Source organism: Neoarius graeffei, chromosome 23 (genome assembly GCF_027579695.1).
Source record: "Neoarius graeffei isolate fNeoGra1 chromosome 23, fNeoGra1.pri, whole genome shotgun sequence".
Classification (NCBI taxonomy): Eukaryota; Metazoa; Chordata; class Actinopteri; order Siluriformes; family Ariidae; genus Neoarius; species Neoarius graeffei.
Window position 1 is genome coordinate 58,988,855 of NC_083591.1, and position 72,089 is coordinate 59,060,943.

Sequence of the window (72,089 nt, forward strand, 5' to 3'; positions counted from 1 at the left end):
GTCTTCCGACTGAGGTGAGACTGGAGGATTGACAACAAAAGAAAAGTCTGTAAATTGTGGTGCAGTTCGCATTTTATCCATTATTCATATTTGTGCATTAGTTGTGCATTTCTAAATAAACTCCTACATTTACAAAGTTCCAATATTTCATCACTGATAATACTGTATAGGCCTTGCTTGCTAACTGTCCAAGTTGGTTGTTAGCAAATTAGTTAACTAGGAAACATTGGCTATATTAAAAAAAAAAAGATCAGTATAATAAAGCAGTTATGGTATTGGTTAAAGATGTAAATTCCCATCAAAGTTTTGCCCAGGAAATTTTATATGCAGCAGTGGTGTGAAAACTTTGATTCCAGTGAACTTCCTTGAACAAAATTTTATTCAACAACAAACGAAGCGGGACGGCACAGTGGTGTAGAGGTTAGCGCTGTCGCCTCACAGCAAGAAGGTCCGGGTTCGAGCCCCGTGGCCGGCGAGGGCCTTTCTGTGTGGAGTTTGCATGTTCTCCCCGTGTCCATGTGGGTTTCCTCCGGGTGCTCCGGTTTCCCCCACAGTCCAAAGACATGCAGGTTAGGTTAACTGGTGACTCTAAATTGAGCGTAGGTGTGAATGTGAGTGTGAATGGTTGTCTGCGTCTATGTGTCAGCCCTGTGATGACCTGGCGACTTGTCCAAGGTGAACCCCGCCTTTCGCCCGTAGTCAGCTGGGATAGGCTCCAGCTTGCCTGCGACCATGTAGAACAGGATAAAGCGGCTACAGATGATGAGATGAGATGAACAAACGAAGCATCCAGTTTCCTGTAGAAAAAAAGCAAACAATTCAGTTCACTTTTAAGGTTTTCATTTGACACAGCCTCATACATTTCATACCAATACCAGTCAAGTGTAACGTTTGTTTATTTATGTGAAAGAATGAATAAAGTAGCAACAAACTTATTCCTTTACGATATTCTCCAACTCCTCTGATCTAATCATAGTGTTTCCAAAAATACTCATTTGTCACCACATTTTTCCAAACCCAAAAGTAGTTTTTAAAGCCGTCTCAAGCTCTTTGACTCGTCACAGATGTGCAGTGGTCTTATCGCTCCGATCAAACGCGCCAACGAGGGACACTGTCTCAGAGAGAGGCTTTGTTAGAAATAGATATTCTGACATCAGCCTTACGCACTTCAGATCACAAGGCAGGATGAAATGCCTGGCACATGAACAATGACAGAAACACCACACAGCGTTTCTATCGCTAATCTATACGCTCTTTTATCAGCGCAGCACTGAGACGTGCCGTCCATCCACTCAGCTGACTACAAGGATCGCTTATAGTCCTTTATAGTCAGTCAAACCGTGCTCAGGAGAGAATTAAAGTTAAATGGATTCATTTTAGCAGCACAAAAAAGAGGCACTGGGGGGGAAAAATGGAGTCACTAGTCAACAGTTCACGTACCCATATGGAAAAGAAATAGAAGAAACTTATAAAAAAATATAACTTTCCATCACCTTCAGTTTATGTTTCATGTATTGTGCATCATATAAGGAATATGATTTACTCCTGAAAGTGGCCACTTTTGCATTACTGTCATATCTTGTTCTGATAAATACGCAAACCATACAAGTTTCATTTTGTTCAAATTTACTAAGGATCTTATATCTGGTTTCACTGTTGTCTGCTTTACATACAAGTTTCAGACAAAGGACATACAAATGTTATAAGATTTATCTACATCTTTTCCATATGAGTATTAAACAGATTAATTTGAGGCAAATTCCCAATAACAGCTTTACAATGTTCATGCTGTCCATTTTTCTACATGCAACTTTCACCCCACATCAGCATCGTGATGCACAAAATTAATATGAATCATAGCACAATCCTACGAGGCGGAGCCAGGTTTGATTGCATTTGCATTGTTATTTAGACATTCGGTTTGTTCTTCATGAAATTTTATGTATTTTCAGATGCCCAGGAAACATTTTGTTTTAGCTCCACCTTCACTGCGTTCTGAAGTCAATTTTGGCTCCACCCCCTTTAGAATTTGACAACGTTTTCTGTTGCAACCACATGCTTTGGAAAATGACTCAGAAATGTAGTGTGAAAGTTTTACGTGCACAAATTGTGATTTGTAGGATGACATTTAGGATTCGTAGCTGTAACACGAGGATTATACAGTCACAGGATTACAATCCGATTATTCTCATTGTGACATCATAACAACTGTGTTATAAAATTCCTTTAATTTGAAGTTAAACCTTGTGCATTGCATTCATGTTGGAATCACAGGAACAGGAGTAAAAATTCTAATCCTGATTAAACTTTCACTCCTTCACCCACAGTTACGCACAGAGACGATTATTAGCGAAATAAAGCCTGTACGCTGTTTGCGATGTGCTCATACACGGCTCAGATCGGCACTCCGACGCTGTTTCCTCTGGCTGTGAGCACAGCAGGAAGTGGAGTTCAGCAGATACTTGGCAGGATTATGGAGCTGATTTTTTTTGTGCATGTTATAGGAGAGGGTTATTTATTTCAGGATTTAATAAGATCCCACCTGTGGAATGTTCCAGTTTGAGCCAGAGCTGAAAACAGAAATCGGAGAGGAAAGGAGAACAAGCCCAGAGTAGTGAGGCCGCTGTGTATTGTGTGGTGGTTCAGTGCTGCCCTAATTATTCCCTGAATATCACCTGCCTTGCATCATCCCGTCTCAGTGCTGTATAAATTACGTGTTTTTATCAAAACTCTGGATTTGGATTGGTCAGAAGGTGTTGGTTCTGATTCATCAGGTTAAAACATGTATAGCTGTTGTGTCAGGCTGGTGAGGGAGCGACTGTTTATCACAAACTAACTTGCTCTGTGGCGGCACGGTGGTGTAGTGGTTAGCGCTGTCGCCTCACAGCAAGAAGGTCTGGGTTCGAGCCCCGTGGCCGGCGAGGGCCTTTCTGTGTGGAGTCTGCATGTTCTCCCCGTGTCCGCGTGGGTTTCCTCCGGGTGCTCCGGTTTCCCCCACAGTCCAAAGACATGCAGGTTAGGTTAACTGGTGACTCTAAATTGAGCGTAGGTGTGAATGTGAGTGTGAATGGTTGTCTGTGTCTATGTGTCAGCCCTGTGATGACCTGGTGACTTGTCCAGGGTGTACCCCGCCTTTCGCCCGTAGTCAGCTGGGATAGGCTCCAGCTCGCCTGCGACCCTGTAGAACAGGATAAAGCGGCTACAGATAATGAGATGAGATGAACTTGCTCCATGGATGTTCCACAGCATTAAATGTAACTATAATCGGACAAAAAGTATGATGTGTCGCTGTCAAACAAAAATGATAATGATTGGGAAATTGCTGTGGTGTAAGGGGAATAAAACATTTGAGAATGTGCTGCCAAAGGAAAATAATCAACTTCAAACGGTCACGTCAGCGGTGTTCAAGGCAGTGATATGAACTACATTTCCCAGGAGCCTAAGGAAATCACATGACTCCTTTGTCACTCACACATGTTTTGTGTTTCTGCTAATCAGTGCCCTTATATACGACCCTGATTTCAGCCGTCAGTGGATTCGTGTTTGTTGTTTGTTAGAATGTTGTTGTTGCTGTGTGCACACACACGGACCGCGTTCATGATACAGTCTGGTTTTGCCCTCACTTCCTGTCTTGTTTGTTTTTGTTATGAAAGGAAGCTTGGATTTGTTTCTACTTCCTGATATCTGACCCAAAGTGATAACTGTTAGTCCATTTCATCACACCATCACATCTCTCAGTATTTTACTGTAACATCAGTCCGCGCAGTGTTTATTTTAGCTAACGGTGACCAGCTTGCTAACAATGTAGCATCATTCTGGAGTAGCTAATATTGCTTATGTATTATTATATAGTATCATAAAAACTAGTGTTTTATGTCAAGTGCTACTTGAAGATGAACAAATAAAAGAAATAACACAAGTGGTGATATGATGTCATGATCAAGTTTACGATTGGATGATCAGATTTAACTTAAGCTCCGCCCCTGAGTACTCAGGGGACAGCTATGACTCAGTAAAATCAGCACTGACGCGCGATTAATAACCGATTATTCGTCATCATTGCTACATGTCCAGACGATAAGAACACGTTCTTGGGTGTATAGAATATTATTAAAGAAATCTGTTTAAACTCTATTGATGAAGTTTTTTGGGGGGATTTTTTTTTAGTTATTTCCAGCAGAAGCAGTAGTGTATAAACATCAAACTTGAATTAAACTTTCTGCTGTGTTTCCTGCTAAATCCATTCAGGTCAAAGATCACCTGACCTCTGACCTGGACGTCGTAAACAAACCTTTAGATACACTTTAGCATGAAGTCGCTGGGGGGAGGGGAGGGGTTTACTTTTATCTTTTGCTCATAAACACTCGTGTGAGCGTGTTGGATAAACAGGAACCATCACGAGTGAGAACAAGCACTAACGTTTCACTGATATTCCAACATTAAAATGTAGCTATAAATGGATAAGAATTACATCGGCATGTTGTCGAAGTAATTAAAAGTTGTCATTTTTGGCAGATTGCTGTGGTGTAAGAGGAATAAATCACTCTGGGACGTGCTGTTAGAGGAAAATAATCATCACCACTGCATCACTGATTATTTTCCTCAGATATCACGTCCCAAAAGAACAAAACAATTTCAAGTATTTTTATATTTTTTATTCAGGATGTTTCAACTTTATCTTTTGATATTTTTTAACAATGTTTTCTTTCTGTAACTTTTTCACTTCTTCTTGATGTTTTCCACTGACGTTTGTTATTTCATCTGGTTCCACCGAAGCGGTGTGTGTGTGTGTGTGTGTGTGTGTGTGTGTGTGTGTGTGTGTGTGTGTGTGAGGAATGCACTGTGGCTTTTTTTTTCTTGCAATCCAATATCCCTGGACTCCCATAAAGAGCCATCAGGTGTAAATCACAGTGTTTAAAAGCAGCGCCATTCCTTCTGTCTTTAAGGAGGCCGGAATGTTCCGGGTCGTCCTGTGAGCTTGGAGTTATGCTAAATACTTTTTTTTTTTTTTAAAAGCAGGGGTTTGGTTTTTTCCACATCGAATTCATTCACTTGTTTTACTCAGTCAGGCTGGAGATACCCACTGAGGCTCGGCGTGTCCGCTGGCATGGCGAAGAAGGAAAAAAGTTCGCAAATAAAGAGTTGATTATTCAGGGATTTGGCAGAGGAACGGAGCGAGCGCTCACTCAGACACTGAACTCAGTATTCCATGGCTGAGTGAGAGGAGGTTCCTCTCCTGACCACAGAGCGCTGTGGGAAAGTCATTAAAGTGTAAAGCGTCTCTCTTTTCGTTCCTTTCACAGAGAACCCATGAGAGAGGGAAGACGATGAGGTCCTGCTGTTAATGAGTGCACTCTCTCTCTCTCACTCTCTCTCTCGATATCTCTCTCTCTCTCTCTGGCTGCTATGGTAAAGAAGCTCATCTCTAAAAGAAGCTCCAATCCGTTGAGAGCTGTTCCCATTTGATGGACAAACTGTACTCGTTTTTCTTTTGTTATCACCTCTCAGGCTCCTCTAACAAGTGCTGGTGTTTGATTACTTCCTCTCAGTCGAGCCCACCGAGCCGTTACGCCCCGTCTACTCACTCCACACGCCACCTGTCAAGCAAATGAAGGCCTAAAGTAAAAGTTGGCAGGAGAGAAACAGATGAGACTCGAGATCTGCACTTTTCACATTTCAGCCTTTTAAAGACCTTAAAAAGAGACGTCTTTTCATCTCAACCGTCCTCGTTACCGAGACTTTACAAAGTGTACTTTAAACAAGAGGACGAGGACAGACATCTTTCATCCTGACCTTTATCTGGTCTTTAATAAAGATCTGAAGTGGGTGCCTGAGTATTATGAACACCAGTAAGATACTGAAGTATATCTAAAAAAGAAAAATAGCCTCAGTGAGGCTGGAGCTCAGACCGCCCACTGTTGTTGTGTGTGAGTTTGAAATCCAATCAATCCTGTAGGAGGAGTAGAGATTTTTGTGAAATTGCATATGACCCCTGTGTAGTCGCATCCATGGCAGGTGGCGCCACCTGGTGAACAATTCTTTTTGGAATATGTCTTTAGAGTCTTCTGGATGAATTTCAGTGAAAACGTCCCAGCAGTTTACGAAGAGTAGAGTTTAATGTGACGAGTCACCCAAAAATTTACAACACCCATAAAATCGTAAATACAACAGGTGGCACCACCATGTTGATAATTTTTGTGCAAACCCACCTGCGGAACACTGTATGTGAGTTTGATCAAAATCAGATCAATCCTGTAGGAGGAGCAGCGATTTTTGTAAATTGTGGACGGATGACAGATGACACATGATCGCATAAATTCATCCAGCCTGAACTACAGCCAGATGAGCTAAAAACCAGCAACAAAACTAGTTTGGTCGATATTCCAGTTGTAATATTATCGCTTGTTACTTTGAGGGAAATGATCAAATGAGTCATATCGAGGCAAAACTTTCATGACCTCAATTTAGTGTCTCGGAGCATTCAGTTGTGTAAACGTTAGAGAATGAAACAAACAATTCACATGCAAAATAACAGCTTGTGATGGATCAAGTGCTATTCTGTTCACTGCTGAATAATGAGAGAGGAAGCCGTTTTGTTTGATGAAAGCAGTTTTGTAGTGATGAGTGTGATGATCTGGGTAAATATCGGTCTTCTATAGCCATCACAGGAGTCTCATGATGTGTTCTTCTCCGAGTATGAAAGATCAAGTCAAGTCAAGTCAAGTTTATTTGTATCGCACTTTTAACAATAAACATTGTCGCAAAGCAGCTTTACAGAATTTGAATGACTTTAAACATGAGCTAATTTTATCCCTAATCTATCCCCAATGATGAAGCCTGTGGTGACGGTGGCAAGGAAAAACTCCCTCAGACGACATGAGGAAGAAACCTCAAGAGGAACCAGACTCAAAAGGGAACCCATCCTCGTTTGGGCAGCAGCAGACAACATGACTATAACATTAACAGTTTTAACATGAAGTCAGTTTCGTTGATGTTATAAACTCTTCATTGATGGAAACTTGAGTGCAAAACTGTTCATGACAACTGCAGTCCTAAAGTTAGCAAGTCAACTGTAGTCCTCAGCCATAAAAGCATTACTGTAAGAGTCCAGAGCGTCCTCCAGGTGTGACTTTCAACTGTCCACATGGGGCCGTCCTCCCCAGGAGCGATGCGATGAGACTCCAACCAGACACAGGGCACCAGGATGGATCAGGCAGGTCCGAGGAGCAGAAGAGGTTCAGCATCTCGATCCCAGGACCGACATGTAACTCAGAGGGACAGGTTTTGGGGGGAAGAGAGAGAAAACACAGGTTGTTAGGTATGCCCAATGTCACCTGAATAAGTAGGAACCGTATACATTTTGCGCTGAGTGCAAGCAGGGACTCTGGCAACTAACTATGACAGCATAACTAAAAGGAGAGAGCCAGAAGGTAACACAGGCATGAGGGGCCCCGGGACATAAAGCAGCAGCCACTACACCGTCAACAAACTCGAGTGAGCAAGCGAGTGGGGACTGACAGCATCCATACATCCCAGTTTACCAAAACACTCTGTCTGAGGATCCTCCAGATCTACTCCTTTACCTCATAAACACCATTAACACAAGGCTTGACTAAACAGATATGTTTTCAGCCGAGACTTAAACACTGAGACTGTGTCTGATTCCCGAACACTACTTGGAAGGCTGTTCCATAACTGTGGGGCTTTGTAAGAAAAGGCTCTGCCTTTTCTTACAAAGATAAAAGATAAAACTGAATCATGACTTCAGTAATGTAATCAGCTTAAACAAACACAGGACCCTGATAGCTTGGTTCCTCAGATGAGCTTTATTCAAAAACTCATAAGATAACAGGTCGTAGATTAGTATCTTTACTGCTGAGTCCGAAAGCAGGTCATTGATAGCTTTTAGAATTTATTTATTCATCTGCATCATTCTGTTATTTCCAGTTAAAAATCTCTCTCTCTCTCTCTCTCTCTCTCTCTCTCTCTCTCTCTCTCTGCATACAGCAGGTCTGAACGAGGACACGGTTACGTAACTTCTGTCCACTTAAATACATCTCCAGCAGCTCGTTCTCCACTAATCCCTTCTGCTTCATTACTCTTTCTCTCTCTCTCGATTCATTCATTCTGAATAAACACAATTGAGTGTTTACTCACTAAAACACTTGCCACAATCTGGTTCAGTGCAGATCAGAGGCCTGTAGTCTCATCATGAACCCTTAAATATCATCCACAGATCTGTTGGATCCTGATTTCTAAATGGGTCAGAAGAGAAGGTGTTGATTAATTTTCTATCACGGCAGCTCTGACAGTAGTGCAGCTGCAAATCACAGGTTTATAGGAACTAATTTATTCCACGGATGTTCGACAACATGAAATGTAAATGGTATAAACAGATTTCTAAAAAGTATAATTACAACTTTAACACCCTGATGTGTTTTAAAAGCTGCTAATACGACTGTGATAACTTTATATTTGATACAGCATAGAATATTTATTTATGCTAATTACATCATTGCTGTGTTTAAATTTTTTAAATATTCAAAAATTAAAGCTATTACTTTAGTAACCAAAAGCCTCTCTCAGATGCTGATTTGGATCATTCTGGGGGCTTTAACCAACTACACTAAAAACACTTTTGTCTCACAGATACTAAAAATATTCACAAACTGCACAAAAATTCATCTCATCTCATCATCTGTAGCCACTTTATCCTGTTCTACAGGGTCGCAGGCGAGCTGGAGCCTATCCCAGCTGACTACGGGTGAAAGGCGGGGTACACCCTGGACAAGTCGCCAGGTCATCACAGGGCTGACACATAGACACAGACAACCATTCACACTCACATTCACACCTACGCTCAATTTAGAGTCACCAGTTAACCTAACCTGCATGTCTTTGGACTGTGGGGGAAACCGGAGCACCCGGAGGAAACCCACGCGGACACGGGGAGAACATGCAAACTCCACACAGAAAGGCCCTCGCCGGCCATGGGGCTCGAACCCAGGACCTTCTTGCTGTGAGGCGACAGCGCTAAGCACTACACTACCGTGCTGCCTGCACAAAAATTATTTGGTATAATAAAGCATTCACATTTCTGCATAATTACAAAACTAGTGATACTTAAAGGGGAACTGAAGTCATTTTTAAATTTGCTTTATTTCTTAAGTAATGTGTTATTCAATTACGTTTTGGGTTTTAGTAACCTTATATCGTGACTCGTATTGGCAACTAATTGCAATTAAATATTATACTTATCGGCCTATTCGGTTTTTAGCGATGTTGAATTTAGTTCGTTTGGTCCATGGCAGGCGTCGCTTATCCGCGCAATCTTCACGAGACTTGTGCGAGACTTCGAAACATGAAGAAGTGTCAGCCAGGTGTCAGTGCCGCCATTTTGAAAACTGTTTTCCAAATGAAATATTGCACAAAAACGAGTTTAAATGACGATTACTGCCTACTTTTTTCAAACTTTCCTGATTGCTATCAAAACAAATAAAACTTCTGGCTTGATTACATCAGCATTCGAAAGAGGGCGCGCGCGTCTTTTGACAACGTTGGCAGATGTTGGTCACTTTGATTTCTGCTGTACGTTTTACTTCCGTGCTACGATGTCTCGCACAGGTCTCAACGAATCTCGTTTACAGCCATTGCTTTGACATATGAACTGATATATTACAGAGCATATTTCAAACACTCATAACTTCAAGTCAAGTCAAGTCAACTTTATTGTCAATTATGCTATACATGCTCGACATACAGCACAGATGAAATTTCAGTCCTCTCTGACCCACGGTCAACTTGCTATAGCAGCAACAAAATAGCGATCAAAAATGCATTCCGATATTTAATAAAATGAGATAAATAGAATTTTGATAATAAAAAAATTTGCCTTCAGTTCTCCTTTAATACTGAACACTGCTGTGAGAAATTTATGTAGTATAAAATACTCATTGTGCACCTGGCGCCCTCTGGTGGACATCTATCACTATGTAAAAATAACGTCATACTGGATCATTTTGCACATTATTTTAAAATGTGTTTTTAAACGAATAACACACACACACACACACACACACACACACACACACACACACAGTATTTATTGGCAATTTGGTTAACTTAAGACAAAAATAATAATCCAGAGATTTATTCAACTTTACAAGACACTAAACATTAAGTGTAATTCCAGTAGAGTCCAGCAGGAGACAGTGTACTCTAATTAGTCATTCAGTTCTCACGTGGGAAGTCTGATTCTTTTCACGGAACCGACTCTTTCGGTTCCCAAAAGGTTCATCGGAATTTTTTTTCTCTTACATGGAATTAATTTGCGATATTTTGACCAGTGATTCGTATTCGTACTTCGTATGATTCGACATTGTTTCATGAATATTTTAGCAAATAAATTCATACTACTTTGTATTCCATTATATAAAACTTGCAGATGAATCTTCCGTGATTCGAGAGTCAAATACACGACTCACTGAAAAGCTTGGATGTTGGAAAGAGGTTTCCATTGAGGAAATGTTTATTTAAATAAAATTACTTTTGAGAAGTAACTGCATTGCCTACATCTCTAACAAGACAAGGAGAAAAGAAAGGAAAAAATAGTCTTTGTATGCTGATCACTTCAATGAGCCGAGTCAAAGAGCCGACTCGTTCGTGAACGATTCATCATTCGTGTTTCTCTTTGTATTACACAAATGATTCAACACCTAAGCTCAGTTACACACCCTTCATGAGGTGTTTGGAGTGTGTTTTATGGATTTATTAGTATTTATCATGTTCTTCAGTTGCAGTGCTCACTACATTTCCGTTCTCCTGACTGAACATTTCTTTTTAAAGAGAACTGTTGGTCTTTTCTTTTAGTTTATTGTAGAAATTCTTAGTCTTGAAATTTGTGCTGTGTAACACATTCATGGAGTAACGCAGCTAAAAGTTTGCCTTCACGCCAAATTGACTCCATCAGATGTTCAGAGTCTGACTGCTCCTGTAATTTTGCACTAGTGCTACGAGGCTAATTTAGCTAACATGTAACAGAAGTCGACAGCTACCAGTTTAGCATCTTGGCGGATCGACATTTGGTTTAAAAGCGGTGTAGAAAATCGTACGTTTCTGTCTGAGAAATCGCTTTAATAGACGACATTGAAGTGTTTTTTTCTCCTTCTCCACGCATCAAACCTGAACCTGCTGCAGATCTCAAAACCAGGTCCACAAACATCAGCTGAAAGTGTGTGCAGAATTGTATTTTCTTCTGGGCGATCACTCACTTACTCACTCACTATCCGTTTGGAGTCAGTTGACACGTCAGGCGTGTGTATGACTAGCAGTCTTCAGCAGAGCTCTCCATTCAGCACGGTCTTGAGTTGCCTCCTCTGCGATATTCCATAGCTTCAAATCAGCAAAGACAGATTCTTTCCAGCTTTTTCGAGATCGGCCACGGTTGTTCGATCCTTCAACTTCCAGGGTTGATCCAAGAATTACTGTGTTGGACGTGTCCAAACCAACGGAGACGATTGCATCTGAGGACAGTGTCAAGGCGACGGAGGTTCAGCATCCGCAGAAGAGAAGATGTGCTAATTCGTATTCCTCTTTTGACATTGCACATCCATAAAAGCATGGCTCTTTCATTACGCTCAAGCTGTTTTTGGTCATCTCTTCGAAGTGCCCAACATTCAGAACCGTATAACATGGTGCTACGCACACAACTACTGTATACAGTAGTTGACCACAGGTATGAAGTGAGACAGCTTTGCAGGTTAACAATGGCAGCAGCTCTCTAAACTTTCCCCAAGCAGAACAAGTTCTGGTTCACAACCACCTCCTGGCCAGATACCATCACCAAGGAATACAAAGCTATCGACGACCTCTAGTTTGCTACCTGCCAACATTACCTCACTGCATGGTCTTGCATCAGTCGGCCAAGCTCCTCCAAGACAATGCTGACACTTGTAATCTGGGTTTTCAACTAACCTCCCCTGCACACCAGAACATTTTTTGTGTACCCACATTTTGCAGCCACTACAGAAAATTGAATTCTGGCCAACCCCTTTTCTGTACACACCACAAGGATATTTTCCAGAGATTCTCAGTGTGTTTAGGTCATTACCAGAGATCATGACTTTGGTCTTCCCCATGTTGACTTTCAGGCCCTTTTCCTCAAGACTAACCTTCCAGCAGTTCAGCTTCTCAAGTAGTTCATCCAGGGATTCTGTGATTATGACCAGGTCATCAGCATAAAGCATCTCCCAAGGACAACCAACCCAAAACTCTCTTGATAAGGCCTCTAACACAAGTATAAACAACAGGGGGCTTAAAACAGATCCTTGATGGACCCCAACCTTCACCTCGAACTCTTCACTAAGTGAGTTGTTGACCCGCACCCGACTCTTTGCACCACTGTACATGGCTTGTACCAGTTTGACAATCCATTCAGGCACCCCAATGACCCGCATCGCCCACGGCAGCACTCTTTGGGGGACCCTATCAAACGCCTTTTCAAGGTCTACAAATGCTAAGTACAAATGTTTTTGCTTGGCCAAATACTTTTCTTGTAGCTATCTGAGGATGAAAATAGCATCAGTGGTACCTCGTCCACTGGTGTCTCGCTGACGGAGAAATACGCAGAGAAACAGATAAAAAAAAAATCAGACACTGATACTGATCAGTTTTCCTGAAAAATTTCCTCCATGTTTATTTTCTTCACCCCGAGAAGCTCCTCTCTCTCTCTCTCTCTCTCTCTCTCTCTCAGCGGTTTGTGAGTCAGTGTTTTCTCTTTCCCTTTTTTTTAATGAGATAAAAAAGTCGAGTCCATGCTGTTAATATTTAATTTACCACACCAAGTGTTTAATTCAGTCACAGCTCTGATTTTATTTCCACATTTTTACAAACAGAGTTTCACACAACAACTGAACATTTCAGTGAAAACACATAAGAGCGAAATGGTTTTATGTGAACGTGTCACTCGCTGCTGAGGGATGAAACCGTGTCACTCATTCCAACGAGCCACATGATGATATTAAACATATAAAAACAGGCTCAAATTTATTATGCTTTAAACGTGACAAAATATAATCAATGGAATGACTTTAATGTCACTAAAGTGATAAAACAAGATATTATATTACTTTTTTACTTATGTAGGTAGTTAGCTATAGATAAATATTTAATGCTAGCTCACAAATTAAATATTTTAACTAAAATATTTAGCAAGCTAACATTAATTTGTTACAGCTACAGTATGCAGTATGTAGCTATAGTTGCATTACGGTTGTGACTAAGATAACGTGATCTGCTAGCTAGCTTTACATGATCTAGTTACATAGCTAGTTACAATTAGCTTGCTAACACAACACTAGCAGGTCATGTTATGCTAGCTAGGTCAAGGTATCGTCCTCAGGCACACTGTGAACTCAAATAATCAAGAAAACATTTGCGTTCTGGTTTGTAAATGTTTTCCGTCTGCCATCTTTATCAAACTTTTCATATTATTCTCAGTTTAAAGTGACAATCATCCGTGATAACAACGTGAATAATCGGATAATTCTAATGCAATACACACAAAAAAACAATTTACCAGAAATTACCAGAAATGATGAAAGATATTGTTCTTTATAATTTTCTAAACCAACACCAGAGCACGTCATTTACAGGTTTAACAAACAAACAAACACATGCAGATCAACTTTGTACAGTTTTACACAGTTACAGTTTTACATTACAAAATTGCGTATGGCGTACGTTTGATTAGCCCTCATCAGATCCATCCTGAGATTAAGGCAGCTTTCTGTTTCCATGGTAACAGTTACTGTAGCATCTGATAGCAGCTTAATACAGTTACCATTTTAGCACATTATTAGTTTAGATTAAGAGCTGTGACAGTATATTGGTATGACAGTTTAACTTTAAATTAATCTTTAATGTATTTTGTTTTGTAACATGATGAAATTTTAGCGTATAACACCTTTAACATTATGCTACAGCAGTGGGGATAATGATGGTGTGTTAACCTGGAGAAAATTGCTTGTATCGTTCCACCTCTGTGTTCAATTTTAGTATTTTATGACACGACCGGTCATGTTGGCGCCATAAATAAATTAAAAAAAGAAGAAAATAAACTATAAGTATACACCCCCTACATTCACACTAGCAATGCACTCATCTCCATTGTAGTTTGTCTTTTGTGGGTGTGGCCTTGTCCAGGATTTTTTTTTTTTATTAGCGATATATACAGTATTGTGCAAAAGTCTTAGTCCTCCTTTTTTCATACAAATTTTGTTATAGATTTCTATTTTATGACTTCTACATTATCGAATCAGAACATTTACAAAACCATTTTAGAGTCCAAACATTCGTTTTCCAGCACAAAATAAAATGTTACAGAAAAAAAGTTTGTATCTGAGCAGCATATTCCATAAGAGACACTTTTCAGATGAAAAAAGAAAGCATAATGAAGGCTGCTGGGTTTTGGTGTAAAATGAAGAAGTGAGTGTGACAGTCAAAGAGTCCAGAAGAACTGTGGCTGGTTCTGTAAGATGTTCAGCAAAACCTACAGATCATTTCCGCATAAAACTGAACACACTGGACCTGAGACTACCATGTATATATTATTTTTAAAGCAAAGGGTCGTCTCACACCAAACATTGACTTTGTTTCATTTATGTCTTACTGATTACTGTTTATAGTATTTTTTTAATGTTGAAACATTTCATTTCATTATTTTTTAAGCTGTTTTTGATCAACAGCATTTCTTTACATGTGCCTCAGACTTTTGCACAGAACTGTCAATGCCATGAGCTCAGCTTTGGATCAGCTTTGTTCTCGGATTAGATTAGCAAAGCGAGCCAACTAAACTAGCTACGGACACATCACCACAGGCACCAACGATCTCCTTTCTTCCCTCAAGCTTCGATTTTCTAATGTCTCTGTACACTTTTAACAGGAAATCATATATATGCCAGGATAAGATGAAACCACAGTTATAAATTTTTCTTCAATTTTTGCATCAAACAGTAAGATGGAATTAATTTCAGGCAGGAACTAAAGTCATTAGTGAATTAAATGTCGGACCAAAGAATCATTCAAGACAATTTTTTGGATTTGTTGCTTAATTTACAGCTTAATGGCTACTTCGACAATCCCAATTCAAACATCACTTATCACAGGTTGCTAGTGTGAATAAAGGGTTACTACAATATTTAAATTTGCAGTAGGGAGGTCACAAATATCTTCAGTATGCAAATGAGCATGCTAATTAACTCAACACAGGAGAATTTTTCAAATTAGTTCCTTTGCAAATGAATCTGCAGGCTGCTAATATTTCTTCTGATGGTGCAGGCAAAGTTATTTTCTTCCCTTAAATTAAAGGAATCAAGGAATATTTTCAGGATTTAATTTCTATAATTGAGGCAAAAATTTAAAAATCACTGAATGTTTTATAGATCAGCCCTTTTTTGTTTTTTTTGTTTGTTTGTTGTAACTGTGTATACACACACACACACACACACACACACACACACACACTTGTTGTGTCATTATGCTATTTTTCCATTAGTCACTTTATCTCTCCTAAATAATTACAGTAACGAGTAATGAGTGGATGCTCTTTTGAATATTTGTGGGAAAATCGTGTGAGGTGACCCGTGGTGAACAAGTGCAGGATGGAAAATCACTTTCAAAATCTATCGTGGCAATCTGGTGGAAGGAATAAAAACTAAATATAGCCACACAAAACACCAGAGAAAATACAGTATCTGAGAAAACAAATTCATGTGGCGGTTTTACAGAAAAAGGTGCCTAAACTTTCAGAACAGAAATATTTAAATTTACATACTTAAACACTCCCTTCTTTGCATGCCCCACCTCTTGTCCAAATCTTGTCACATGGCCTCTTATTTGCATACTGGAGCCTGATTGGTTGTTGTATTTTATGATGCAATAACACTTGCATAAGTTTAACATGAACAGTTTTTCCAGTAAAACTCTCTCGTTCAGTGTTTCTTCAAAGAGTGTTTCCACACTTTAGTCTTAGCTCCAGAACTATTTGCACCCTTGGTAAAGATGGGTTGTTCTCACATTGAAAATGATACCTGTCATTTAAGTAAATTTATTTTATTTTTCAGTGAATGACATTTTCTAACAAAATCACGTGTGTTTAAATCTTTTGGCATCCCTAGAAATTCTTTATGAACAAAATTGATGGAACAATTGAAGCACGTTCAATATTTTTTAAACTTTTTTTTAAGTTCACCTGAGTTATCCTTGAGTCGTTCACCAGGATATAAACAGGAGGCGAGACAGAGACATGATTTCTTTCAGACGATTAGATGAGATGAGATGAGATTAGATTAGATAAGAGAGCAAATTGAGTTTAATTAACAGGTTGATTTGAGTCATATATTTTATGATTATATATGAGATGCTCACTAATCTTTTTTTAATCCATCTTTGGCAAGGATGCCAATACTTCTGAAGCTGACAGTAAATTCCTCTGAAAGGATTTAATCATAAAATAAGTGGTTTACAGCCCTTATGGATCAGAGAATAAATCTGCTGGGAGTATTCGGCAATATCTGTTTGTCAGAACAAGAAGGGAATGATGATGTGTGACAAGAAAGTTCCGCCTTCTTCATTAGCATTTTGGTGTTTGTATTCTGGGGGTGTGGCTTTAAACAGAACACTGCATTCACACTAGAGGTCTGAGAGATTCTGACTGAGGTGGTCTAGCGCAATGAGAAAGTGATGCAACTTTTTTATTTCATAAACTATTTTATAGAGTTTTACATACAAACCAAAAGCATCAAAACTGTTGACTTGACCTTTAACAGCGTTTCTGCGCGACATCTGCCCCACTGTATCACTCGCTGAGCAACATCTGCCCCACTGTAGCACTCGCTGAGCAACATCTGCCCCACTGTAGCACTCGCTGAGCAACATCTGCCCCACTGTAGCACTCACTGAGCAACATCTGCCCCACTGTATCACTCGCTGAGCAACATCTGCCCCACTGTATCACTCGCTGAGCAACATCTGCCCCACTGTATCACTCGCTGAGCAACATCTGCCCCACTGTAGCACTCACTGAGCAACATCTGCCCCACTGTAGCACTCACCACACACTGTCAGCATAACCTCCCCTACCTTCATTTACAGCTCTTACTAAAAATAATACAACTTAATAATGGTTGTTTTAATTTCATATTTTTAAAAATGGTATTTGCAATACTCATAATGCTTAATAATTTTGGCCCCCTTCCTTTGGTAAATGGCAGTGCATGCTGGACAGAGTGATACTATACAAGAAGTTTTTATCGAAATGGAAAGTGAGGAGATTCATATTTGCTTTTAGTCTGTGTCATATCACATCACCATATTTCTCTGCTTCGTCTGCAGAGACATCTTGGCACGGCAGCAGATTCTGTCTCTTTGTTAGCGCCATAACTGTGAATAATCTGAGTAACAGTGGCAGAGTGTTAAAGTGTGAAACACAAGACACAGTGATTCACACACCGAGGCTCCATCCATTTGGAGTTTGAAAGCCCTTAATACATTTCTCTGTCAACCATCAGCTTTCCCAAAGCAGGACTTTTTCAACAAGTGCTAACACATCTCCATTAATGCACAAGATGGCATCAGAAGGTGAAGTGAATCTGCTTCACCATGTCTCTGCTTCCTGTGGATAAAATGCCCAATAGTAGTCGTCAATGCCAAGCTACACTAATTACCAAGCGTGTGAAATCTGCAGAAGGCATGTTTCAGCTAGTATTCACTTTGGCATTAGCTTTCAAGGAGATCCTAATGCACACACTTATGATGAGCACACCTAACATGCTGTTTACATCTCAGTGGAAATTCGTGGACTCTTCTAGGTCTTCTAGAATCTGTTGTGAAGGACAAGCGCATCTAGATACAAGGCTTCTTCCATTTCAAGAAGTTTAAAAGTCTCTCAGTATTCTTTAAAGATCTTTTGCCACATAGATTTCCAATCAGGACATTCCAGTGCTTCTTAATGAGCTCCAACCGCAAAATAGCACCAAACAAAGTGCCACTTCCCTCGCAAAACATTTTATTTACATCTCTGCAAAGATTTGCAGATTCTTCTAGGTGGTGTTCAATGATAAAGTGAATTTGATTTCTTGATTTCTTTCTCACTTCCTGTGGAGGCTGTAAAAGCTACCGATGGCAAGTTTGTTACTTCATGGACACCTCTGGATCAGGACACTTTCAGCTCTTTTACGCACCACACTGAACCACACCAAAATAGCACCCAAGTGTCAGCTATCTTTCCTCCTGCAACATTTTATATTTACATTTCAGAAGAGACTTATAGTCTTTCCTAGGTGGCACTGGATGGCAACGTGAGCTTGACTGCTTCCCCACTTCCTGTAGTGGTGGAAAAAGCTACTGATGCCGAGTTCGGCCCATTAGCATCCATAGTGAAGAGCGAATAGTCCGGAGCAGGTGCATTAGCATTAGTATTAACATTGGTGTTTGCATTCACATTAGCATCTCGATCTGATTCCGAGCTGCGCGACAGGCTGGGCGAGTTGGTGGGACTGAGCTGGACGGCGGTTGTGTCCTGAATGGTGTGCTCACTTGTTTCAATCTCAAATGCCGCACCGTGGTGCCTCATGAATCCCACGTTGCCCGATTTGGTTCGACGTGAGCTATGTGGCGGAGGCATGCGGCTGCACACGCAGCAGGCGGCAAAGAAAGTGAAGGCAATGAGCAGAAGAACGGGTCCAATGATGATAGGTGGGTTACCGGAAGGCATGAGCGTAGTAAAGGCGAAAGCGCCCACTAGGGTGATGTTGATACCCGCGAGCATGATGCACAGGCCACATGCGCAGCATAGCGCCGGAGATGGGAGGCTCTGAGGGCGGGATTTGCGTTTATGATGGACTTGAGGCTCCTTTTTGGGCACAGAGGTGCTGGAGTTTCGTTCAGTACACACCATTTCTATATCGTGGTTATGGTCATGTAATCTTGGATGAAGTCTTGTTAGTGCTGCATCATTAATTGATGGTGAATTCTTTCAGGCAACCTGTAATGAAAGGATAGAAAGATTTTAGTGAAGAATCACAAAGCTACAGAAGCTACATCTGTCTCTTTGCTGGTCTAACACTCTTGTGAACTGTTATGACGTGACGAATGGTAAAAAAAAAATGAAAGCAATTGAGAGATCACAGGCAGCATTCTTCAAGCAAGGTCACAGCTTGGTCATGACAACTGCTGTAATGTCATCAGAAACTCGAGAAGCACATGCATAACCAAATGGTCATTTTAATCTCACTTCCCTGCTCAACTGATTTCCTTTTTTTTTTAATCCTAGAATGCTGGTTCCAATCAAGTGAGCGGCAGCAAGTCAAATCAATACGCGATTCATAACTCAAAAACTCAAAATAGATCTGAATACATGAATTTGCCTTGGACTTTGTGTAGAATAAAGATGGATCTTTAACTCACTTGTAAGAAGGATGGAATCTTGGAGTCTCAATCATCCAGCCCAGAGAAATCACACAGGTCGTATCCTGGAATTACACTCTTTGTTTTTTTTTCTTTGTTTTTTTTATTACATCTCCATCTCAAGTCCCCAAAAGCAGTGTAAATCCTTCATTCAGTGAATTCTTAATGATGCTGAATGATCATCTCATGTTTTACTACTTCAGCTCTCTGATGGTATTTTATTTTCCAAAGAAAAGCTATACAAATGTCAAAAATGTGGAGTAAATCCATCATTCTTTGATCTGAAAGCTCTGTAATAACCAGGCGCACTGTGGGTTATAAACAGAGGGAAAGCTGTAAAGATGTGTCTCGGCTCTCGGACAGGTTCCTCTGCTCTGCGTTTCCCTGCTGCAGTTGCTTTTCTCTGTGAGATCAAACAGAGGCAGCCAGGGTTGCCAGATTGGATTGATCAAGGTTGCCAGATTAGACATGAGCCAGGTTGGAAGGTATAAATCATTCACCAATGGAGATCAACCAACTCCAAGCAGTGGTTACAGATTGTGGAATTGTGGAATAACCATCCTCAGTTTTCGTGACGAGTGATATTTAGAATTTCCCAACCAAATATGACCAAGTTGGGGAATGTAAAAATATAAATAAATAAATAAATAAATAAAAGAAAGGGATGAGGTTTGTTTTTGAGGTTTCTCATCTAAATGATTTTTTCCAACATCTCTGCTGAAAACACACACACACACACACACAGAGAGAGAGAGAGAGAGAGAGAGAGAGAGGAAACATGACACACAGATTTTTTTTCACATAAAACAGAACTTTTAAGTTTGTTGCCTGTAATATTTTATTTCTGGACAGCATAGAATCATCCAGAAACATTTCAAATTGCAAATGACCTCAAACAATTTGTAGTCGTCCAAATTTTACTCATGTATTTACTCATGAATTGAGCTTTTTTTAAACACACATTAAAAATCTATTAAAGTCTTCAATCATTCTGTTCCCTCTGAGCAAAAACAATTTGTTTTAAACCTTCCATCAGGATTACATCATTGATCATCACTGAAATGGAAATGAGACATATTGGAGATTTTTAAATAAATGTCACATTTGCATTTGATCTGGAGTCGAAAGAGATGGCCTGGGGTGAAGATACACAACAGGAGGGAAGATGCATCTCATGGCCAAGATTTCCTAATGTTCATTCTAATAACATACATAACTCATTCATGTTTCATCTACACACAAACACGGTTTTGACCACAGGTATTAAACTGTAGGCCTGAATCTAACTGGTATTATGTTATAATTCTCTCTGTTCTTTCACACATTCAATGGTTTGAGTTTCAGATGTTCATGGAAGGTCCACCTCTGAGAGTTTGGGTTTACGCTTGCCCAAAATATCTGGGACATCTGTAGAGGGTCTGGAGAAAAAGAAGATAAAATAGATTATAAGTAGTATTCACGTTTCATACAATACATACATAATAACATATATTTTAACATCTAACCAACATCCAGTTCGTCTGAAGACTGGGACTAACCATGAGTCCCTGAAGAGACTAGCCAAGGGACGGAGCCTTCAAGACTGGGACTACCCAAGAGTTAGAACTCTAAATGCTCAGACTACCCAAGATCAGAGACCTAAAGACTGGGATTAACCAAGAGTGAGAACCTTAAAGACTGGTACTAACCAAGAGTCAGAGCTTTAAATACTGGGACTAACCAAGAGTCAGAACCTTAAAAACTGGAACTAACCAAGAGACAGAGCCTTAAAGACTGGGACTAACCAAGAGTCAGACCTCTACAGACTGGGACTAACCAATATCAGAGACCTAAAGACTGGGATTAACCAAGAGTGAGAACCTTAAAGACTGGTACTAACCAAGAGTCAGAGCTTTAAATACTGGGACTAACCAAGAGTCAGAGCCTTAAAAACTGGAACTAACCAAGAGACAGAGCCTTAAAGACTGGGACTAACCAAGAGTCAGACCTCTACAGACTGGGACTAACCAATATCAGAGACCTAAAGACTGGGAATAACCAAGAGTCAGAGCTTTAAATACTGGGACTAACCAAGAGTCAGAGCCTTAAAGACTGGGACTAACCAAGAGTCAGCCCTCTAAAGACTGGGACTAACCAAGAGTCAGCTCCCTAAAAAGTGGGACTAACCAAGTGTCAGAGCCATAAAAACTGGGACAAATCAAGCATCAGATCCCTAAAGACTATGACTAAGCAAGAGTCAGAGCCTCAAAGACTGGGACTAACCAAGAGTCAGAGCCCTAAAAAGTGTGATTAAGCAAGAAACAGAGACATAAAGGCATGAACTAACCAAGAGTCAGGGCCTTAAAGACTGGGACTAACCAAGCATCAGATCCCTAAAAACTGGGACAAACCAAGCATCAGATCCCTAAAGACTGGGAATATCCAAGAGTCAGAGCCCTAAAGACTGGGAATAACCAAGAGTCAGAGCCTCAAAGACTGGGACTAACCAAAAGTCAGAACCTTAAATACTGGGACTAACCAAGAGTCAGAGCCTTAAAGACTAGGACTAACCAAGAGTCAGAGCCCTAAAAAGTCGGACTAACCAAGAGTCAGAGCCCTAAAGACTGGGACTAACCAAGGGCCAGATCCCTAAAAACTGGGACAAACCAAGCGTCAGATCCCTAAAGACTGGGAATAACCAAGAGTCAGAGCCTTAAAGACTGGGACTAACCAAGAGTCAGAGCCCTAAAGACTGGGACAAACCAAGCATCAGATCCCTAAAGACTGGGGATAACCAAGAGTCAGAGCCTTAAAGACTGGGACTAACCAAGAGTCAGAGCCCTAAAGTCTGGGACTAACCAAGAGTCAGATCCCTAAAGACTGGGAATAACCAAGAGTCAGATCCCTAAAGACTGGGACTAACCAAGAGTCAGAGCCTTAAAGACTGGGACTAACCAAGAGTCAGATCCCTAAAGACGGGGAATAACCAAGAGTCAGAGCCCTAAAAAGTCGGACTAAGCAAGAGACGGAGGCATAAAGGTATGAACTAAGCAAGAGTCAGGGCCCTAAAGACTGGGACTAAGCAAGAGTTCAAAGTTCTAAAGACTGGAACAGGACTGGACTATTATAGCACTAACCAAGGTTTCACATCTTAAAACAAAGGGACTAACCAAGAATCAGAGCCCTAACGACTGGGACAAATCAATAAGGCATGTCAATGCTTCTGTCAGTCCAACTGAAGGAGGCGTAGCCTTTGAACTCGTCGCTTTAAAGAAAGGAGTCATTGCTTCTGTTTTAATAAAGTAATAAATTAAACAATATTCAGAACGGTCACAAACTTGTGTCAGTTGTAAATTTTCTGCAACACACGAAGGACGTTTCAATCCTAAGGACCAGCAAATAAAAGGTTTTGCTCTGGTTTTCACTTAACGTAAGTGTAGAAATAAACACTAACTCCGTCCTCTGTGTAAGTGTACTGCGCTCCTTTCAGCAGTAAAGATGCCGAGGATGTGGTTGTCATGGTGACATATGCCACTGCTCTTCTTGATAGTGTCATTTATGTTGCACAAAGAGCAAGATGGGAGGCTACACACACACACACACACACACACACACACACACTTGTAAGCGCTTCCATTCAAACGTTCATGCTTTCTCTCTCTTTTGTGTAACAGTTGTATGAGGTGTAGAGTTTAGTGCAGTGTCCCAGATTCACTCACTCGTCTGATGCTCAGGTTGATTCAGTCAGCTTTTCATCACTTTGGTTTTTGGTTTTGGTTTTTCTAAACTACAAACTGATTGGTTTTACTTTAGAATAAATCATATGCAGTGTAATTTTCTGAATTATAAGATTTTTAGTTCAGAAACAAACCTTGGATAGTTTGAGAACATTTTACTGGGAAATACGCCACTCGTATTTTTCATCCGAGCTCCATCCGGGACATAGAGAATAAAAACCGTGACATAAATCTCTAAAAGTCACTCATGAGGAAATCGATGAATTGTTTTGATAAATTTGGGGACTTTTTGTTTGTGAATGTGTCGATATAATAAAAAGAAAATCACACGTTGTCTTGAAGATATGAAGTTTATCTTCCCGTGTTGAAAAACTCACATTTTTCATACGAAGTCTATCGCGGATCTGAGTGACATATTTACATAATATTGTCTGGCTTTTTTTCGTAGTCTATCACATATATTCCATTCAGCTAGCATGATACTGATCAAGTCGAATATGAGTAGCTGAATGGAATATATCTGATAGACCACAAAAAAAAGCTAGACATTATTATTATTATTATTATTATTATTATTATTATTATTATTATACATTCCTTTCGGGTGTTCAACACGTCTTTCTCTTTCAAAATTCTCTCAAAATCTTCTGTATTTAATGAAGCAAACCTGGCGGCCATGTTTGTTTACAAATTGTCACAGTCACTCGCTAGCACAGAAGTTTTATGTCTACGTGTGACATCATAGAATAGAATGCCTTTATTGTCACTGCACAAATGTATGACGAAATTTAGCTCATCATAGGAGAGCAATCATGTTGTCTTGACAACCGTGCAATATCGTAAACTATATTCAGTGCTCATTCTCCATTGGGTAGAGTGCTAACAATATTGCATGATATGCTAACAATATTGCATGCTATCAAACCAAATGAATGAAACCCACTAGAAGGGAATAGAACACGTTTTTGTTCCATCAAAACGTGTCCTGTATGGATAATAATTCCCGATATTTCACTCTGATGATGTCACTTCCAGTGTTTTCCTGCTGACTAGACGCATGTTGTCAAAATGGTGAACCGGTTCAGAATTAAAATTATTTTGATTAACTTGTGGTTTGTTTGTTGTTGTTGTTTTTTGTTTTGTTTTGTTTTGCTTTTTTTGGGGGGGGTTGGTGGATGTGTCCATATAATATAAAGAACATTACACAGTGGGGTGAAGATATGAAGTTTATCTTCTCTTGTTGAAAAATATCACTCGTTCGCTTTGCTCACGAGTGAATATATACATTCACCACTCAGAGATAAACTTCATATCTCTGTACTACTGTGTAATATCCTCTATTTATATCCTATATTATATTAACATTACACTATGACCTCTTAATATAACATATTATTATGTAATGCAAACTGCATGAAGCTGAAAACATACTTAAGGAAATCCTAAAAAACAGACACAGAGACACATCAATCCTGTTCACTGTGATTGATGGGCACACAGGCCACACCCCCTTCAAAGAAACTGACAGGTGTTTGAAAGTGTATTAGTACATACAGTATGTACATACAGAGAAATAAATGGTGAATTGTACAGTCAATACTTTTCTTGGACTCTTTGTGAACTCTTTTGATTCTTCATGAAGATGTTACACCAAACGAGGCAATAAGCACTGATGCACACTCGCAGGGTAGAGAACAACAAAAAAATGAGTTTAATACAAAATGGCCATTAAAATCCTGCGAGTTATGATCACGCTATTCCCTGGCGAGCCACACACTCGCGCCTGCATGCTGCTGGAAAACAGAATCGAATTACACAGAGGCTCCAGAGACACAGCCAGAGAGAGGGAGAGAGATCAACGAAATGAAAATGTAGTGTGTGTGTGTGTGTGTGTGAGACCATTCCTGAGCACAGAAACAACCTGACAATATTTCACAATTAAAACCACTGCAGATAATTTACTAATGCATTGCTCATCGCTTTAATCCCCATCTCTCAAGATTCACTTTTTTTTTTATTTAAATTACACCTGTGCGCTCATTTACACAGCCATGTTTCTGTACTCTGCCATCAATCTCAGTGCCAAAAGTGCGCAGTTGTAGCATGCACACATACAATATGATTTCACACTGGAATGTGGCTCCCATCGAACCAATCAGATTTCATCGTGCATGTGACAGTGTGGCATTACTCTTATTATGCTGTAGATGATCAGTTTGCTATAAAACCACAACCCAAAGTTTTCTTATATCACAATAATTTGCCAGTGATTACAATTTCTCAATTCATTAAAGAAGGGCATGTCACGCTTCGTAGCTATTTAGAGCTACAATTAATGTTCTGAAACATCTGTGAAAGAAGTTAGTTCCTGTTGTCACTTTTGTTACAGCAGCTATCAGCACTCGTTCCCTCATCAGTCTCTCTTTTTTCTCTTTCTTGAGATTAACGAGAGAATAAACCACAGCTTGTTGTTTTTTGTTACAGAGAAACCACAAACCTAAAGTGACAACTCCTTACAGAAAATTTTTATCATAACAACAATTTTTTTTAACTGTTTATTATCAGTGGAGCATCTGCTGCACAAGTCCCTGTGAACGAGCAATGCGGCTTCACTATTGTCAGAGCTGCTGTTACAGAAAACTCATCAACACCTTCCAGAGCATTTTTTAAGGATTTTCCACTAGGAGACCAACTGGTCTGGGCAATACAATCACAGGCCCCAGAGTCCATGCGGCTGCACCGCTGCGGCATATCCTGTGATGCAAATTGCTGCATTACGAATCCTCGTTTCAGCCAGCATAATATCAACATAGTTAATGCAGTGCCAAGTTTTCCTTGTTAAATGTATACTTACATGGTACTTGGTTAATTAATTGCAACTGATTGAACCAAATGATAAGACATAACTTGGTTTAAAATTTGGTCTCCCAGTGAAGCTGGTTTGGCATTGACTAGGAGACCAAATCTGGCCACTGGGAGACCATTTGGTTTCCCAGTAACTATGTTAAAAATGCTCTGACACCTTCTCTTCTGGCCCAATCAGAATCCAGAACTCAACAGCGCTGTGGTTTTGTGTAAATTTAACAAAGACACAGGACACCTCAAAGAAGAAGTTTGGAATAAACGATCTTTGATCGTGTAGTGGTTTCACATTTTGTGCTCATCCACAACAGCACACACACTCTGGTCCTCCTGGAGGGGTGAAGGCTGCTTGACCTCAGTCCTAATTTACAGATTTCTCACCCGTCCTCCTGCGAGTCTTCAGCTGCAGCAGCTCCCGCCTCCACAAACGTCCCCACGCGGCTCTTCGAGCGCTCAAGCTGACCCAGAGTCCCTGAGATAACCAACAAACAGAGAAACATTCAGCACTGCTCATCTCACACACACACACACACACACACACACACACACACACACACACACACACACACACATGCATCCTTCCCTCTGGAATATTTCCATGATTTAGTGTGTGAGAGCATGGCCGCTTCACACTCCACAGAAAAAAGTGTGTGTGTGTGTGTGTGTGTGTGTGTGTGTGTGTACACACTCAGAGAAAAATACATTTATTCTCATTTTGTTCAAACACATTTCACACATTCACATCATTCAGCTGTATAATAAGTGTAATAAATGTGGCACTCTGCTGTGATGGAAAAATGAACATTTTCAGAAACACAAGAAAAGGAGTTTTTTTTTATTTTCCTCTGGAGAAATCACCATTCATCATCATCATTTACTGTCATGTTTTTATTATTTTTAGTGCCATTTTTTGTTGTGTGTGTTTTCTGATTTCATATCTGTACTTTAGGCACTGTGCAATTTGGCTGTTGGAATAAGAGCATTTATTTACAGCATCAATCATCTATCCATCTATCTATCTATCTATCTATCTATCTATCTATCTATCTATCTATCTATCTATTCATCCATCCATCCATTCATCCATACATACATACATTAATCCATCCATCTGTCTATTCATCCTTCCATCCATTCATCTATTCATCTGTCCATCCATCTATCTATCCACCCATCCATATATTTATTCATCATTCTACAACCCCAATTCCAAAAAAGTTGGGACAAATTACAAATTGTACATAAAAACGGAATGCAGTGATGTGGAAGTTTCAAAATTCAACATTTTATTCAGAATAGAACATAGATGACATATCAAATGTTTAAACTGAGAAAATGTATCATTTAAAGAGAAAAATTAGGTGATTTTTAAATTTCATGACAACAACACATCTCAAAAAAGTTGGGACAAGGCCATGTTTCCCACTGTGAGACATCCCCTTTTCTCTTTACAACAGTCTGTAAACGTCTGGGGACTGAGGAGACAAGTTGCTCAAGTTTAGGGATAGGAATGTTAACCCATTCTTGTCTAATGTAGGATTCTAGTTGCTCAACTGTCTTAGGTCTTTTTTTGTCGTATCTTCCGTTTTATGATGCGCCAAATGTTTTCTATGGGTGAAAGATCTGGACTGCAAGCTGGCCAGTTCAGTACCCGGACCCTTCTTCTACGCAGCCATGATGCTGTAATTGATGCAGTATGTGGTTTGGCATTGTCATGTTGGAAAATGCAAGGTCTTCCCTGAAAGAGACGTCGTCTGGATGGGAGCATATGTTGCTCTAGAACCTGGATATACCTTTCAGCATTGATGGTGTCTTTCCAGATGTGTAAGCTGCCCATGCCACACGCACTAATGCAACCCCATACCATCAGAGATGCAGGCTTCTGAACTGAGCGCTGATAACAACTCGGGTCGTCCTTCTCCTCTTTAGTCCGAATGACACGGCGTCCCTGATTTCCATAAAGAACTTCAAATTTTGATTCGTCTGACCACAGAACAGTTTTCCACTTTGCCACAGTCCATTTTAAATGAGCCTTGGCCCAGAGAAGACGTCTGCGCTTCTGGATCATGTTTAGATATGGCTTCTTCTTTGAACTATAGAGTTTTAGCTGGCAACGGCGGATGGCACGGTGAATTGTGTTCACAGATAACATTCTCTGGAAATATTCCTGAGCCCATTTTGTGATTTCCAATACAGAAGCATGCCTGTATGTGATGCAGTGCCGTTTAAGGGCCCGAAGATCACGGGCACCCAGTATGGTTTTCCGGCCTTGACCCTTACGCACAGAGATTCTTCCAGATTCTCTGAATCTTTTGATGATATTATGCACTGTAGATGATGATATGTTCAAACTCTTTGCAATTTTACACTGTCGAACTCCTTTCTGATATTGCTCCACTATTTGTGGGCGCAGAATTAGGGGGATTGGTGATCCTCTTCCCATCTTTACTTCTGAGAGCCGCTGCCACTCCAAGATGCTCTTTTTATACCCAGTCATGTTAATGACCTATTGCCAATTGACCTAATGAGTTGCAATTTGGTCCTCCAGCTGTTCCTTTTTTGTACCTTTAACTTTTCCAGCCTCTTATTGCCCCTGTCCCAACTTTTTTGAGATGTGTTGCTGTCATGAAATTTCAAATGAACCAATATTTGGCATGAAATTTCAAAATGTCTCACTTTCGACATTTGATATGTTGTCTATGTTCTATTGTGAATACAATATCAGTTTTTGAGATTTGTAAATTATTGCATTCTGTTTTTATTTACAATTTGTACTTTGTCCCAACTTTTTTGGAATCGGGGTTGTATCATCCATCATTCATCCATCCACCCATTCATTCATCTGTCCATCCATCTGTCCATCTATCTATCCACCCATCCATATAGTTATTCATCCATCCATCTATCTGTCATCCATCCATCTATTTATTCATCCATCCATTTATCTATCCATCTATCCACCCATCCAGATATTTATTTATTTATTTATTTATTTATTTATCCATCCATCCACCAATCTATCTGTCCATCTATCTACCCATCCATATATTAATTTATTCATCCACCCATCTATCTGTCCATCCATTTATTTATTCATCCATCCATCCATCTATTCATCTGTCCATCTATCCACCCATCCTTACATTTATTCATGCATCCAGCCATCCATCTATCTATTCATCCATCCACCCATCTGTCCATCTGTCTACATATCCATTTGTTTATTTATTCATCCATCCATCCATTAACTACTCTAACTGTTCATCCACTTATTCCTCCTTCCATCTAACTGTCCATCCAACCATTTCATTAAATGTTCTGTTTAACTATTCTTCAGTTCTTATCCATACATATATGGCTGTTCCTACTTACTAACCTTACTTATATATATCTTACTATCCATCCATCCATCCATCCATCCATCCATCCATCCATCCATCCATCCATTCCATTCAGTAATCTTGCAGTTTATCTATCCATTAACACACTGTCTCTGTTGAGAATCAGATCAGCCCAGTCGTTATTAGAGTGAATATATTGTGTAATGTCCAAATGAACCACAGTGAGTCATTATAAAAGCAGCCATTATCAGGCAGAGAGAGAGAGAGAGAGAGAGAGAGAGAGCATGCTGTGTGAGATGCGTTTCACATCCATTTCCATAATGCTGCAGTGATCTCTCCTCTCTGATTAAATGATACACTCCTTCATTAGCCCAGTATTTGACACTTCAAGGGGTTTCAGAGACATCAATCTCACTGAGCCCTTAATCATCTTTTTTACTGCACACCTCTGTTTAGAGAGCACTTACACAGTGATGGAGTGGAGGTGAATAAAGACAGGAAAGCAGCTAATTTACAATTTAAATAGCTCTTTAAAAATGACCTTATTTCCCGTAATGAAAATATTTCCTGTTTCTTAAATAAATGGATTTTTCAAAAAGAGTACACGAGCTTTGGGTAAATTTTTTATTCTTCTGAATCTGACTGAACGCATGGATTAATATTAACACCAGGCGCTAAGTACGTGTATGTGTGTAAGATATGTTAGACCACAGCATTGTTCCATCCATCCAGCCATCCATTATCTGTAGCCGCTTATTCTGTTCTACAGGGTTGCAGGCAAGCTGGAGCCTATTCACAGCATTGTTGAATTCTCAAAGCTGATTGGTCAGAAGGTGTAGATGAACTTCCTATAGCAGCAGCTTGAAAATAATTTGGGCTGTAATCAAAATCAGAGGTTTACATAACAATAATTTATATTAATTGTCATTTCTATGGTAACAGCCCATTCACAGGGACTTTGTACAGCAGACGATCCACATAAACGGATAAAAATAACTGTATAAACTTTGATGTGGTGAAGTTTTCTGTCAGTAGAAATGTGTTTATATAACATTTACGGAAGGAGATGCCAGTGTCAGAGTTCTGTAACATTCAGAGGTAAAGCTGTAGATTTGTATGTTTTCTGGACAGAAGAGTTTCTCTGCTGTGATTTCTTGGTAACGTGACAAGCGGTCATTGTCATTAATTTGTGCTAGCAGCACTGGCGCAAACTGTTACTCTCACTCAGGATCTTTCTACTTTATTCTCCTTCTTTTTCCTCTTATTATTATCCTAAAGTTTTTAGGACGCTATTTCTCCCTCAGTTTTCAACCAATCATCACCAAATTTCACATGAAGAATATGTCTGGGCTGAATTACGTTGCTATGACATTTGGTGGTGATCCAGATCACTAAACCGGAATGATCCATGAAAAACAGGCTTTTTTTCCCAATCACTTATAACTCTGTCAATTTTCACAATTCTTTCAATCAGTTTTTTTTTTCCAGGGGGGCAGGGTGCAACTTTCTGGATCGATAGGGTACAGTGACCAGGCATCCTGGTTTGTAACAGCTAGTGCAAATTACTGTGACTTAAATTGCAGTCTCTATCTATTTTTTTATTCCTTACATAAGCAGCTACCTGGTGACATCATCAGCTATTCAATGTTTCTAACTTATCGAGATGAACAGTGTTTAAAACCCCAGACTGCACACATTCAACAGGAAATGGGAACAGGAAAGCTGTAATATGAGTCTCATCAAGTCACACGGACATTTAAACAGGATTGTTGCTCTGAAAAGTCCTTGAAAATAACTAAATTTACAGCTTGTTTATCCACAACATCAGGACAACATTAGCTCTTTGTCTAATTTATAAACTGAGATTCAGTATTGTGATGATGTAACCAGAGTCAATATATTGAAAGAAAAAAAAACATTGACAACAAAAAAAGATCCTGCATTTCCTCTTACAATTTGATTAAAACCCAGGAGTTGGTCTGTTCCTCTGGAAAAATATCCAATTTACCTGTACTAAAAATTAGCAAGGAACAGTATGACATGGCCGGATAGTTGTTTTATTGTGTTTCTTTCCAAGACTTTAATGCAGTCATTATCCATAATACACAGTCAGGGATCCATTATGGTGCAGAAGCCGAGCAGAAATGGGACAAAAACCAAACTACACAGCTGAAGAAGGAGAAATGAGAGAAATGTGAATAAGAGGCAACATCTTGAGGCTCAGAATGCAAATCCTAAACACAGGATTTCTGCATAACATTCCAGAAATAACGTCCCATCAACATTAAGTCAAGTCAAGTTTATTTGTATAGTGCTTTTAGCAATAGACATTGTCGCAAAGCAGCTTTACAGAATTTGAACGAAAATTAGGAGCTAATTTTATCCCTAATCTATCCCTGATGATGAAGCCTGTGGCGACGGTGGCAAGGAAAAACTCCCTCAGACGACATGAAGAAGAAACCTCGAGAGGAACCAGACTCAAAAGGGAACCCATCCTCATTTGGGTGATAACAGGCAACATGACTATAACATTAACAGTTTTAACATGAAGTCAGTTTCGTTGATGTTATAAACTCTTCATTGATGGAAACTTGAGTGCAAAACTGTTCATGACAACTGCAGTCCTAAAGTTAGCAAGTCAACTGTAGTCCTCAGCCATAAAAGCATTACTGTAAGAGTCCAGAGCGTCCTCCAGGTGTGACTTTCAACTCTCCTCATGGGGCCGTCCTCCACAGGTGCGATGTGATGAGACTCCAACCAGACACAGGGCACCAGGATGGATCAGGCAGGTCCGAGGAGCAGAAGAGGTTCAGCATCTCAATCTTAGGACCGACATGTAACTCAGAGGGACAGACGGGGGGAGGGGGGGAGAAGAGAGAGAAAACACAGGTTGTTAGGTATGCCCAATGTCACCTGTTGAGTAGGAACAGTATACATTTTGCGCTGAGTGCAAGCAGGGACTCCGGCAAAACTAACTATGACAGCATAACTAAAAGGGGAGAGTCAGAAGGTAACACAGGCATGAGGGAGCCCTGGGACATAAAGCAGCAGCCACTACACCGTCAACAAACTCGAGTGAGCAAGCGAGTGGGGACTGACAGCATCCATACATCCCAGTTTACCAAAACACTCTATGTCTGAGGATCCTCCAGATCTACACCTTTACCTCATAAACACCATTAACACAAGGCTTGACTAAACAGATATGTTGTCAGCCGAGACTTAAACGCTGAGACTGTGTCTGATTCCCGAACACTATTTGGAAGGCTGTTCCATAACTGTGGGGCTTTTTAAAAAAGGCTCCGCCCCCTGATGTAGCCTTCACTATACGAGGTACCAGCAGATAGCCTGCACCTTTTGATCTAAGTAGGTGTGGTGGGTCATAAAGGACCAGAAGTCACTCAGGTACTGTGGCGCAAGACCATTCAGTGCTTTAAAGGTCAATAGTAGTATTTCATAAACATTACGAAATTTGATTGGGAGCCAATGCAGTGTGGATAAGACAGGGGTGATGGGGTCATATTTTCTAGTTCTAGTAAGGACTCTTGCTGCTGCATTTTGAACTAACTGGAGCTTGTTTATGCTCCTACTGGAACATCCAGACAGTAAGGCATTACAGTAATCCAACCTGGAGGGAACGAAAGCATGAACTAGTTTTTCCGCATCATGTAGTGACATTAAATTTCTTATCTTAGCAATATTTCTGAGATGAAAAAAAGCTATCCAGGTAATGTGATTGATATGAGTTTCAAATGAAAGACTGGGGTCAATAATCACCCCGAGGTCTTTTACTGCTGCACGTGAAGAAACAGAAAGGCCATCCAGAGTTACTGTGGAATCAGAAAACTTACTTCTAGCTGCATGTGGTCCGAGTACAAGTACTTCAGTCTTGTCATAGTTAAGCAGAAGGAAGTTAATAAGCATCCAGTGTCTAATGTCCTTTACACATTCCTCCATTCTATTAAACTGGTGTCTCTCATCTGGTCTTGCAGAAACATACAACTGTGTGTCATCAGCATAACAGTGGAAACTAATACCATGTTTACGAATTATATCACCCAGAGGTAATTGTAGAATTATACCAGGTGGGTGGAGCACAGAAGCACGGCAGGCCAGAACTGAGTTCTCAATAACTCTTTTTATTTTAGCTTTTCAGCTTTTATATTCACTCATATATATATATATATATATATATATATATATATATATATATATATATATATATATATATACACACACACGTGTTCTGGTCAGGAGAGCTCCCTTCCTCTGCGCTCCCTCTCCTCTTATAGGGCGCGGTCACTGGGGAAGACACACAAACAGGTTAATTCCCGTCAGATGCAGTGATTCTGCCACTTACCTTCCCTGACTCCGCCCTCCCTTCACAGACCGATGCTTGACCACGCCCCCGCTGCCACATACCCCCACCGCCCAAGTCAGGCCGGGCAGCCGTCCGGCCTGTAGCCGACTCCCCCCCCCAATGGGAGAGAAAGTCCGCCACGACCATCTGCGCCCCCGGCCTGTGGACCACCTTGAACTTAAACGGCTGGGGCGCCAGATACCAATGGGTGATCCACGTGTTGGCATCCTTCATGCGGTGGAGCCACTGCAAGGGTGCATGGTCCGACCAGAGGGTGAAAGGGCACCCCAGCAGGTAGTAGTGGAGGGCGAGGACTGCCCACTTAATGGCAAGGTATTCCTTCTCTATGGTGCTGTACCTGCCCTCACGCACCGACAGCTTGCGGCTGATGTACAGCAACGGACAGTCCTCCCCCTCCACCTCCTGGGACAGAACAGCCCCCAGCCCTCTGTCCGATGCGTCTGTCTGCAAAACAAAGAGGAGAGTAAAGTCAGGGGAGTGTAATAGTGGCCCCCCACACAGTGCAGCCTTTACCTTAGAGGAAGCCCGCTGGCATTGCTCCGTCCACTGGACCGGATCTGGTGCCCCCTTTTTAGTGAGATAAGTCAGCGGGCTGGTGACGTCTGAATAATTAGGTATAAACCTACAATAGTAGCCAGCCAGCCCCAGGAACTGTCTCACCCACTTTTTGGTCTTGGTCCTCGGTCAGGCTGCAATCGCTGCTGTCTTATTGATTTGGGGACACACCTGCCCATTGCCCAAGTGGAAGCCCAGATACCGTACTTCCACCTGCCCACTTGCACAGTTCTTCGGGTTGGCTGTGAGCCCCGTTCGCCTCAGCGACCTAAGGATGGCCCTCAGGTGTTCTAGGTGTCGCGGCCAGTCATTACTATAAATAATAATGTCGTCCAGGTATGGTGTGGGGTCGGAGGACCCTATCCATAAGCCGCTGGAATGTAGCAGGTGCCCCAAACAGCCCAAAAGGAAGTGTGATGAACTGGTGTAAGCCAAACGGTGTGGAAAAGGCCATTTTCTCTCGGGATAGCGGAGTCAAGGGGATCTGCCAATATCCCTTTGTCAAATCCAGTGTCGAATAAAAGTGAGCTGTGCCTAGTCGATCGAGCAACTCGTCAATACGAGGCACTGAGTACGCGTCAAATTTAGACACCACATTGACTTTTCTATAGTCCACCGGACCGACCCGTCAGCCTTGAGAACCAAGACCACCGGGCTGCTCCAGTCACTGTGGGACTCGTCGACGATGCCCATTTCGAGCATGGCCTCGAGTTCTTCCTGAACCACCTTTTTCTTGTGTTCGGGCAGTCTGTAAGGGCGGCTGCGCACTACTATCCCCGGGGGCGTCTCAATGTGGTGTTCTATGAGGTGGGTGCAGCCAGGCAGGGGTGAGAACATGTCAGAAAATTCTGTTTGCAACTGGGCTACCTCCGTGAGCTGGGACGGGGAGAGGTGGTCTCCACAGGGGACCGGAGCAGTGGGCGATGTCAATTTTCCCTTTTGAACCTCCGGCCCCAGCTCCGCCTTCTCTGGAACCACCGACACCAATGCCATAGGGACCTCCTCGTTCCAAAGTTTTAACAGACTGAGGTGGTAAATCTGTAACGCCCCACCCCTGTCCGTTCGCCTCACCTCATAGTCGACGTCCCCGACTCGCCGTGTGACCTCAAAGGGTCTTTGCCACCTGGCGATTAATTTGGAGAAATAGGGGAAGGACGGGGTGGCGTTTGGCTGGAGCGTTTGACCATCGATTACTCTCACTTGGTCAAACACATGCCGCAGAGTCTCGTCTTGCGACTGCTCTAACGGGAAATCCACGAGGGATTCCCCAAGAGAGGGAGGAGGAGCCTGCTGCTCCTCACTCTGACGCGGTGATGACGTAGACGGCTCTGTGACAGCTGCTCCCGCCAAAGCCACACCGGGGCCTCCACCTATGGCAGGACCCACTCTTCACTAAATGTGTCATTAATTCCCTGAATCCCGGCCAATCAGTCCCCAAAATTATCGAGTGGGTGAGGTGAGGATTAACCACCACCTGTACTCTAAATTTCTCCCCTCTAAATAGAATGTGGACCAACACTAAAGGGTAGTTGTGAACATCCCCGTGCACACACAACACCTTCACCAATTGTGCTCTCCCCAATCCCTCGTCTTGCATCAGGCTTTGGTGGATTGAGGTCTGATTACAGCCGGAGTCCACCAAAGCCTGATACGTATCCCCTTTGATACTCACCGGTATACTATACGCTCCAGCCCGATCGAGGGCGGTCCCTGGCGCTTTGGGGATCCAGACCACCGCGCCCACCTCCATCGCCGAGCACTGATGCTGGAGGTGCCCTGGCTCCCCGCAGCGCCAGCAAACCGGCCCAGGCTCTCTCTCTGTACCGGTGTTCCAGAGATCACTCACCTGAGGGGGGGAAGACACAGACACGGAAGTAGGAAACGGTAGGACACCGCAGGTGCGGTGGGCCAGCTGGAGTGGAGCCAGCCCCCGCCTCCACAGTGGGGGAATGGGGCGAGGACGAGGAACAGAAGGGGGGAGAGAGAGACAGGGGAGGGGAGAAGGGGAGACATGCTGTCCTGCCATCAGAACGGCTGCCATATGGTCTTCCGCCAACTCGATGGCCTGATCCAGTGACGCCGGGCGATGGCACTGGACCCACTCTGCGGTTCCTTCCGGAAGTCGAGCGACGAATTGCTCCAGTGCCACCAGATCGATGATTCCCTCGGCGTCGCGGTTGTTGGCCCTCAGCCACCGCCGGCAGGCATCCTGGAGTTGCTGGCCAAATGCGAACGGCCGGCCGACCTCCTCCAGGCGCAGCACGCGGAAGCGCTGCTGCTGCTGCCCCGGGGTGTGACCCACGCGCTGGAGGACGGCCCTGCGGAGGTCTGCGTAGACCAGCCGGCTGTCGGCGGGGAGCTGTAGTGCGGCCAGCTGCGCCTTGCCTGTTAGCAGGGGGAGGAGGCGCGCCACGCGCTGTTCAACCGGCCAACCCCACGCCTCGGCTGCCTGCTTGAAAAGAGTGAGGAAGGCTTTGGGGTCGTCCTGCGGACCCATCTTCGTTAGGGTGAGGTGGGGCGGGTCTGCGGCGGTGGTGATCGGGGCCCCCGCCGACGCGAGCAGGTGCCGGAACGCCTGGCGATCTTCCTGTTGCACCAGCACCAGGGCTTCGAAGCGCTGTTCTTGTTCCTTCCAGAGGGCAATCAGTGCCTGGTGCTGGCTCTGTTGGGCCGTGGCGAGGGCATGGACCAGGTCCTGAAAGGGGGAGGACTCCATGTGGCCATTCCCTTCTGCACTATCCCGGATTTCAGCACCACTGTAGAATTATACCAGGTGGGTGGAGCACAGAAGCATGGCAGGCCAGAACTGAGTTCTCAATAACTCTTTTTATTTTAGCTTTTCAGCTTTTATATTCACTCATACATATATATATACACACACACACGTGTTCTGGTCGGGAGAGCTCCCTTCCTCTGCGCTCCCTGTCCTCTTATAGGGCGCGGTCACTGGGGAAGACACACAAACAGGTTAATTCCCATCAGGTGCAGTGATTCTGCCACTTACCTTCCCTGACTCCGCCCTCCCTTCACAGACCGACGCTTGATCACGCCCCCGCTGCCACAGTAATATATATAAAGAACAAAGCAGTGGACCTAAGACAGAACCTTGTGGAACACGAAACTTTACCTCAGTATGTCTAGAAATATCACCATTTACATCAGGGGTGTCAAACCTGATCCATAAAGGGCCTTGTGGCTGCAGGTTTTCATTCCAGCCATGCAGCAGCACACCTGACTTGGCTCATTCAATCAACTGAACTGTCTTCACACAGTCAAATACTTGCAGCCACACCCACCCTTGATTAAAGGGTGGGTGTGTCAGTTGATTGAATAAGCCAAATCAGGGTGCTGCTGCATGGCTGGAATGAAAACCTGCAGCCACACGGCCCTTTATGGATCAGGTTTGACACCCCTGATTTACATCAACATACTGATTGCAATCAATTAAATAAGAGCTGAGCCAGGAGAGGGCCGTTCCCTTAACTCCCACAACATTTTCTACTCTATCCAGAAGAATGGAATGATCAATGGTATTAAATGTTGCACTAAGGTCAAGCAACACAAGCAGCGAGACACAGCCCTGATCAGACGCCAACAGTAGGTCATTTACTACTTTAACCAGAGCTGTCTCTGTGCTATGATGAGGTCTAAATCCTGACTGATACATTTCATGGATGTTATTCCTATGTAAATATGAGCATAACTGCTGTGCCACAGCTTTTTCAAGGATCTTGGAGATAAAGGGGAGGTTTGATATTGGCCAATAATTGCACAGCTGACAGGGATCAAGGTCAGGTTTTTTAATCAGGGGTTTGATAACTGCTAGTTTAAAGGCTTTGGGTACATAGCCAATCCTAAGAGAAGAATTTATTATTTTTAGAAACGGTTCAATTACTTCTGGTATTATCTGTTTGAATAGACATGTAGGTAAGGGATCTAGTACACAAGATGAGGATTTTGATGCGGAGATTAATGAAAGTAATTCAATTTCTCTAAGGGGAGTAAAACATTCTAATTGCTGATTCGATACATTATTAACTACAGGGTCACTTACATTGTCTCATCTCATCATCTGTAGCCACTTTATCCTGTTCTACAGGGTCGCAGGCAAGCTGGAGCCTATCCCAGCTGACTACGGGCAAAAGGTGGGGTACACCCTGGACAAGTCACCAGGTCATCACAGGGCTGACACATAGACACAGACAACCATTCACACTCACATTCACACCTACGCTCAATTTAGAGTCACCAGTTAACCTAACCTGCATGTCTTTGGACTGTGGGGGAAACCGGAGCACCCGGAGGAAACCCACATGGACACGGGGAGAACATGCAAACTCCGTACAGAAAGGCCTTTGCCGGCCATGGGGCTCGAACCCGGGCCTTCTTGCTGTAAGGTGACAGCGCTAACCACTACACCACCGTGCCGCCCACTTACATTTATCTAAAGTACAGCAGAACGTTGACTCTAAGCATAACAGTTACCTGATCAAGTTCTGCAGGGGCTGACAGTGACCCAATCAAAGTTGATAACTCTGGAAAATCATTTATAAAGCTCTGTGCAGTAGTTGATGTGAATGTACATTTTATACAGTAGCGTGGTGAGGTACATATATTATTACTCAGACATATTTTGAATGAGATGAGATAATGATCTGAGATAACCAGTGTCGTGCACAGGGCGGGTCCCCCCCTTGTGGCCCAATTGTTGAAAAACACATGCTAAAGTGCCCTCTCGGGAGCCAAAATGTGTGCTAAACTGCCCTCAAGTGTCCTCTCGGGAGCTAAAACACATGCTAAAGTGCCCTCTTGGGAGCCAAAATGCGTGCTAGAGTGCCCTCTTGGGAGCCAAAACGTGTGCTAAACTGCCCTCAAGTGTCCTCTTGGGAGCCAAAACACATGCTAAAGTGCCCCCTTGGGAGCCAAAACGCATGCTAGAGTGCCCTCAAGTGCCCCCTTGGGAGCCAAAACGCGTACTAAACTGCCCTCAAGTGCCCTCTCGGGAGCCAAAACACGTGCTAAAGTGCCCCCTTGGGAGCCTTGAGAGGGAGAGAGAGACCAGTGTGATGATCAGCTAAGTAGAACACAGCTGGGTGAGCATTATAAACTGTGAATGTAGCTTTAGTGTATATTATGATACACTTTGCAATAAAAATAGATAATGCAGTCATCTGTGCAAAGCAGATTTCCTGAATTTTGTGAAGGCCAGATACATTTAGATTGGAGGATGTTGTGATGACACTCCTTGAGGAGAATGGATTAAAAGTGGAAGACATCAGGGGCCAAGGCTACGATGGAGCCGCTAACATGAGTGGAGGATACAGCGGCCTGCAGTCACGAATTCAAAGCCACAATGAGAAAGCTTTATACGTGCACTGCCATGCCCACTGTCTCAACCTCGTCTTGGTGGAGAGTGCCAAATCAAGTCAGCCCTTTGTTAGTTTTTTCAATCTAGTTGAGAGTCTCTACACTTTCCTAGCCAGATCCCCAAAATGCCATGCTGCATTTGTGACACTCCAACAAACCATGTACCCGGGTCAAAGAGTCTGTGAACTGAAAAGGCTGTCTGACACAAGGTGGGCATGCAGAGAAGATGCTCTGAGATCCCTGAAGAAGGTCCTTTCTGCAGTGGTGAAGCTTCTTCAGAACATGGCTGACAGTGATCCACCAGACTCTGCAGCAGGTGATGCCCGGATGCTCCTGCACAGTATAGATTTTGAACTTATCCTGTGCATGGAGATCACCACACCCATCTTTAATGAGACTGCCATTGCATTTGCTACAGTATGCTTCAGAGAAAGAACCCTGACTTATCAGCATCATACACCATCGTCGAAGGGGTCATACAAAGAGTAAAGGCAATGAGGACAGATGAGGAGTTCAAGGTCCTTTTTACAAAAGTAAAAAGGCAAGTCAAGGCAGCAGGCATTGAGGTGCCAGAAGAAATACCTGGACAAGCCAGACACAGGAAGGTACCTCAAAAGGACAAGTATAGCTCTAAATCAGCAACAGAGGATTACCAAGCCCAAGACTTGGAAGAGCACTACCAGGGAAAGGTGTTCTTTCCCTTCCTTGACAGGCTGTCCCATGAGCTACACTGAAGATTCAAGGGAAATAATGACACACCTACTGGGTCAATCCTATCAGGTCTTCACTGCCTTACTGTCTCACGTCACTGGAAGGGTAAACTAGATGACAAAGCTGCTGCATCTGTCAAACATATGTGCCAGTTCTATGATGTAGATGAAGAAAACCTCATCACTGAGCTCAAGGTATTCCACTCATCATATGCACTCCCCTCCAACAATGTCAAAGCTGCACTCAGGTGCCTTGGAGAAAATGATGTTGAATCAGTTTTTCTGAGTCTGGCCATGCTCCTCAAAACGCATGCGACTATACCAGTGACAATGGCTTCAGTAGAGTGGTCCTTCTCAAAACTGAAACTCATTAAAACTGTGCTGAGAAACTGGTGTGGGGAAAAAAGGCTCTCTGACCTAATGCTACTCTCCATTGAAAGAGACATCCCAATTGACCAGAACAAGGCCATTGACATATACAAACAGATGGCCAAACGAAGAATTTTACTGTAGTTCCACTTGCCACATATGGGCACAAAGACTTGAGACTAGTCATTGTCGTTCATCATAGTTTGTTTCTTTTGAGTTGTCAAATGAATAGTTTAAATGTGTATTGTTCCCTATGTGATTTTATCACAGAGCCCTCTTGGGTGAAGAAAGTACATTAAACTCCAGAAGACTATTAGGACCAAGAAATACTATGACACATTACTGTTGCAATGACTTTTATGTTGGGCCCTTTGTTGATCTATATTGAGCCAGAACTATATCTCACAGAACCAGTTTGGATTATCTGGTGCTAATATGGTGTTAAAATGCACTAGAATACAGGAAATGGCATCTACTTAATTGAAAATGTTCTGGGGAAAGGCCTCCAGACCCCCTAAGGATTTATTTCCTTCATACATCCATGTCGCTGTGTGTTCTTCACAGTCCAATGTTGAAATCCACACAGTTCTCATGGATGCTGATCCTAACAGCAAACTAACCTGAGTAGTCTGTCTAGTTAGTCTGTTTTAAGGCTATATAATGTGCCATTTGTATAACATATAAAACATGTCTAAAGTGCCCTCTACAGTGGTGAGGACGCGCTATATGTGTCCTTTGTTTTCTTTCTGCCCCTGCCCTTCAAAAAGTCTGTGCACGCCACTGGAGATAACTTCAGACTATGGAAGTGTGACTATATTTTCTATGTTTAACCCGAATGTTAGTATTAGATCAAGAGTGTGCCCACCATTATGGGTCGGTCCTATGACATTCTGATTAACCCCTACTGAATCTAAAATGGACACAAACGCTGTTTTCAAAGGGTCTTCTGAGTTATTGAAGTGAATATTAAAATCTCCGACAACTAAAGCTTTGTCTAAGGAAATAATCAGGTCTGATATAAAATCTGCAAATTCAGAAAGAAACTCAGAATATGGCCCCGGGGGCCTGTAAATAATAAGTAACGGAATTAACTGGGTAGACCTATTTTTCGAGGCTACATACATTATATTAGTATGAAGAACTTCGAATATATTAAATTTATAACCAGATTTGTGTGTTACACCTAGAAAATCATTATAAATAACCGCAATGCCTCCTCCTCCACAATATTTCATCCATTCCTCTTCAGTAAGCACTGGTCAGAGTTGAGGTAGAGCCGGAGACTATCTTGGGAGTACTGGGCATGAGCTGGGATTGGGAATATACCCTGAATGGGATGTTAGTCCCATTCACAACTAGGGGTGGTCTCGTTTTGCAAAGGACTGGAAACCAGAGGTTTAAGCTGTGATACATGAAAGGTGGGGTGAACACATCACATGGTGAGTGGTAATGCCAGTCTAATGGAACATAGGTTGATTACCTTCTTGATGAGGAAGGTTCCAAGGAAACTGGGTGCCATCTTGCGAGAGATGGCCCTAAGTGGCAGGTGGCGTGTGGAGAGCATAATTCGTTGACCCACTCGGTAGGTGGGTGCCTTGGAGTGATGTTTGTCAGCCTGCTTCTTGGATGTGAGTGCGGAGTGAATGAGTCTTCTCTGGGCCAATGCCCATGTTCTCCTGCAGCGGTGAACTAGTTCATGCTTTCGTTACCTCCAGGTTGGATTATTGTAATGCCTTACTGTCTGGATGTTCCAATAAGTCCATAAATAAGCTCCAGTTAGTTCAAAATGCAGCAGCAAGAGTCCTTACTAGAACTAGAAAATATGACCACATCACCCCTGTCTTATCCACACTGCATTGGCTCCCAATCAAATTTCGTATTGATTATAAAATACTACTATTGACCTTTAAAGCACTGAATGGTCTCGTGCCACAGTACCTGAGTGAACTTCTGGTCCTCTATGACCCACCATGCCTACTTAGATCAAAAGGTGCAGGCTATCTGCTGGTACCTCGTATAGTGAAGGCTACGTCAGGGGGAAGAGCCTTTTCTTACAAAGCCCCACAGTTATGGAACAGCCTTTCAAATAGTGTTCGGGAATCAGACACAGTCTCACTGTTTAAGTGTTGGCTGAAAACTATCTGTTTAGTCAAGCCTTTTGTTAATGGTGTTTATGAGGTAAAGGTGTAGATCTGGAGGATCCTCAGACAGAGTGTTTTGGTAAACTGGGATGTATGGATGCTGTCAGTCCCCACTCGCTTGCTCACTCAAGTTTGTTGACGATGTAGTGGCTGGCTGCTTTGTGTCCCCAGGCTCCCTCATATCTGTGTTACCTTCTGGCTCTCCCCTTTTAGTTATACTGTCATAGTTAGTTGCTGGAGTCCCTGCTTGTACTCAGTGCAAAATGTATACTGTTCCTACATATTCAGGTGACATTGGGCATACCTAACAACCTGTGTTTTCTCTCTCTTCCCCCCCCCCCAAATCTATTCCTCTGAGTTACATGTCAGTCCTGGGATCGAGATGTTGGCCTCTTCTGCTCCTTGGACCTGCCTGGTCCATCCTGGTGCCCTGTGTCTGGTTGGAGTCTCATCACATCGCTCCTGTGGAGGGCGACCCCATGTGGACAGTTGGGGGTCGCGCCTGGAGGACGCTCTGGACTCTTGCAGTGGTGTTTTTGTGGCTGGGGACTGCAGTTGACTTGCTGACTTTAGGACTGCAGTTGACTTGCTGACTTTGGGACTGCGGTTGTCGTGAACGGTTTTGCACTTGGGTTTCCATTGGTGGGGGGTTTATAGTATCAATGAAGCTGACTTTGTTAGGACTGTTAATGTTATAGTCATGTTGTCTGTTGTTGCCCGGATGGGGATGGGTTCCCTTTTGAGTCTGGTTCCTCTCGAGGTTTCTTCCTTGTGTCGTCTGAGGGAGTTTTTCCTTGCCACCATCGCCACAGGCGTGCTCGTTGGGGATAGATTGGGGATAGAATTAGCTCATATTTTAAGTCATTCAAATTCTGTAAATCTGCTTTGCAACAATGTTTATTGTTGAAAGCACTATACAAATAAACTTGACTTGTATAAAGGCCTGGGCTGATGGTATGGCAACCTCCTCCTCCTGGCTGGGGAACAGTGGTAGTTGGTACCCTAGTAAGCACTGGAATGGAGAGAGACCTGTGGCAGAGGAAGGGAGAGTGTTATGTGCATATTCGATCCAAGGTAGGTACTTGCTCCAAGAACTGGCATCCCTGGACGCCATGCACCTGAATGCAACCTCCAAAGCCTGGTTAGCCTGTTCTGCCTGGCCATTGGTCTGTGGGTGGAAGCCTGAGGAGAGACTACAGGTGGCCCCGATGAGTTTGCAGAAGGCTTTCCAGAATTGTGCAGTGAACTGAGGACCCCAGTCAGAAACTATGTTGGTAGGCAGACCATGTAGGTGGAAAACGTGGTGGATGAGTAGTTCTGCGGTCTCTTTGGCTGAGGGGAGCTTGGGCAGAGGAATGCAATGGACGGTCTTAGAAAAACAGTCAATGACAGTGAGGATGCATGTATTGCCACCTGAGTTGGGGAGTCCTGTGATGAAGTCCAGGGTGATGTGAGACCAAGGTCAATGCAGAGTAGGAAGGGGTCTTAGTAAGCCAGCAGGGGGTCGATTGGTTGGCTTGTTCTGGGAGCATGTGTCGCAGGCTGCCACGAACTCCTGGACGTCCTCCTTGATGGATGGCTGCCAAAAGCGCTGCTGGATGAGAGCCAGGGTTCAGGCGGCTCCCGGATGACAGGCCAGCTTGGAACCGTGACCCCACTGCAGCACCTGAGTTCGCACATGACAGGGAACAAACAGATGGTTACGAGGAATATTGTTGGAGTTACCTTCACCGGGGTCCTGCTCTAGGGCCTTCTGCACGAGCATCTCAACTTCTAGAATAGCAGCTCCCACCAGGCAGCATGGAGGAAGGACAGTCTCGGGTGGCTTGGACTCCTCTTGGTGGGAAGAGAACATCCTGGACAGGGTGTCGGGTTTGCCATTCTTGGAGCCTGGGCAGTAGGAGAGCGTGAAGTTGAATCGGGAGAAGAAGAGAGACCAACGGGCTTGACGAGAGTTGAGACGTTTGGCAGACTTGAGGTACTCCAGGTTTTTATGGTCGGCCCAGACTAGGAACGGCACGTCAGACCCCTCGAGCCAGTGCCTCCACTCCTCCAAGGCTAGTTTCACGGCCAGTAGTTCTCAGTCACCGATGTCGTAGTTTCGTTCAGCTGGGGATAGCCAGCGGGAGAAGGAGCATGGGTGGACCTTGTTGTCATTGGCCCTCTGGGATAGGATGGCTCTGACCCCTGACTTGGAGGTGTCGACCTCAATGATAAACTGCTTGTTAGAATCAGGTATGGTGAGAATGGGTGCTGTGGTAAACCTGTGCTTGAGACTGGAAAAGACCTTCTCTGCTTCCTCCCCCCACTTGAACTTGGTCTTGGTCGAGGTCAGGGCTGAGAGAGGTCCAGCCACTGTGCTGAAGTTGCGGATGAAATGCCTGTAAAAGTTGGCAAACCCCAGGAAGCGCTGGAGCTCTCATCTCGAAGATGGGGTGGGCCAGTCAGCAACTGCCTCCAGCTTGAGGGGGTCCATCTGGATCTTGGCTGGTGAAATGATGAACCCCAGGAACGAGACAGAGCCTTGGTGGAACTTGCTCTTCTCTGAATTAACAAACAGCTTATTCTCCAGCAGGCGTTGAAGAACCTGCTGGACGTGACCCTGATGTTCCTCCAGGGAATGAGAGAAAATCAAGATATCATCCAGGTAAACAAAGACAAAGGTGTTAAGTCCCTCAAGACATCATTAACCAACTCCTGGAATACCGCAGGAGCGTTAGTCAGGCCGAAAGGGACTACGAGGTACTCATAGTGGCCTGTGGTGGTGTTGAAGGTCGTCTTCCACTCATCCCCTTCCGTGATCCTAACTAGATGATAGGCATTGCACAAGTCCAGTTTAGTAAACACCTTAGCTCCCTGGAGTAGTTCGAATGTTGTAGTCATGAGCTGTAGCGGGTAGCGGTTTTTGACTGTGATGGCGTTGAGACCTCGATAGTCAATGCAGGGGCAGAGCGACTTGTCTTTCTTCTCCATGAAGAAGAATCCCGCCCCTGATGGGGAGGAGGAAGGGCGGATGATCCCAGCTGCCAGAGACTCAGTGATGTATTTCTCCATAGCTTGTCTCTCGGCGGGGGTAAGAGAGTAGAGACGTCCCTTGGGTGGCGCTGTCCCTGGCAGGAGGTCGATACCACAGTCATAGGGCCTATGAGGGGGAAGGGACACTGCTCAGGTCTTACTGAAGACAGGCTTGAGGTCCAGATATTCCGGAGGCACATGAGAAAGGTCGGGAAACTCACTGGCTGAGGGCTGAGGTGGTTTGGCGGGAGGCAGAGCAGAGTTCAGGCAGGAGGCCAGGCAGGAAGGACTCCAGCCTAAAATGGTGTGGTCAGTCCAGTTTAAGTGGGGGTTGTGCTGCATCAACCAGGGTAATCCAAGAATAACGGGAATGTGAGGGTTGTTCATGACGTGAAGTTGTATTGTTTCGGAATGATTGCCTGAAATCCTTAGGGTGAGCGGGGTGGTGAGGTGAGTGATGGTGGTCAAGCCAGTGCCATTGAGTGTCAGGACAGTGAGAGGGACCTCGAGGGTGAGTAACGGGATTCCGAGATCCTTGGCGGTGGCGGAGCAGATCAGGTTCCTGTCTGCCCCGAGTCGACAAGCGCTGGAAGATAGTGATGCCGATTGTTGAGAGTGATGATGGCGGGGAGCAACAATCAGTCTGCAGGGGACTGGTTCTGAGCATTGCCCACCAGGGCCCCTCGATTCACTGGTGGGCTCATCCTTTTAGCGGGCAGGCTCGGCAGATGTGTCCCTGCTGACCACAGTAGAAACAAGCCCCCATGCTCCGTCGGCGCAGTCGTTCCTCTGCTGACACCCGCACCTGATCTACCTGCATGGGTTTGATGGACAAGGCGGGTGGTGGAGAGGGGTTGATGTTGCAGTGGCTCCTCTCCTCCATTGTTGGACCCACACGTCAATACAATTGGCAATGTCCATCAGGCTGGAGAGGTCTGACGGCAGTTCCCGTGAGACGAGTTCATCTTTGATGGCGTCGGATAAGCCATGTAGGAACGCGTCGACCAGGGCACTCTCGTTCCAACTGCATGACACAGCCAACGTCCGGAACTCAATGGCATAATCTGAGGTAGATTGGGACCCCTGCTGCAGCTCCATGAGCTCTCTTGCCACCTCCCAGCCAGACAGAGAGCAGTCGAATGTTCACCTCATTTCCTCAGAGAATTCCTTGAAGCTGGAAGGACGCGTCGGCGTCCCAGACTGCCGTCCCCCATTCCTTGGCCTTGCCGGTGAGGAGCATGATGGTATAGGCTACCCGGGAGCATTCTGTGGGGAAAGCCAGAGGTGGAAGCTCCAAGATCAGTGAACACTGACAAAAAAGATCTGCAGGTACCTGGTTCTCCACTGTAGGGCTGAGGCGAAGGGAGTCTTGGTTCATGGAGAGCGGCAGTGGCGGGAGGTGAAAAAAGAGATGGCTGGGCAGGGTAGGCATGGCTTGGTACTGCTGGAGTTGTGCGGCTAGGAGGTTGAGTGAGTCGGACAGGGTGGCCAGGTTCTGAGTGATCTGCCGGAGTTCCTGTTGGTGGGTCCTGAGGAGGGCTCCTTGCTGCTGCATAGCCATTCTCAGATGGTTAAGTTCTGCTGGATCCATGTTGGCCAGAACATACTGTTAAGGGTGGCGAGATGTGGCGAGTTAGGATCCAATAGCAGAACACAAACCACAAAATCCAATGAATAAAAAATTATTTAATTAAAGTCCAAAAAGAGTCAATGAACAAAAATAGCAAAAATGATCCAGACAACAACGAGGTAGACAAAGACAAAGTGCTAATATGAAAAAACATGAAAAATAGTTCTGACAAAAACTGGAGACAAAAAATGTAGTGCAAAAAACATGAAAAACTGACAAAACATGAGTGCAAAAACTGTGGCTAAGACTAGGCAAAACAGAGAGCAAAAATACAGGAAGAAAAAAATGGCACAGAGACGACATGAGAAACAGACAAGATGTTCTGGCAAAGTCATACACAGCAGAGCAGACCAGGAGGTGAATGCCAGCAAGATGGAAGTCCCGTCCCGGATCCAGATTGTGCTGAACTGGGAGATCGTAAATCTCCGGAGTGGAAGTCCAGGGCAGATCATGACATGACTATTACCTCCGCCAAGGATGCTATGTTTTTTTGGTGAGGTTCATTTGTCTTTTTCATTATCTTTAAGCAGGATTACGCAAAACCTACAGATCCTATTTACATGAAACTTGGTGGAAGGGACTAGTATGGGCTAAGGAAGAACCCAATAAATTCTGAAGCAGATTCGAGTCACAAGGTGGATCCACGAATTTAGTATCACTTTCACTAATGTTGCAAGATACAGCATTTGGTCTTGGTGGAAGTCTGTGCTGAACAATGCCATATATCTTAAAATCTAGGACATGGCAGTAAAGTTCAATAGTGACAAAACATAGTCAATGTAAAAATATGATGACTACAATGACTATAACGTGGTTCTGGTTGCAGAAGAACATAAAATATCACAGAAGAGTTGACTATGGTCCTTTGTGGAGGTCTGTGCTCTCCAAGTGCCTTGTAGTTTTTTTTAACATTTTTACCTCAAACCCTTTCTGATAGGGACATCGTTTGTTGTAGAGTTCTACATAAAATCCTTAAGAGTTGCCCCAGAGAGACTTCAGGGTTCTAAAAGTTAAGGGTACAAGGAATCACAGTAATGTGTAGCAAAAAGTAGTGACTTCAGACTCATGAACGAATCATTTCTTTGATTTTGATTCTTTTTAATCGATCAGTCAAACTAGTTCTATCTGAATTGAATTTGTCTATGCGATGTTAAGGTTACTGGTTTAAGGGTTTAACAATTCCATTATAATTATGAAAAATAAGAAGAGTCAAAGGGGCAGCACGGTGGTGTAGTGGTCATCACTGTCACCTCACAGCAAGAAGGTCCTGGGTTTGAACCCAGCAGCCAGCGAGGGCCTTTCTGTGTGGAGTTTGCATGTTCTCCCTGTGTCTGTGTGGATTTCCTCTGGGTGCTCCGGTTTCCCCCACAGTCCAAAGACATGCAGGTTAGGTTAATTGGTGGCTCTAAATTGACCGTAGGTGTGAATGTGAGTGTGAATGGTTGTGTGTCTCTGTGTGTCGCCCTGTGATGACCTGGAGACTTGTCCAGGGTGTACCCCGCCTCTCACCCATAGTCAGCTGGGATAGGATCCAGCTTGCCTGCAACCCTGTAGAACAGGATAAAGCAGCTAGAGATAATGAATGGAAGAAGAAACAAAGCTCAGCTCAGTGTGCTGAGTCCTGATGAGTGAAATAAAAGTGAGCCGATAAACACATAAATGACACAGTTGACTCACTGTGTGAACTGAACTGAAAACTGAGAATGTACTGAATCCACTGCGTCCGCCAAAAAACACAAACTTATGAGTCAATTATAAAAACCGCCGTGACATCAGGCTAGTCCAAAACAAACTCTGATAAACTACTGAAGGTTTCTTCAGCTTCAGATAAAGTTTTGAAAATAATTTAAAGCACAAAATTAAGTCTTGTATACGATACAGAAAGTTGTGTACATCATGAGCTTGTGAACTATCTAGGTTGCTTGCTAACCTGTCTACTTTGATTGCTAGAAAACTAGCGAAAAACTGGCTAACTTCTAGCTAATGACTAGGTACAGTAAGTGTACTCACCTTCTCTTTTGAGAGAGTCAGAGGGCTGTTCAGGGGCCAGAGTTGGAGCCATTGGATGGACTCTGAAGTTTCCTGGGAGAAACATTTTATTTAACTGGAAGCCAGTGAAATTAGTTTGGATATTAAGAAAAAAAAACATTACTACTATTAGCTAGGTTGTCTGTTTAACTCTGTGGCTAATGGTGGGCAGGGCGGAGTACTCTGAGCTTAGGGGAACTGCATGTACACCAAAAATCCTACACTAAAAAACATAGAAGTGCCGAGTACCAATGAGTACCAGTCTGTATCAAGCCCTGATCTATAGTGATGCTGCTCACGTTAGCTAACACTAGGTTTGGATTCACAGATGCTAGTGCAGTATGTAGGGCAAAATAATTAGTGTGGTACCTGACTCACAAAATAATAATAATTTAAAAAATAAATTGCAGGCAGTTTGGTTTGTGTAAGACTGAAAATTAGGAGGGCATGGTCTGGCTGTGAAAATAAAATAAATGATCTCACCGATGTTTGGTAAAATGTGGTGGATGTTGAACCAGGCTTTGATAAACGGATACACAGAGATCAGGAGCCCTGGAGAACAAAAACATGATAAAATCTCACACTGCAGTGACATGAGCACTGATTTTATAATTACTGTGATGATGGACTAGTGGAATGTGTCTGTCTGTTTGTCTGTCTGTCTGTCTGTCTGTCTGTACCTGTCTGTTTGTATTACTATGTGTCTGTCCGTACATGTCTGCCTGCCTGTCTTTGCTATGCTGCAGGTATGTATGTGTCTGTCTGTCTATGTGTCTGTCTGTCTGTCCCTTACAAAAAAGAAGTTTATTCAAGTGTGCTTCTAGTATACTTCTTTTAAACTAAAAATAAAAGCGTATGCTTTCAGTTTACTTTTTATTTACTTATGGTTAGCACGGTTGCCTCACAGCAAGAAAGTTCCGGGTTCGAACCCAGAGGCCGGCGAGGGCCTTTCTGTGTAGAGTTTGCATGTTCTCCCTGTGTCCGCGTGGGTTTCCTCCGGGTGCTCCGGTTTCCCCCACAGTCCAAAGACATGCAGTTAGGTTGACATGGGGTGGCCTTGGGCTGAGGTGCCCTTGAGCGAGGTACTGAACCCCTGACTGCTCCCCGGGCGCTCTGGTGTGGCTGCCCGCTGCTCTGGGTGGGTGGGTGGGTGTGTGTGTGTGTGTGTGTGTGTGTGTGTTCACTGCTTCAGATGGGTTAAATGCAGAGGATGAATCTCGCTGTGCTTGAAGTGTGCATGTGACGAATAAAGGTTTCTTCTTCTTCTTTTCTTCTTCTTCTTCTTCTTCTTCTTCTAAGTATATCAGAGATATACTTAATAAAGTTATACATAAGTATACTTGGTTTATACTGAAAAGTTTATAGAAAAGTTTGAGTATATTAAGCTTATACTTAAACTTTTGATCAAGTTATACTTAACAAAAGTGTAATAAAGTATTAAAATATTTGTGCCTTATGTTTAAGTGTACTCACCCTGTAGTTGTGCTTCAGCATTGTTGACTCTTAGGTATGTCTGTGGTTCCATATAAGATTTTTTTTTTTCTCCTGAGTGGGATAATTAATTTTTTTTATTTATTTATTTTTCTTTAGAGGTTGGATGTCAATTTCCGTTGTCATTGCCATGTTTTTATACTTTGGCATTTAATACAATGTTGCTTTAAATTTTGATTTTTAAAGAAAATGAATATGTTCTTAATCCTGAGTATCTGTTGTTATTTTGTGAATTCTTACCTTTATAACTTCATTGTAATTTAAGGTACAAAACACTTAAGTTGTCTACTGGTAGTGTGCATGAGGTAAGGGTTAGAGCTAGAAAACTAATAGTATACCTAGAAGGGTAATTGCAATAAACTTCAAAACTGAAAAGTGGACTAGATGTATATAACCAGTAACTAATAGTATATTTCCAATATGCTTTAAAGTATACTATTATAAACTAAAAAGTGGACTAGAAGTATAAAACAAGTAAACTCATAGTATATTTCCAGTACACTATGAAGTATGTTTTTGTAAACTAAAGAGTGGACTACAAGTATAGAACTAGTAAACTATTAGTACATAAGTTTACTTGTGGTATACTTGCAGTACAAAATAAAAAATACTAGTTGTATACTCAGAGTTTACTTCTCTTAGACTTAAAGTATACTTTTTATAAACTAAAAGTGGGCCAATTTAGTCCCAAGAAGTATTAGATTAGTTTACTTACAAGTATACTGTAGGTACACTGATATCAGTATACTTGGTACACAAAAGTATACTTAAGGAAAGATACTTTACTTAAGTATACTTAATAAAATGAACTTCAAGTATACTTCTTTTTGATAAGGGGTCTCTCTCTCTCTCTCTCTCTCTCTCTCTCTCTCTGTGTAACTGTCTATCTGTAGTTTACTGTCTGGAACAGCCTGTCTGTCTGTCTGTGTAACTGTCTATCTGTACGTTTTTGTCTAGAACAGCCTGTCTGTCTGTATCTATCTGTTTCCCCATTTCTTTGTCTGAAACTCTTTCAAGCTAGGTGTCTATCTAGTTCCCAGTCTCTGTATGTCTGTCTGTCTCTCTGTCTGTCTGTCAGGTGACTTCTTCTTTATTAATTTTCTCTGTTTTTTAATCAGCCACATTTTAATTGAATTTTATCTGGGGTTTTTTTATATTTTATAATTGTAAATTATTTATTCATATTATTGTATTTAGCTTCTCATTTTGATGTTATTAACACTTCTGTTTACTCTCTGGTTTGTCTCATTCCCCTAATCTCTGTTTACACCTGTCTCTTATTTCCTCTCATTATCCTTCATCTGTTCCTCTAATTATTTCCTTATTTCAGTTTCCTCCTTTCGGCTTCTGTTTTGTTCTCTGCGTCTCTTTGCTTTTATCTATAACTATTCTGCAAACACATGTAACCCACGTGGAAATGTCAGTGTAATGGATGGAAATGGAATGAAAACTTTTTTGAAACGCATCAGATTTGAGAACCACGTTTACTTTGTGTAATATTAAATTACAAATTCAAGAAACCTTTATTAAAATACTGAGGCATTATTTCTAATAAATAAGTTTAATCATTTCATTTTGTTATCATACAACCTGAAATTGACTCCGCCCACTACTTGCATATTCATTTAGGTAAACTTGACGTACTGCTATTATTTTGCCACGTGACCGTAAGAGACGTCTCGATATCGATTTCACGATCGGTGTCGCACAAAAGGTCAGAGTGCATGAGCAGTGTGTTGGAGGGTGTGTGTGTGTGTGTGTGTGTGAGAGAGAGAGAGAATGAGTTTCTGCTCTCAGTGATCCAGAGGTTTGGGTTACAGCTGCTGGATCAGATGATCTCTGACTGAAAGGAAAAGTGGCTCAGTTTCTCCTCAAGACCAGTGACTCACGTCTCCTCTCCTCCTCTCCTCTCCTCCTCTCCTCTCCTCTCTTCTGATCTGAGCTGGTCAAAATGACCTGTTTTACATTTTTCACATAATCAAGTGGACTGGTACTAAAACATACATTTTGCACTGTTCTGGTGTGTGTGTGTGTGTGTGTGTGTGTGTGTGTGTGTTTTAACTCATACAATTTAACACACAATTTCTTTTTTTTTATTATTTAGTTGTATTATAGAGCTGAGAGGAATGATAAGAGGCTTTTTTAAGTGATCATTAAAATTGAAAAGTGTGTGTGTGTGTGTGTGTGTGTGAGAGAGAGAGAGAGAGAGAGAGAGAGAGAGAGAGAGAGAGAGATTAAAGTGCGTCCTCACCGAGTCCTCCTGCTCCGAGGAAAATTCCCCCCACAGCATCTGCGTCACAGTTTTTAGAGACGCCAATGATGATGCAGCCGGATACAATACTGAGGAGGGCCAAGCCCACCCGCAGCCCATGGTACTCCCCAATACTGACTGCGTTCATTCACACACACACACACACACACACACACACACACACACACACACACACACACCACGAAATAAATCTGTGAAGAAAAAACAGGAATGGGACAGAACATTAATACACACCTGAAACCCACGAAGATCAGAAACACACCTCAAACACACCCTAAAAACACCTGGCACACACACACATGGACCTGAAACACTCTTCAAACACACCCTTTGGAGCGAGAACAGGAGCTCACATGACTCACACACCCAAAAAACACCCCAAACACACACTCACCTTTAATAGTCCCACACACTTCTACACTCTCTCTCTCTCTCACACACACACACACACACACACACACACACACACACACACACACACACACACACACCTCTAACCTGGCAGCAGACAGATTGTGTGGTCAGGACGGATTGACTATAACTCTCCCTGAAGTCCAGTGTGTGTGTGTGTGTGTGTGTTCCACTTTCTCCCACAGCTTCATCCATGTTTAAAGATCCTGCTCCGGTTTCCTGTGTCACATTCCGGCTCCAACTCCAAACTCATTAGGACCTGATTGATGAAGGCTAATCAGTTTAACCAGGCCAGTTAGGACTCCACTAACAGATACGTTTCTCAGTGCAGCTCCTTTCATTTCCACGCAAACTGAATATTACAGCATTTTAATCAAATATGCACACTGCGATACACACTCCTTTAAACACACTACTGCTCTAACCTGCAGTGTTCACTAACGTCATCTCAATAACATTTACAGAGCAAATAAACGTGTGATAAAATCTCTCTGTCTCACACACACACACACACTATGGTTTCATGACTTTGATTTAGCTTTGTGAAGTTGTGCGTGAGTAACTATTGAAGCACGATATAAACAAATAAGAAGTAAAATAAGAGTCTGTGCTGGATCAAGTGCTATTCTGTCTGCTGCTGAATAACGAGTGCGGTTTCTTGCTTTTACGTTGCATCATATTATGTTTGGCAGCAATGAAAAAAAACATATTTCCTTCTTCAGTCCGTATTTTCTATCTCTTTTCCCCCTGATTATAATCACTACATGCAGGTGATTTCATCTCATCTCATTATCTCTAGCCGCTTTATCCTTCTACAGGGTCGCAGGCAAGCTGGAGCCTATCCCAGCTGACTACGGGCGAAAGGCGGGGTTCACCCTGGACAAGTCGCCAGGTCATCACAGGGCTGACACATAGACACAGACAACCATTCACACTCACATTCACACCTACGCTCAATTTAGAGTCACCAGTTAACCTAACCTGCATGTCTTTGGACTGTGGGGGAAACCGGAGCACCCGGAGGAAACCCACGCGGACACGGGGAGAACATGCAAACTCCGCACAGAAAGGCCCTCGCCGGCCCCGGGGCTCGAACCCAGGACCTTCTTGCTGTGAGGCGACAGCGCTAACCACTACACCACCGTGCCGCCCTGCAGGTGATTTAATCATCTGAATGTGGAATGTTCCAGAAAATCCACCTAAATTTCCTTCACTGATGTACAATTACTAAATCTGACTGTGACCGTTGGTTAAATGCTAAACTAGTAAAGTTCCTTAGCTCATGTCATACTGTAGCTGAGAGTATAAGAATAAATAAAGAAGTAAATAAAAGCAAAGGAAAGCTCGTGCACTTTTAATTTTTCATCCTTGAATACACTAAATACACTGATCATGTTCTAGAGAGTATTGTTTAGCCGTATATAACACCAGCTGAGTGTGAGGTGTGTGTTTTGGTGAATAAATGAGCGAGTGTGTGGGTGCGTTCCTACGTTAATTGCTGAATCGTATTCATGGTGGATTGTTATGAGTCAGTTAACATGAACGTATCTGAGAGGACTGTACGAGAAACAACACACACTCCATTTATCTTTTAAATTATTCAAATTACATGTTGTTCCACAGGTTACACACACACACACACACACACACACATTCCTGCCCGTGTTGAGCTCGATCTGGTTACACTGTAAAACTCATCTCAGTAATGACTAGATGTTCTTGATCTCCTGGCGAGGATGTTTTGTAATGACAGAGCAGTAAAAACAGATTGGATAACAGGAGCGTGGTTCAGTGAAGGACACTTCATTTAATCACTGAGACTAAAAATATATATTTAAAACATAACAGTGCTACTGAGATCTGGATCATGATTGGTCAGAAGAGGTGTTGATTAATTCTCTTTAGTATAAATACAGAGGTGATTATAGGAAATCGAGCATGCTGATTGGTCGAGAAATTAAAACTATTCCTCAATAATCATCTTGAGCAATTCGGTAAAATGGCGTCCAATCACTTCATCACCGTAAGTGAAGAAGAATTAGAAATGATGAAAGAAAATGCTGTTCCTAAAAGTACTAAAGATGCTACAAGGTTTGGTCTAAAACTATTCAAAGGGAAGGCGGAACTGAGATTTATTTTATTGATTTCAAAACTAAATATTTTATGTGACTTGGCATAGATAAATGACACAAGTCTGCATTCATTCATTCATTCATTCATTCATTCATTCATTATCTCTAGCCGCTTTATCCTTCTACAGGGTCGCAGGCGAGCTGGAGCCTATCCCAGCTGACTACGGGCGAAAGGCGGGGTTCACCCTGGACAAGTCGCCAGGTCATCACAGGGCTGACACATAGACACAGACAACCATTCACACTCACATTCACACCTACGCTCAATTTAGAGTCACCAGTTAACCTAACCTGCATGTCTTTGGACTGTGGGGGAAACCGGAGCACCCGGAGGAAACCCACGCGGACACGGGGAGAACATGCAAACTCCACACAGAAAGGCCCTCGCCGGCCACGGGGCTCGAACCCGGACCTTCTTGCTGTGAGGCGACAGTGCTAACCACTACACCACCGTGCCGCCCCATTTTTTAAAATGTGATTTTTAAATTTTTTTCTATAATCACCTGTGTATTTTTACTAAAACAATTATCCGCCTCAATTATCCACTGAGAGAATATCAGTGATTATTCTCTCCACATTCACTGGATATGAGCAATCGTGTGCTCTGATTGGCTACTCTGCTACTAGGCTATCAGCTCATATACCGTGAGTAGAGAAAAACAAAATGGCAGAGCGTGTTGCTGAACCAACTGAGGATGAAATAAAAACTCTACTCGAAAACAAAACACCAAAAAATACAGAAAACCCCGCAACGAAATATGGAATAAAAGTATTTGATGGTAAGAGCGTATCTTTTTTATTTTTCAAGAATTATTATTATTATTGTACTTTTCACAAATTGCTCCTGTCATTTCGACGGTTTGTTTACATTCTAAGCGGAAATGATTTTGTCTGACATTTTGTATAAAGTTTTTATTTATTGAATTTGCAAAAAATAACAGTAAAAATGCTCTGTTTCTCAAAAACCAGTGAATGTGGAGAGAATAAAACAGTTATTCCACTCAATCTCATCGTACACGGATTATAGACAACTCGGTGCTACGCGCCTCGTCAGCTATCAGCTCATGTACGACTCAATTTCATGGAATAACTGTTAAATAATAACCTCGACTTTGTCTCAGTTATTATTCACTGATATTCACTTCACCTTTGGTGAATAATTGTTAAATAACAGCAGCTCTGACAGTAGTGCAGGTTTATATTAACATATTAATGCATTCATTCTTATTCTAATATGTTATTGTTTCTACAGCAACAGCTCATTTACAGTGGACGCTTTGGATAAACAATCTTTTTTTTTTAATTATTGAACTTTGATGTGGTGAAGTTTTCTGTAAGGAGAAATGTGTTTATTTATAGTAACATTTCTGGTAGGAGTCTCCAGTGTCAGCGCTGTGTAACAGTCAGAGGTGAAACTGTACGTCCTTCAGGACAGAGGAGTTATTCACTTCAATAGAAAGAATAAAGAGAGACTGGAGAGGGAATGAGTGTTTATAGCTGCTATAATGTACAGTGGTGCTTGAAAGTTTGTGAACCCTTTAGAATTTTCTATATTTCTGCATAAATATGACCTTAAAACATCATCAGATTTTCACACAAGTCCTAAAAGTAGATAAAGAGAACCCAGTTAAACAAATGAGACAAAAATATTATACTTGGTCATTTATTTATTGAGGAAAATGATCCAATATTACATATCTGTGAGTGGCAAAAGTATGTGACCCTTTGCTTTCAGTATCTGGTGTGACCCCCTTGTGCAGCAATAACTGCAACTAAACGTTTGCGGTAACTGTTGATCAGTCCTGCACACCGGCTTGGAGGAATTTTAGCCCGTTCCTCCGTACAGAACAGCTTCAACTCTGGGATGTTGGTGGGTTTCCTCACATGAACTGCTCGCTTCAGGTCCTTCCACAACATTTCCATTGGATTAAGGTCAGGACTTTGACTTGGCCATTCCAAAACATTAACTTTATTCTTCTTTAACCATTCTTTGGTAGAACAACTTGTGTGCTTAGGGTCGTTGGCTTGCTACATGACCCACCTTCTCTTGAGATTCAGTTCATGGACAGATGTCCTGACATTTTCCTTTAGAATTTGCTGGTATAATTCAGAATTCATTGTTCCATCAATGATGGCAAGCTGTCCTGGCCCACATGCAGCAAAATAGGCCCAAACCACAATACTACCACCACCATGTTTCACAGATGGGATGAGGTTCTTATGCTGGAATGCAGTGTTTTCTTTTCTCCAAACATGATGCTTCTCATTTAAACCAAAAAGTTCTATTTTGGTCTCATCCATCCACAAAATATTTTTCCAATAGCCTTCTGGCTTGTCCACGTGATCTTTAGCAAACTGCAGACGAGCAGCAATGTTCTTTTTGGAGAGCAGTGGCTTTCTCCTCACAACCCTGCCATGCACACCATTGTTGTTCGGTCTTATCCTGATGCTGGACTCATGGACATTAACATTAACCAATGTGAGAGAGGCCTTCAGTTGCTTAGAAGTTACCCTGGGGTCCTTTATGACCTGGCCGACTATTACACACCTTGCTCTTGGAGTGATCTTTGTTGGTTGACCACTCCTGGGGAGGGTAACAATGGTCTTGAATTTCCTCCATTTGTACACAATCTGTCTGACTGTGGATTAGTGGAGTCCAAAGTCTTTAGAGATGGTTTTGTAACCTTTTCCAGCCTGATGAACATCAACAACACTTTTTCTGAGGTCCTCAGAAATCTCCTTTGTTCGTGCCATGATCCACTTCCACAAATGTGTGTTGTGAAGATCAGACTTTGATAGATCCCTGTTCTTTAAATAAAACAGGGTGCCCACTCACACCTGATTGTCATCCCATTGATTGAAAACACCTGACTCTAATTTCACCTTCAAATTAACTGCTAATCCTAGAGGTTCACATACTTTTGCCACTCACAGATATGTAATATTGGATCATTTTTCTCAATAAATAAATGACCAAGTATAATATTTTTGTCTCATTTGTTTAACTGGTTTCTCTTTATCTATTTTTAGGACTTGTGTGAAAATCTGATGATGTTTTACGTCATATTTATGCGGAAATATAGAAAATCTTAAAGGGTTCACAAACTTTCAAGCACCACTGTAAATAAGAACAGGAATGCACTTGTAACTATAAATGGATAAAAAGTATGTGCCGTTTTTTACAGTAATAAATGAAAAACTGAAATTGTTGTGTAACTGATGTGGTGTAAGAGGAGTAAAACCCTCAGGGGCATGCTGTTACAGGAAAATAATCAACTTCAGGAGTTTACTGTCACAGCAGTGTTCTATTCTTTGTTGCTGGCATTTGTTTTCTTCTTCTGTAGTGTAAATAACACTGTACAGTATTAACTAATAAATAATTAAATGAATTTTCTAATCTCTGGTTAGGCTTTAGATGAAGTTTCCTCATCTGATCTCCTCTAATCAGCCAGATTTCCCATGATTCCTCAGGAAGGTAAAGTGAGGCGAGCTGTACATCATCAGGGCCCAAGACAATCTGCAAAGGGCGCCGAGTTACCATAGGGATGACATCTCCATAGCAACGGAGGGGAGGCGGGTGGGTGAGTGGGATTAATGGATGGAGACTCGGGTAACGGAGGAATGTTCACACGTGCAGGAAGCAGCGGTGACACATTTCCCGCTCAGACGCCTCACTTCACCCACCCACATCCTGCCGCATGTTTATGAATGAAACACACACCTATTAATAGGGGCAGTGTGTGTAATACAAGTGTGTGTGTGATGATGATGATATTGAACATTTTTAAATGGTTAAATAATATACACACTCTATATATTAGATGAATTGTAATTGCAGAAAATACAATAAAGACCCAATCGTAAGAGGGACAAAAGATAAAAATCTACCACAAGCGTTTTATTGCGTCATTCCTCAGAAACTCATATGGTCCTGGAGTTTAATTCGATAATTCTGAGAGACAATAAACAACACGAGGACACAAATATTTATATTTTCAGCACAAATCCACATTCAAACTCCAACCAGAACCTCCTCAGTGGATCAGGTCACGTGACCCATTTATAAAAACAACTCCTCACCCTTTCTGTGATATATTTTCCAGAGTTTTGGTTTTTATTTGACACTAAATTAAAGGACCGACCGGGTCATACCATTTGGCACTGTTCGTGTTGCATGTGATAATGAAACACACATGGCCTGTAGATCGGGTTGTGTAATGGTGGGATATGAGCAGCTCTAATGGCTCACTTCATGCACAAAATCTCACCATGCTTCAGCGATAACAGCGGAAATAGTTTTTTAATTCCACTCTCAGATGCACAGCAGTAAAACTCACGACCTTCACGAAGCACGAAGTGTTTCTGTTTTGTGCTGTTATTGAATTTCAGATTGACCCTGAGCAACGTGCGGCAGTTTATGGAGTTAAGTGGCAACGTAGTTGTACTGAGGATACTTTAAAAAAGCTGGAGCGATGAAGCCGATGTGGTTAAACAGTAACAGAAGAGGCTCTTATGGCCTCCAGCTGAGTATGACCATCATTTTGTCATCACGCTACAGAAAACCAATCAACGACTGATGATTAGCGATGTGATGACGTGGAGCTAATGGGATTATTTTTCCCTTTCAGTGCAGCAGTGTTTTATTCCTCTTGCACCTCAGCAATTACTTTTTTGTCTGTTTATAGTTACATGTAACTGTTATTTGTACTGAATATAAAGTTTTTAATGTAATTTCTAACCAATTACTGTAGTAAAGGACCACAGACTCATTGCTCCATGTCTTGTTTTGACTGTGCAGCTGTTCAGTGGAGGATTTTTCTTTTGTTTTCAATCCCTCATTAAAAATGCTATGCTTTATGAATATACATGATGATATGCATAATCGCTACACCCTTAATTAGTAAAATTGAGTATGATTGATTAAGGATACCTCCCACTCCTACAGCTTTGAAACGTACATAAAAAATCAGGTGTCAGAACTATAACATGCTCAACACGAGAATTTTTGCTACAGCCAACAACAGCGCTGGAAAATTTCACTTCTAATTAAATATTTCCATGAAACGAGTTTGTTCCTGTTTCTCACTTATGCTATAGCAGCTATAAACACTTGTTCCCTCACCAGCGTCTCTTTATTCACTCTCTTTCTCAAAGTTAATAAGACAAAGAAAAAACACAGCTTGTCATGTTTTGTTAGCGATAAATTAAAGAAGTGTAAACTCCTCTGTCCTGAAGATGTTGGAAATTTTAAAGTTACGGCTTCACCTCTGACTGTTACACAGCGCTGACACTGTTCGAGTCCCTGTGCATGAGAACGAGGGCATTAATCTAAACCTGTGATGTGCAGCTTCACTGGGGTCCTTTGCGACCTCGATGACTATTACATGCCTTGCTCTAAACACTCTAGAGCTGCTGTTCTAGAGAACTAATCAACACCTTCTCTTCTGACCCAATCACAATCCAGAACTCAGGATTGCCGTGGAGAATCAGTACGATTTCCAGAATCAGTATATATATGCAGGCACAGCTAAAAATGTCTTGTGATGTTAAAATGGTGTTAATGAGACTTTCAGTGTGAGTTTGTGATGATTTAGACGTGCAGTTTGCACCGTATGCTAATTAGAGATTATAAACTTTGTTAGCATTGCAGCTCTGGCATAAATCTGAAAAAGTAAACATTAGAAAGGGGAAATTGTTCACATTTAACTGTTATAAACACTTTATTTATAACGATTATAAACACTTTCATTGCTTATGTAATGTTCATGCAAACAATTACAGTGAAATAATATTAACGGAGAGGAAAATGCACACAGAACGCCTCATAGTGATGGTGTGGGATTGGATGATGATGAGTGTTAAGAGGGCATTGTTGAAATGTTGTGGGCGTTATTGCAATGAGAGGAAATCAGAAGAGATTACAAAGATCTGACAGAAGCTAATTAGCCTCGTTGGACCTCAGGCAGATCATCTAGACATCCATTTTATTCTACAAATGGCCGCGAGCTGCCCCGGCTTGGCCTTTCATCCCTCACCAGTGATGAGTCCACACACGCCGAGCCATCAGCAGAGAACTCAATTACCTCGGAGGGGAAGAACAAAACTACCGTGGATCCATTTTGCAGCTCTGACGGTCTTTACAGTATGTGGAGGAGAGAAGTGCAGGACTGTGAGAGGATCACTGAGAGAATACCATCTGAGCCTCAGCTTATCAACTTGATACAACAAAATATGAAGAATTATATATATATATATATATATATAGGCGGCACGGTGGTGTAGTGGTTAGCGCTATCGCCTCACAGCAAGAAGGTCCGGGTTCGAGCCCCGTGGCAGGCGAGGGCCTTATTGTGCGGAGTTTGCATGTTCTCCCCGTGTCCACGTGGGTTTCCTCCGGGTGCTCCAGTTTCCCCCACAGTCCAAAGACATGCAGGTTAGGTTAACTGGTGACTCTAAATTGAGCGTAGGTGTGAATGTGAGTGTGAATGGTTGTCTGTGTCTATGTGTCAGCCCTGTGATGACCTGGCAACGTGTCCAGGGTGAACCCCGCCTTTCACCCGTAGTCAGCTGGGATAGGATCCAGCTCGCCTGCGACCCTGTAGAAGGATAAAGCGGCTAGAGATAATGAGATGAGATGAGATATATATATGGACCAAGTATAAATTGTAATTATATTCAGAGATCTAAATAACTTAACATTTAATAATAATAATAATAATAATAATAATAATAATACATGATTGCACTAAAAATTATTTCCTGTGAGCTCATTTGACAATAATTATGGAATAAACTAATTTATACTTTCATTTAAAAAATCAATTAATTTTTTAATATGAAGAAGAAGAAGAAGAAGAAGAAGAAGAAGAAGAAGAAGAAAGATCAAAGATCAAACATAATGGCCAATTAGTAAATGATGTTCTAAATATGTAAGAAAAACAATAATATAATAATTATTAAATTAAAGTGTGCCTACAGCAGCGCTGTACTCACAGCAGTAATACGAGGCTCAGTAATAACCTCAGTGCAGATTTATGATCCAGTGACATTTACACAAATGTCTTCAAAGCTCCAGTTCGGTTCAACTTCAGGCACTAATTATCAGGTGCTGCTCGTTTTCTTTGCTCTGTGGATCACAGTGTGTCAGAACCTGTAGCGTAAAAAACAGGCTTCAATTATCCTGAAACTACAGTCTGGTCTACAGTCTGATCTACAACTACAGTCTGATCTACAATCTGATCTATAACTATGGTCTGATCTACAGTCTGATCTATAACTACAGTCTGATCTACAGTTTGATCTACAACTACAGTCTGACCTACAACTACAGTCTGATCTATAACTACAGTCTGACCTACAACTACAGTCTGATCTATAACTACAGTCTGATCTACAGTTTGATCTACAACTACAGTCTGATCTATAACTACAGTCTAATCTACAGTTTGATCTACAACTACAGTCTGATCTACAACTACAGTCTGATCTACAGTCTGATCTATAACTACAGTCTGGTCTACAACTACAGTCTGGTCTACAGTCTGCTCTACAACTACAGTCTGAGTTATAGTCTGATCTATAACTACAGTCTGATCTACAGTTTGATCTACAACTACAGTCTGATCTATAACTACAGTCTGATCTACAGTTTGATCTACAACTACAGTCTAATCTACAACTACAGTCTGATCTACAGTCTGATCTATAACTACAGTCTGGTCTACAGTCTGCTCTACAACTACAGTCTGAGTTATAGTCTGATCTATAACTACAGTCTTATCTACAGTCTGATCTACAGTCTGAATATTTTACTCTCTTATTCATAAAACTCTTGTTTCTTCTCCATATTCCTTCACTGAGCAGCAGCAGGACGTGTCCACAGGCTCTACAGATGTTCTTAACTGTATCACTGAAACACAAATCTATCTATCTATCTATCTATCTATCTATCTATCTATCTATCTATCTATCTGCTAACAGCAAACAAACATTGCTAACTATCATCATCAAATGACTAACACCTGACACTAACTCGATTAACATTATTAACTCCACTGCTTGTTATATTATAATGGTGTACAGCTACATCTGCTGGTCAGAAAGGAAACCAGAAACAACAACTTCCTGTACGTAGAAATTTTGTGCCCCACAGCTAAGAATGCTTTTATTATAATTTTTTTATCCAAGAACATCATCTTCCACACATTTCACCTCTAATGTGGTACTTTTTATGAAATATAGCTGATTTTAATATACAGCAAAATCCAAAGATAGAATCTTCTAACTGTTTACATGGGGCGGCACGGTGGTGTAGTGGTTAGCACTGTCGCCTCACAGCAAAAAGGTTCTGGGTTCGAACCCAGCAGCCGGCGAGGGCCTTTCCGTGTGGAGTTTGCATGTTCTCCCCGTGTCTGTGTGGGTTTCCTCCGGGTGCTCCGGTTTCCCCCACAGTCCAAAGACATGCAGGTTAGGTTGGGCTGAGGTGCCCTTGAGCGAGGCACCGAACTCCCAACTGCTCCCTGGGCGCTGTTAGCGTGGCCGCCCACTGCTCTGGGTGTGTGTGTGTTCACTGCTTCAGATGGGTTAAATGCAGAGAGGAAATTTCACAAGTGAGTGATGAATAAAGTTGTGCTTTCTTTCTTTCTGAACATCAGAATTTCATTTTGCATGAATGACAAAACTGACAGCTCAAATCCATCAGACTGCCATCTGAGCACACGCTTCACTGGAGGAGATAAGACTCGAGGAAAATCTCATCTTTTCTACAAATGAGTTACACATTTGCTTCAGTTTCAGTCGTGACCCAGAAACAGTCCTGAATCTTGAAAAAAATGTTTTATATTTTTTGTATTTCAGGCAAATGCTAAAGGAAATCAATATGAAACTGTAAGGGCTAACATTTGTTAGCAAACATGGATGCTGGTTCACACAACATAGTTAGCCATAATGTTAGTAAGTGACAGTGTTGGCTTGTTTACGCAACATAATTCATTGAGTAAGATTCACTAATTCACGTTGTTTTATTTCAATTCCATGATACAATCCTGTCACATTAATGAGCTTGTTTGTGAACTTACTACTTAGCTGACTAACACTGCTATGGTACTTTGTTTAAATCGCTCAGCTAATAGCTGTACTGTGTCGCTAACACTACTTTTACTCTGGTGCTAGTCTAGCTATTTATTGTGTAAAGCATTAGGCATAACCACCTTCACTAGCAAGACAGCTAACATTAGGAAAACTGTTATATTGTGTCAATAAAATCAGTTTCTAATATCACAAGTTTCCTAACATTTATTATTTTGTCTAAACCAGTAGTAAGGTCTCCTAACAAGCTAACAAACATTATGCTAACTATTATACTGTGTAAACCAGTATCTAGGTTTGTTAGAATTCTTGATCGCATTGGTTTATTTTATTGCGTAAACTATTATATTGTGAAAATATATCACAAGCTAGAAAATACTACACTGATGTTATTACTATTGTTTTGTAAGCAAAGTAGGTAGCTAGCAAATTATAATATTAGGCCAACTATTACAGAATATTGCTAGCAAGCTAGCTAATATGAGACTATTGTATTGTTTAAACAAAGTAGCTTGCTAGTAGGGCGGCACGGTGGTGTAGTGGTTAGCGCTGTCGCCTCACAGCAAGAAGGTCCTGGGTTCGAGCCCCGGGGCCGGTGAGGGCCTTTCTGTGTGGAGTTTGCATGTTCTCCCCGTGTCCGCATGGGTTTCCTCCGGGTGCTCCGGTTTCCCCCACAGTCCAAAGACATGCAGGTTAGGTTAACTGGTGACTCTAAATTGAGCGTAGGTGTGAATGTGAGTATGAATGGTTGTCTGTATCTATGTGTCAGCCCTCTGATGACCTGGCGACGTGTCCAGGGTGTACCCCGCCTTTCGCCCGTAGTCAGCTGGGATAGGCTCCAGCTCGCCTGCGACCCTGTAGAAGGATAAAGCGGCTAGAGATAATGAGATGAGATGAGCTTGCTAGTAGTTTGCTAGCATAAGGGCTAATATTCGACTATTATAAAACATAATCACTAGATTCACCAGGATGATAGCTAATATTTGACTATATATTGTGAACTTTATATGCTTTGACAGAACTAACAAAAGACACACTTTTGCAAAGGCGTCCATAGGTTTTTTTTTTGTTGTTGTTTTTTTAACTTTAAACTTCACACATCGAATGTCCTGAGGAGGGAAATGACATCATTCCAACTTACAAGGCACCAGGAATGAAGTAGATAAAGAAGGATAAAGCGGCTAGAGATAATGAGATGAGATGAGATGAACAAGTGTAAATGAACATTTTGTTTTGTATAGCTAAATAAAACAACTAACACATGACAGATTTATTTGCGAGTAGAACTTGTAATGAACAATCGATTCTTTCATTTAACTACAAAAACATGAATTCTGAGTAAAATAATACCACACACACACACACACACACACACACACACAATATCCCTGCAGTGAGCTGTGCTGTGTGCATGTGATGAGGAATAACCTTTTTAAAAAGGTACAGTTGACATAAGTAGCAGATCACATGACAGTTATTAAAAAAAGATTATAAATTCTGTTCTGTAAATACTGTTGCAAGAACAGTACATTCCACTCATATATTGGGATGTTTTAACATTAGTCCACAGAGAGTGACGTCATGCAGTGTGCAGTAGTGGCAGTCACTTGAATTCAGTCGCACGCGTGCACATGGACGGGCACATTTACAGTATACAGCTGGAGTTAGCTCAGTTGCAGAAAATAGGTCCTATAACTAGTGAAATAACTGTCTACTGTGACGGAAAAAGTTGTTAAGGGTTGTTTTACAATCAGGGTACAAAGTTTGTGTCACAGGGGTCCAAAATTCAAACTGATTCAAACTGGTTCTTGTACCAGTTTTTAAGTGAAGGACAAGTTAAAGATCAGATAGGCATGTGTAATAGTTTGTATTATAACAAGATGAAGTGTCGCTTTAAGCAGGGCTGGGAGAAACAAATGAAGTGATTCTCGGAGAGGACTTTTTTTTTTGACAATTCAGAATCCACGACTTCCATAGTGCTTTTAAATATAAGGCTGTAAGCTTTGTGTTAGTTGTCTCTAATATTTATGTCCCAATATCTTGACCACATTTTAGGATGAAAATAATCATTTTAGATATGTTATTTTATATTGAAAAATTAGCTGTCTCGGAGAGGACATTTTTTTGACACAATTACAGACTAATTTGATCAAAATAGTCTGAAAACTTACTGGCATTCAACATTAAAACTTAACTATGTTTCCAATGATATGGAACCAAATATTTGTTTTATGGTGTAAAGAATGATTTAAGGGCGGCACGGTGGTGTAGTGGTTAGCGCTGTCGCCTCACAGCAAGAAGGTCCGGGTTCGAGCTCCGTGGCCGGCGAGGGCCTTTCTGTGTGGAGTTTGCATGTTCTCCCCGTGTCCGCGTGGGTTTCCTCCGGGTGCTCCGGTTTCCCCCACAGTCCAAAGACATGCAGGTTAGGTTAACTGGTGACTCTAAATTGAGCGTAGGTGTGAATGTGAGTGTGAATGGTTGTCTGTGTCTATGTGTCAGCCCTGTGATGACCTGGCGACTTGTCCAGGGTGAACCCCGCCTTTCGCCCGTAGTCAGCTGGGATAGGCTCCAGCTCGCCTGCAACCCTGTAGAACAGGATAAAGCAGCTAGAGATAATGAGATGAGATACATATACACCTACCTATAACTATACACAAAATACAAAAAAACCAGTCACAGACTTACTCTCAATTTCATCATCACCTATATAGTCTGCCTGTCCTCATTCTCATATATTTTTAGTAACATGTTTTTATCTAATTTTTTAAACAGTTTTATGTTGGTGCTATTTTTGAGTTCATTATCCAGACCATTCCACAATTGCGGGCGGCACGGTGGTGTAGTGGTTAGCGCTGTCGCCTCACAGCAAGAAGGTCCTGGGTTCGAGCCCCGGGGCCGGCGAGGGCCTTTCTGTGTGGAGTTTGCATGTTCTCCCCGTGTCCGCGTGGGTTTCCTCCGGGTGCTCCGGTTTCCCCCACAGTCCAAAGACATGCAGGTTAGGTTAACTGGTGACTCTAAAATTGACCATAGGTGTGAATGTGAGTGTGAATGGTTGTCTGTGTCTATGTGTCAGCCCTGTGATGACCTGGCAACTTGTCCAGGGTGTACCCCGCCTTTCGCCCGTAGTCAGCTGGGATAGGATCCAGCTTGCCTGCGACCCTGTAGAAGGATAAAGCGGCTAGAGATAATGTGATGTGTGTGATGTGATTCCACAATTTCACCCCACAGACTGTTATGCACATACTTTTCAGAGTTCTTCTAGCATTTACTCTCTTAAAATTCATTTCCCCTCTCAGGTTAGACCCACCCTGCCTTTCCATAAACATATTTTGTACCTCACCCGGAAGAAGGTTATATCTTGCTTTATACATAATTTGTGCAGTCTTGTGTTTAACCAGATCAGTGAATTTCAGAGTGTGTGCTTTTACGAATAATGCGTTTGTATGCTCAAGATATCCCGTATTATTGATGATTTTTATTGCTCTTTTTTGTAATGTGCATAACTACATGCAGACTTATATATTATCACAAATTTAAAACAGAACGGTCATAACTGACCTGCATAACGACTGTTGCACACGCTACACCTCGCTCTGCGATCCTGTAACGCCCGGAGCAGGGCCAGTCTGAGCCAGTCCTGTTGTGCTGTGTGCATGCGTCGTGCATGCGTTTCAAAACACGACACTTTCAGAGTAAAGTTTATGTAGTATTTCTAGGTTTATGTACATACAACTATTAAACATTTAAATAGTATGAGGAAACCTAAGTAAAACTTACTCTTCCACCATAATTCATGTATTACGTTAATAAAATGTTTAATTTTACTTAAGGGTTGTTTTACAATCAGGGTACTGGACCTTCTTGCTGTGAGGTGACAGCGCTAACCACTACACCACCATGCCGCCCCTGTGTATATGTATGTATTGTATATATATATATATATATATATATATATATATATATATATATTGTGTGTATATATGATTTGATTTGGTCGATATTATACCATGTCGGTATGTCTTGGTATGTTGGTATGTTTTCTTTTTGTTTGTTGCTTTTGTTTTCTTTTGTATATATAGTTTATTATGGCGGAAAGTGATATTTGATTAGCGGTGGTATAGAGGGTTAGGACTGGATAAGTTATTTACTTCTTCCTAACCCTTTCTGAACATTATTATGTTACTGCCTTGTGGCTACACTATTCTGTTTGTTTATGACGATGTTTTGATTACTGCATTTTTTTATTTAATTTTTTTTTATTTTTATCTCATCTCATCTCATTATCTGTAGCCACTTTATCCTTCTACAGGGTTGCAGGCGAGCTGGAGCCTATCCCAGCTGACTACGGGCGAAAGGCGGGGTACACCCTGGACAAGTCGCCAGGTCATCACAGGGCTGACACATAGACACAGACAACCATTCACACTCACATTCACACCTACGCTCAATTTAGAGTCACCGGTTAACCTAACCTGCATGTCTTTGGACTGTGGGGGAAACCGGAGCACCCGGAGGAAACCCACGCGGACACGGGGAGAACATGCAAACTCCACACAGAAAGGCCCTTGCCGGCCACGGGGCTCGAACCCGGACCTTCTTGCTGTGAGGCAACAGCGCTAACCACTACACCACCGTGGGCTGCAGGTTTTCGCTCTTTTATATCCGGTACAGTCTGTGGGTTTTCCCGATAAAAATAACTAAAGTTAGGATATTAAAAAAGCACCAACGTAATGGTACTGTAACGTTTATCAACTGACGTCAACATATTAGAACATGGTTTTTTTCTCTGTAAAACTTTTGTCGGCGGCAGTGACGTAGCGCTCCGTTAGCGAATGAGCGCTGTGCATTGGGAATGAGGGGGAGGGGCTGATGAATGAGGGGGAGGGGCTGATGAATGAGGGGGAGGGGCTGATGAATGAGGGGGAGGGGCTGATGAATGGGAGAAACGCCCCAGAATAGGGTTTAAAACCGGAGGTCTCTGAGCACCAGCTTGCGAATATAAAGAGACGTCGCTGGCAGTTTTCTTTCTTTTCTTTTTTTGACAAGAAGCTAGTTAGCACGGCTAGTAGTATGGCTGTGCCGTGCAGTGTGAAGCCCACAGCAACTTCGTGATGTGCGGACCGATACTGTCGATACTAAATGTGTCCATTTTAGTATCGATACTCATAATGAATTGTCTATATTTTCACCAGTCTGCACTAATTTGGGTTAAGGGTTGTTTTACAATCAGGGTACGCAAGCTAAAAATCACATTTAACACTTATTATCTTCAATATCAAAAGGCTTGACTAAATAAACTTGGTTGTTTATTGTAGCCCTGTGATAGCTCTATTTACCATGCAAAAAAAAAAATTTGGTGATAACGTTATTTTTGGTGAATGTATGGCAATATATGTCATATTTAGCAAAATTACTCGTGTCATTTAGAAAAAGTGCTTTTTTGACCACAGGTAGCTCCAAAAGGGATGCACTTACATCATTCTTTATACCATAAAACACATATTTGGCTCCATATCATTGGAAACATAATTAAGTTTTAATGTTGAATGCCAGTAAGTTTTCAGACTATTTTGATCAAATTAGTCTGTAATTGTGTCAAAAAAATGTCCTCTCCGAGACAGCTAATTTTTCAATATAAAATAACATATCTAAAATGATTATTTTCATCCTAAAATGTGGTCAAGATATTGGGACATAAATATTAGAGACAACTAACACAAAGCTTACAGCCTTATATTTAAAAGCACTATGGAAGTAGTGGATTCTGAATTGACAAAAAAAAAAAAGTCCTCTCCGAGAATCACTTCATTTGTTTCTCCCATCTTATAGCAGATTACACAAAACTACCATACACACATGTCAAAAAATTACCTGAAATCTGATCTTTAACTTGTCCTTCACTTAAAAACTGGTACAAGAACCAGTTTGAATCAATTTGAATTTTGGACCCCTGCGACACAAACTTTGTACCCTGATTGTAAAACAACCCTTAAGAAACTCTAGTTCTTACTGAATCTTAAAAATCTCATCTCATCTCATTATCTCTAGCCGCTTTATCCTTCTACAGGGTCGCAGGCAAGCTGGAGCCTATCCCAGCTGACTACGGGCGAAAGGCAGGGTACACCCTGGACAAGTCGCCAGGTCATCACAGGGCTGACACATAGACACAGACAACTATTCACACTCACATTCACACCTACGGTCAATTTAGAGTCACCAGTTAACCTAACCTGCATGTCTTTGGACTGTGGGGGAAACCGGAGCACCCGGAGGAAACCCACGCGGACACGGGGAGAACATGCAAACTCCGCACAGAAAGGCCCTCGCCGGCCCCGGGGCTCGAACCCAGGACCTTCTTGCTGTGAGGCGACAGCGCTAACCACTACACCACCGTGCCGCCAATCTTAAAAATACAAGGTAGAAATTATGACAGTTACTCTAATAGAGTTTAATAGAGTTTACTGCACCAAAAAGTCACTTTTTTCAGTGTAAGTTCACTAGCAAGTTAGTTAACATTAGGCTAACTACTTTTAATGGATAATTGAAACATTAGCTTTTTTTTTACTCTTAAATGCTGGACATTATTAAGCCATAACTAAATCAGTTAGCATTTGCTTTTCATGTACAGAATGCAACACATATGGAACACAATTTTGAAAGCCAAAACCCTGAGGTAAAATGTTCAAGTCTTTGCAGCACAGAATTCAGACAGACATGTTTGCGAGGCTTGTGAATTAATTTTGGACAATAAACAGCAACGTCCTGTTTCGCTCCATTACAGTGCAGAATAAATGCTGAGCTCCGGCTTCATTCCTCGTGACCAGGAAACTCGATTTTCCAATTTTCCAGGTGAATGTAGGCTAATGGGAGAGACGGTGGAAGTGAAACAGATGTTTCTTACACATTTTGTGTTGAATATCAGCAGAGTGAATGTCAGTAATTAGTTAATGTGTTAATAACATCAGCATGGAATTCATTCTCACACTCGCATTCTCACATATCAGCACATAACACACACAGACCTGTGTCCGACACAGCGGCAACACGGCGATGCCGGGCTGCACCGGCCACCAATGTGTGTGTGTTAGACGTGTGTAGCCTCCAGTTTAGCATCGAG

General features: G+C 42.1%; 2 protein-coding genes across 2 annotated transcripts; both read right to left on the bottom strand.

Moving 5' to 3' along the window:
- Positions 1-18,003: 18,003 nt before the first annotated feature.
- On the bottom strand, positions 18,004-19,563 carry tmem275a (transmembrane protein 275a). Its single transcript, XM_060905501.1, has 2 exons — positions 19,465-19,563; positions 18,004-19,042 (listed from the first exon to the last, which is right to left on the bottom strand). Exon 2 carries the CDS (start codon positions 18,953-18,955, stop codon positions 18,335-18,337), a length of 621 nt encoding a protein of 206 aa, XP_060761484.1. The 5' UTR covers positions 18,956-19,042; positions 19,465-19,563; the 3' UTR covers positions 18,004-18,334.
- An 884-nt stretch (positions 19,564-20,447) lies between these two features.
- kncn (kinocilin) lies at positions 20,448-53,469 on the bottom strand. The gene is made up of 5 exons (XM_060905502.1): positions 53,322-53,469; positions 50,063-50,131; positions 49,562-49,633; positions 26,424-26,514; positions 20,448-20,882 (listed from the first exon to the last, which is right to left on the bottom strand). Exons 1-5 carry the CDS (start codon positions 53,467-53,469, stop codon positions 20,813-20,815), a joined length of 450 nt encoding a protein of 149 aa, XP_060761485.1. The 3' UTR covers positions 20,448-20,812.
- Between the last annotated feature and the right edge of the window lie 18,620 nt (positions 53,470-72,089).

Bases quoted from the DNA above. Each gene is read 5' to 3' on its own strand.
- tmem275a (XM_060905501.1), bottom strand. From the start codon at position 18,955: ATGGTGTGTACTGAACGAAACTCCAGCACCTCTGTGCCCAAAAAGGAG.
- kncn (XM_060905502.1), bottom strand. From the start codon at position 53,469: ATGAACGCAGTCAGTATTGGGGAGTACCATGGGCTGCGGGTGGGCTTG. The intron at 50,132-53,321 runs GTGAGGACGCAC...TTTGTTCTCCAG, and splicing joins CCTCGGAGCAGGAGGACTCG to GGCTCCTGATCTCTGTGTAT. The intron at 20,883-26,423 runs GTGAGAAATCTG...CTTTTTCTCCAG, and splicing joins GAAGACTCGCAGGAGGACGG to ACCCTCTACAGATGTCCCAG.